Here is a 72,089-nt window from a genome sequence, read left to right as displayed (position 1 = left end):
ATTCTTACTTGAGTCGATGAAAGCTTACCATCACTCTTTCCGGGAGGCGAATTTGCGGACATTCTCCAAGAAAAACAGCTATTGCGACTCCAAACCTTTATCCAATCTCTCCACGAACTTTTTGACAGATAAATGATTCGCATTCTTGGAAATGCCTTAAGGGGTAATGGAATATTTTAAATGCGCAATCTAAGCTGTTATAGAAATTTACTAAGTATAAAAGTTTCTGTAACTTACAAAAATATTCTAAGTATATATATATACATAAAATGTGTAAATAATATAAATATAAATAAAAATATAATAAATATGAGAGACATACATTGTTAAAATTAAGTACATACTGCAAAATATTATTATAATAGCAAGCTTTGTAAATGCTTTCAACAGATTATATAGGTAAAATACATTTGCATCTTGAGTTTAAAAATTGTATCATATTTTCAAACTCAAAATATACTATTATTTATATCAACCTTTTGTTATTCATTATTTAAAAATATAATTAAAAAAGCTTAAAATGATAATATTATTTTTATGCCTCCTTTTTCCTTCACGTTTGGTAAGTTACGCAACAAATTTTGAACTTTTATTTAATTGATCAACTTAATAATTTATAAGATGATATTCACAGGCCCCGACTTTATTCGTTTTTTGATTGACAAAATATATACAATAGAGTATTGTTGTGTAGAGCGAACATATTCATACCCACTATCTTGTGTTGCCAACCCCAAGAAACTAAAAAACAGCAGCACACCAATAAAAAAACAGGACAAAACAGTAGGTGTAGTATTTTTACTATGTACCTTTTTAGGCAGATTTCATACTTTCCTCGTAGAATTAAAATAATTATTTAAGTTATCAGGACTCACATACATTGTTATATTTTATTGATATAATATACTATACTAAAAACCAAAAAGCCAATATAATAAAAAACAAAAATCAAAGTATCATTATTTTCATTTACAGACTCATTAACCTTCTTAAAATCATACATATTGTTGTTAAATTTCTTTATGTGTCTTTTTATACCTTTAAGTAGCAAACAGTTATTTCGGATTTAACCAATTGCTACTCATTTGAAGATTTAATGAGTAAAGTCGATATTTTTCTATTATATTTCTATACCTTTTCTACTCTATTTCTATTCCATTTCTATTCCATTCCTATTCCATTTCTATTCCATTTCTATTCCATATCTATTCCATTCCTATTCCATTTCTATTCCATTTATATTCCATATCTATTCCATTTATATTCCATTTCTATTCCATTTCTATTCCATTTCTATTCTATTTCTATTCTATTTCTATTATATTTCTGTTCTATTATGGCATACAGGATATCTCAATCGATGAGGAAGCGGCAACGAAGGCTCTCGCCTCCACGGTTTGTCTTCAGACAAAGAGAGCCATTAGCCGCTGTCGACGATGCCGCGTAAGCGCTGCCATAGAAGAGAGGAAGTCTCATGTGAAAAGAAGAGAATTTAGTGAAGTTAAGAAGTAAAGAATTTAGTGTTCATAATATTTATGGCACAAAATAATCTTTCTACGGCGGCGCTTTAAGTAAGCACAAAAGTTTCTTCAGCAATTCACACAATTCACAGAAAGGTTTAACATTTGTGAATGCTTGAAATGTTTTAAAATATCTGAAAAATATATTTTGGAGAATTTTTACATGGTTAATTTTGTACATCATTTCCCCGTGTATAAAATATGAATGTCAATCATAAAAGACTGTTCGGGGAATTCCCTCGAATCCCGACAAGAGTCCTCCGAGAGATCTTACTTATATTTTAATGGCTAATTCTTACGATTATATTGTAAAAATTTTTGATGTGGAGAGAGAGAGGTTCTATCACCAGCAGGCCTAGCATGCGCGCCACGACAAAATTTTGTCTACCCCTTTTCTCGTATTATCTCTCTATGTCTACAGTAGCTAACATGCGTGCACGCGATACTCTTCTCGTTACGTCAAGAAGAGATAATCATTAAATTTTAGTGATCTGTGATATCTATCTCTACGGAAGCTAACATGACATCGTAATTTTGTCGAATTTTGTCGTTTTAGGAAGAGAAACTTCTCGTCTTCAATATTATCGACGAGAAAGACGATAAATAAAAAATAAATAAAACCGGGTGCCTATTTTTTGTATACCATGGCGTTTCCCTATTATAATTATATAATTTCGGTATACGAAGAGCGGGAAATGCGAAAAGTCGAGTGAAGTGTGCCATATAATGACACAAAAAACGTATTTGCGCCCTGTTGCTTCTTATTCTAAATAATAATAATAATAATACTTTATTTCAGACCAAAGTATAAGTCCATATTGGGTTAGTACAACAAGACAAGACAACATTCAGAATAAAAAACAAAACAAAATTATATTAAAAAAATCAATAATTAAAAATAAAATTAAATAGAATAAAAGTAAAATCAATAATCAAAAAAAAAAAATTCAAAAATTCAAAAAATTTTAAAAATTAAAAAAAAAAAAACAATGCGTGATAGAATTACAATTATCTAATGTGCGACAAGATATAAAGCACAACACGAGCATATTGTTTTACATATATAATTAAATTCATTTACTTACGCCGTTTTATTTTTTAAATTAGATATACACTTTTTATCTTAGCCAAAAGGCCGAGAACATTGTTAAATAAAACATGTGTCACTCGTTTGAAATTGGTCAATAACCTTGTAAATTCAACTTTACGACATAAGAAATAAGAATGATATTCAGTTGTGATTATGGTTGATAATGTTTCTCTACTCGACAAGGCGAAGTCTTCGGAAGAGAATTTTGTCTCTCGTAGTGCGCATGTTAGGGTAATCGAGAAAATACTCGATATAGACATTATCTCTCTCTCTCGTCAAGAGATATCTCGTTGTATGCATGCTAGGCCGGCAGTAAATACTGGCAGAAACCGATTTGGCTATAATTTAAACTCCTTACAAAATATTTTAGCAATTCTGTATTAGAGTGATATTTATACTTTTATTATGACAGACACTACTATTAATGTACTTATTTTCTCTTTAAAATATACTGTGACGTCAAAGTATACGTGAAGCAAAAATTTTGAGTAGTACTTTGTGTAGAGAAAGAGTGCAGGATGCTAATCTATACATATAATAAAATGGTAAGAAAGTAAAAACTGTACATTGAATATTTTTTTAAAAGAATACTTGGGGTGTTTAGAATTTTTTTTAGTATGTATGTCCGGGATAAACTCAAAAAGTACTGCATGGATTTACTTCAAATTTAGCTCAAATATTATTAAGAAGTCGGGTCAATATATAAGATACATATTATCATGCTATCACCTACGGGAAACGGACAGTCAACCTTTATTTCTTCACCGCATTCTGTAGCAACGTGTAATCTAACGACGCAGATTTGAATGTTGTTGTTATTATGTTAATAACCATGCTATAAGCTAGCTTCACACTATAAAAATCACGCAATATAAGTAACTTAGACCGATAAACATAATTAAATCAATATAAGTAGTATCAAGACAATTTTAAAGCAGCGCCATGTATTATTTTTTTAGCCATATATATTCATTATTTTTTCCATCTGCTTCAGTCACAACTTAAAACTTAATTCTGCAGAATCACCATAAAGTCATTTATTCAAAGCAGGCTGAAAATAAGCACTTTTTGAATGTCAATTTTACAAAAGACAGTCTCTTTCTGTTACTGCACTTTCTGTAGATATGAAATGTAAAGAAGAAACAGGTAAATGAATGTTATTTTAAAAGGTATTTATTATATGTATAGATAATCGTAGGTATTTTTGGTGCTGTATAGCGTTCACGCAGACGACGTCGCGGGCAGCAGCTAGTAATATAATATAGATATTACTAAAAAAAATTATGCAATAAAATAAATTAAATCAATAAAAAACACCTTTCTCACACTACCATATTGTGTTTGACACACGCACACATATATACTCTTTTGTTTATTATTACAGAAGTATAGTCTTTAACAACAGAATTTTAATAATGCTTACTTATAATTTAAATTTATTATGGTCGAATTTCGACCTCTGGGTGATCATTAGTTTTATCTTAATAGCCCAAGAGCCTATTAGAGCCAGAACCTCTTCACTTTACAAAAACTCAAGACTTAAATTAATTGAGGGTAGTATTATTTAGCTGTGATATTTCATTTTTCACATCCATTTCTACTTACTCAAACATTTCCAAAGTATTTACTTTGGAAAATTTAGCATAATTATTACTTAGATATAGGTTTCAACAAACGCTTTTTTTGTTTACATCTGATACACTCAAAGAGTTTGATTTAAAATAGTTTTTTTTTTCTTTTCAGAGCAACTCAATTATATTTTTATTGTTTACCTTAATATCCTAAGGATAATTATTAAATTAAGCAATATTTAATTCGATTTTTGCTACTAGGAATACAAGCTATAATAGTTTCTATACCCTTGTAATACAGACAGACCTTACCAGAAGATCACAGCTAAATAATACTGTTTTTAAGCAGTATTGTGTTCCTGTTGGTGAGTAAGGTGACCAGAGCTCCGGGGGGGGGGATTGGGGATTGGGTCGGCAATGCGCTTGCGATGCTTCTGGTGTTGCAAGTGTCTATAAGCTACGGTAATCTCTTACCATCAGGTGAGCCGTACGCTTGTTTGTCGACCTAGTGGTATATAAAAAAAATACAGGTTAATTTTTAGAAAATAAGTGTATTTTACCAATAAAAAGAAAATTAAAATATGTTGTCTGTGTCTAATGTTGTTACAAACAATGTCTTACTGACTTTAACAAATTTTTAATCTAATTACGGTTTTTATTCATCATTCACGTACAATTAAAGATCATTTACATTTTTATGATTTGCAGTCGATGGATTGTCAATTGACGATGTTCAAAATATATATAATTTTTGCTAGATGCATGCAATTTGTTATATGTTATAAAATCAAAAAGCAAACATAACAGAGCTTTTAAGATAAAACGAGAAGTACTACTATACTAATGATAATTTTAATCGACTAAAATTTATTTTTGTAAAATTGATACAAATTACAAGAAAATCGTATGACAAGGAAATACACGAATTCAAGTACGCTGATTATAGAGAACCCTACTAGTATGCCGCAAAAACCACCGACGTTGCCTGTAAATAGAAAATATGTATTATCTATAATATAAAAATGAGTCGCTGAATGTGTTGCTAAGCGCAAAACTCGAGAACGGTTGGACCGATTTCGCTAATTCTTTTTTTAAAATATTCCTTGAAGTGCGAGGATGGTTCTTACGGAGAGAAAAATTCTAAAAAAAAAATTAAATTTCCTGAAAATGTCTAAAAACAACACTTTTCTATACTCCCATACAAAAGATTTGTGATAATACTTAAAAGTCAATTTGAACTTTAATACCATACGATAAAGTTTGTGTTAGGCGATACGAAGTTCGCCGGGTCAGCTAGTAAAATGATAAATAAATGAACGTTTCACGTTCAATGCCCCGAGTGGGCGGAAAATCTTGATTTGTTAATTTGATGGACACACAAAACACAACCAAAACGCCTACATCTATGAGCCATATGCCATCACATATATAATATATTTTTATAAAAGCTGAAAGTTTCTCAGCGCATGATCCCAGCACAGGTTTGGCCACCAAATTTAGCCATTGCTTCTATCAATGTTAGGAGCAATCCACTGAGAAATTTTTAGCTTTTATGAAATGACGAAAGTCTGGCCCTCCTGGGCTCTCGGTCTATAAGTCTTAAGGGCCCAAAAGTTGATCGGGATTACAACCTTAATTAAAATTTGAAAGTCTAAAGTGGCTATTAATGTGTTGTTATAAATATATAATACTATAATATAAAATATATATAATACTATATACGTGCTTGTTTCGTATATTTTACCAAAAGTTTAATATTTTTTTTTGGTTTATTGTATAGTTTTAATTTTCTATATTAGGTGTTTGCCAACGAAAAGGGTAAGTCAGTGTACAGTCTTATCTTATTTATGCTTATAAGTTACTTACGTAGGTTTTTTAAAATTACACATTTATATTTTCTAAACAGCTTATTTTGTTTTTTACACACATTTTTATTAAATTCTTATTCTTATTTATAAGAAGCATTAAGTTAATAGTCATTGCTATAAAAAAATACCATAAATATTAAATTACTCACTAACGATTTCGAACCAATATAAAATTATGTCTAAGCGATTCAAAACACCGTCAGTGGTCGCTTGATAAATGCAAAGTAAAGTCTTACTCGTCATATTTAAACCCTCGCTGAAAAAAAAAAAGTTTACAGAAGAGAAATGGATTAATTAATTTCATTAAAATAATTTAAAGGATTTTTAGTATAGATAATTATGGAATTTATTTTTATATCTTTTTAATATACGAAATATGGAAATACGTTTTACATACTTACAAGAAAAAAGTACCAAACTCCTTATGTTGATTAGCTACTATTGAGAGCGGTATCTTGGAGTGCCTCGTGAAGTGCTGCGTCAGTTCACAGTCGGGCAGACACTCGTCGCAGTAGAGGGCGTCCTGGATTTCTGCTTCAAGACCTTCAGTGGTGACTGCGTCTTTTGGATACAAGTATAGCAGCTTTTCTAAAAAATTAACATGGTTTTATGTACTTCTACACTTAAAAAAGCATTTGGATTGAACTACGTTCTAACTTTACTTGAAAATTATCTATATAAAACAGCTGTGCCTTTTTTAAGAGATTGAAAGAAAGCTTGTAGTCTCAACAATATCCGTTGTGTATTCTGAATCCCAACTGATTTGAATTACGAAAGCATTATACCAAAGAAATTAATGAAACATGATGAAATAACAAGCATTCACCCACTAAAAATAATGCGTTTCAACTGTACTTCGTAACATAAAAGGGGTGCAGTAATAGTACAAGTTTTAATTATTTTAATAAAAATATTACCTCTATATTTATTTAAGCATCTGAGATCATCCAATGTACAAATGGGATAATGATAACTGGATGTTGGATAGAAATAAGGAGTACATTTACAAAGAGATTGTATAGCTCTAATACGACATTTTACAATACAAGAGCTGTATGAGTATAAATCTTTAAAATCGTCCTTCCTTTCATCGTGAAACAGACACTTTGTCTAAAAAATAAATAAAATGAAAAGAAGTATTAAAAGTTTAAAACCAAAAGGAAAAATGTTTTTTTTTTATGCCTAAGTTCTTCCTCGATGTTTTTTAAATGAGAATTATAGGCCTAGGATAAGGTCGTAGCAGTGTAGTAGTAAGACAAAGGTTCCCTTGAACGTATCCATACTGCGTGACCTGTTTTTACAATTTTTACCTCTCCCCCCCCCGCTAAATATCCGTAATATTTGCTAAGATCATCCCCTACCTCAAGTTTTTACGTAGTAATTCAGAAGTATGGTCATGGTCAGTTTTTATTCAACACGTTTGATTACATTCGTCGTTTGATTACATATGGCAATGTTACTTTCACTTGTATAGGATATTGGGGTGATTAGATTCAGTGGATACTAATTACGACTTTTTTAAATATTCTTTGATAATTAAAGATAGTAACAATAATAATACAAACAGGCACTAATTAACTAAAAGATTGAACTATTTAATTAGATCAAGGAATAAAAAACAAATATAAAGAAGATATTATAAATATCTTAAGCCTTCTTAAGAAAAGCCTTCACTAACTGTTGGGTTATTATTTAGCTATTTTAATATTTTAATGAATAATTAATAGTACAAATTAAAAGTACTTAGATATGTCATTCTAACAATGAACTGGGTACCTCAATCTTACGGAAGATCGCAGCTAAAAACACACGTTGTGTTCCTACGGTGAGTAGTTAAGGTAGCCAGAGCTATCGGAGAGGGAGCTTGCAATGCTTCTGGTATTGCAGGCGACTATGCTATCCGCTTACCATCAGGTGGATCAGTTGTTTGCCATTGGTGTTTTGTACATCTATATATAAAGGGTTTTTGTAAATCGTAATGTTTATGACCGTTGTCACAGGATAATTTCTGACTTCCTTAGTGGCAATCTGCTTGATAGAGTGCAGTTCGAAAAGCACTGCTTGATCTGGTTGAGCTATACGTTGTATGACACGACCCCCCGTGGGATCTGCGAAATGAGTGGCGTCTAATATCATCACCTGAAAAATTAATAAAAAATGTCAACACTTTCAAGATGATATTTAAGCTTTGTTTATTGATATTTGTATTAATGTTAATTACTATATATATTGCCTCTATTGGTCATACTTGAAAATTATTAAAATATGTATTAAAATAATAAGAAAAATCATAACACTCAACAAAAGTAAATTATTTTTGTTATATATATTAGCTTAGTAATTATAATTATATACTAATAAATAGAGTACATACTTAAAAATATCTACTTACTTCAAACCCAAACATGTTGTATAGCGTGTAAGCATAGTCGTCAACCATTGTATCTAGTACGACGCTGAGACCATGGAAATAGCCTGGGTCATGTTGTCTCTTTACAGTATAGACTGAACTGTCATGTAAAAGTTACAAGGATGTTTTAAAACAAATATATAATAAATTAGATACATTAACTTTCATAAAATAACAGGATTACTTATGAGAGCCATTAGAATTAATTTTTATGTATGTAGGTATAACTAATTAATTTTTGTGCTTTATGGATTAGTGACTAAATATTACTCGTAAAAAGACAAAAAATCATAAGTTTGCATTTTTTAAATCTAAATTTTGGATACGGGATGCTCATGCAGCTATCTGACTTATAACGATATCCAACAGATAAAATATTCAGAGTTACATAGGTATTTTATTTCCAACACCAAACTCCATTTTGTCTGTTAGATATTTCTATTCGTAGTCTGCGAGTCCACAATTTAAAGTTTATAAGGTAAGACTCCCTAAAGATCGGTCTTACATCCTACTGATTAACACTATCAGTAAAATATATGAGAGAATAAATTTTATAAACCGGTAAAACAGGCCCTAAGTCTCAAAACCTTATATATTTTATGTTGGATATACAAAATACTAATCATTTATTTCTATAATGGATTTATAATTGTAAAAACTGCAATATTTGTCGTAATGCATCAGCATAACCTTTATAATAATTTTTAACCGACTTCCAAAAAAGGAGGAGGTTCTCAATTCGACTGTATTTTTTTTAATGTATGTTACTTCAGAAGTTTTGACTGGGTGGAACGATTTCGACAAATTTTCTTTTAATCGAAAGGTGGTGTCATTTTGTCCCATTTAAATTTATTGGAGATCTAAAAATAGCTTTTCGAGTTATATCTAATAATACGTTTTTACTTGACGCTTTTTTCGTCGATCTACGTTGTATTATACCGCAAAACTTTCTACTGGATGTACCGATTTTTATAATTCTTTTTTTGTTGGAAAGGAAACCAGGATCTGATGATGGGATCCTAGAGAAATCGAGGGAAACTCTCGAAAATCCGCAATAACTTTTTACTGGGTGTACCGATTTTGATAATTTTTAATTTAATCGAAAGCCGATGTTTATCATGTGGTCACATATAAATTTTATTGAGATCTGATAACTACTTTCTGAGTAATCTTTGATAACGCGTAGTTACTTGACTATTTTTTCGTCGATCTACGCTGTATTACTCGTCGATGTAATTGAAGTCGGTTTTTTTTTTCGTTTGCGAGCAAACACAATTATGTTTATATTAGATCATGCAGGAAATAGCTAATTGCACTGTTCAAAAGCGCGCTTAAAGGTTAAAGGTACCTGTTGGCTGGATCAGTACTAAGTACGAGGTTGAAAGTGCAGCAATGACCACGTACTGTGCGATGTACGAAGAATATTTTCTTGCAATCAACAATGTCGCCGGACCACGCACATTTTATTAACAATTCCTCACAAGGAGGGGAAAGCTGGAACAATATGAAATTTGAGTTCCTTAATACCAAGTAGTGCCTGAGCATCATTAACATTTTGATGAGCGTCCGTCTATTGATGATTTTAGTCATTATACCTAATAGATAGACACTTTACTCAATTATTGATATTATATACGGACAAGCACCTACAACTAGTGGATAATCGTAACAATTCACTAACTGACTATATTTCTAATTACATAGTTGTAAGGTGTTTTACGCTAGATTTTAAAGGTAACTTAAATTTTTTGTACAGAATATGTATTGACTTACTTGTATGGAAATCTGATTTGCATTTATCAGTTATTTAATTTTCGTTATACACTTCTTTTGCAAGACAAGCAAGGCGAGACAGACAAGTCGATTCCAAATAAGGTCAAGTGCCTGGATGACCGGGCTTAGCTCGGTATTTTTAGTAAATCGTGTTTTTCGGAAATCATATTTAAATACGATTTGTCGATTTTACCGACATAATAATAAAAAATATGGTTATTTAAATAAAAAATCATTAGTGCAATTAGAAAAAAAAAAGGAAAAAAACAATCGATCTGGAGACATTGGGATTTGAACCGTGGTATTTTCGGTAGATCCCGAAAACAGGATAAAACGACATTTTCTAAAAATGAATCTTAGCTATATTGATTTATAGCCCCCAAAATACCTGCATACTAAATTTCATGAAAATCGTTGGAGCCGTTTCCGAGATTCAGATTCTATATATACAGAATTGCTCGTTTTATAGTATTAGGTCAATATCAATTCAGCCTATCGCAGTCCACTGCTGGACATAGGCCTCCACAAGTTTGCGCCAAAAATAGCGTGAACTCGTGTGTGTTGCACATAGTCACCACACTGGGCAGGCGGGTTGATGACCGCGTAAGTGTATTTCAAAGCCAGCAGTTGGATGGTTATCCCGCCATCGGTCGGCTTTTTAAGTTCCAAGGTGGTAGTGGAAATAAGTTATCCCTTAGTCGCCTCTTACGATACCCACGGGAAGATAGGGAGTAGCTATATTCTTTACTGCCACACGACAGAATAAGGTCAATATGGACAAGAAATTATTGAACAGTTTTCTATCATTGAGTGAAAATTTTAGTCATCAGACTCAGAATCAGAAGAACAAATTTTATTTAGTGAAAATAAAAACATAGGCAGAATTTATTCAAGTAATAATATACTTACTTCTATAATATAAAAATGGAAGTATTACAATGTACATTAATATACTTAAATTATTATCATTTACTACTACTTATGTACATTCACATACAAGAGAACAATTAATCTTTAATAATCAATATTTTACATTGTATACACGATTTTGCCAGTAAGGTATTGTTTATATTAAATTTCAGTCTAGACCAATTAATCGCTGTCGAAATATTACTGTTGGTTACTCCGCTGTATTATTTTGTGATGTGAGAGTAATTTAAATTTTATGGATTATTTGGAGAAGTTTGGTCAACTACTAAATATGATATAAAAAGCGGCTGATTTTTAACTGACTTCAAAAGAAATGAGGAAAGGAGGAGATGAGGGTTTCTAAGTTTTCTTTTGTTTTTATGTGTAAGCTTATAACTTTCTACTGAGTATACAGATTTTTGTGATCCTTTTTTACATATCAGCTAGTTATTCTGTCGAATTATGACCGTCTTGTCATAAGGATAGAATAAGTTAAAAATACTACGTAACCTACCTAAATATTTACCTTTTTTTTACATTTAAAGTGTATGAAGATAATCTTTACCATTTGTTTTAAAGTGCTGACTATTGATCTTAGTAATTAAAATATGCAAACCTCTCTCATTAGCTTAACGATGTTACGACTGTCACCGAGATGTTTGTCGAAAGAGAACAAAAGCGGGTGCATGGTCACAGACTTATTGTATGAGAAGTCCAACAGTCGACCTAGTTGTTTGCAGAACCACTCCACTTCATCGAAGGATTCGTTGTGACGTGCTAGCTCTCTGTAACTTTTTCATACATTTATATTATTTTGAATTTTTCTACCTATACACACGATCATATCATGTTCCTAAGCAACTTAATACTTTTATAATAGGCAACAGACGACTGATATAGCTATATATATGTTTAAATAAATATATATATACGAGTATATATCATCAAGACTACCCTCGGAGCAGAAAGCAGATCTACAACTAACTGCGCTAATGGGCTAGTTAAACCGACTTAGTAAAATCTTAACATTGCTTAAAGGTTTAATTCATCTAATTGTTGCTCCAGACATTAGTGTTCGTAATTCGTATTATAAAAAATACTAAAAATAGATCATTTAGACTACAAAGTATTCATAAAATTTAAATTATCAGTTTGTCCTTATAAAGCTTAATATCAAATTTTGTCTAAACCCACTCCAAAAAAATACTTAATTTTTTAAAAGTAAAGTTATTTTAATTGGGATGGTGATGTTTGTATTTTTTTCGTAATCATAAAAAATAAAACACCAACTTTTTGTGCACATAGTTTTTAAGTGCCTTCTTGCTGATCCTGTTAATATTGCAAATGGTAACCGCAGGAAACTCTATATTAGATATAGGGTAGGTCGATGAATCCATAGTAACGATTAAGGGCTTAGCAAGATTGGCAAACCAGAGGTACTGGAGGAAATAGAAAATGCTTCCAAACATGACACTGAACACAGCTATACGGACCAGCCTGTAACAAAATTACAAAATAGCATGTTTAAAAAAAATAGCCTTACGCTATCAGACAAATAATACTTGTATTAGGAGTTATAATCTATAATATAAAAATGAGTCGCTGAATGTGTTGCTAAGCGCAAAACTCGAGAACGGTTGGACCGATTTCGCTAATTCTTTTTTTAAAATATTCCTTGAAGTACGAGGATGGTTCTTACCGAGAGAAAAATTCTAAAAAAAAATTAATAAAATTAAGGAATCGACTGTTAGGCGATACGAAGTTCGCCGGGTCAGCTAGTAATTGAATAAAATAAGGGTCACGTGCTAATCTTTTTTCAGAATATTTTTGTCATTGTATCTGTTGCAGTCAAAACTCTTAACCAGTCAAAAGCACTATTGACTAGCAAAATCAGTCAGAAGTACTTTTGACCGTTTGCTTTAGTCAATAATACTTTTGACTAAAATAACAATTAAAAGTACTTTTGCCCAATGTAGCTGGTTAAAAGTACTTTTGACTAAATGATTCCGTCAAAAGTAGTTTTGACTGGTTATATCAGTCAAAACTCTTAAAAAGTTAAGGTGGTCGATAAAAATAACGACAAACGCACATAAAAACTTTTATATTACTCATTATTAGTGGAGAACGTGCTGATATTAGAACAAAAATGAGTGACTACGAAAAGAAAAAAGGCTTTTTGCAAAGAATTTTAGCGATGGAAGATATGAAAGATAGTCATTTCAATGTGATGACAAAAGAAAAATTTAAAAAGTTTGCAATAGATGTGGAAGACGCGAAATTTAATGAAAAGGAAACACCATTACAGTACAGTAGACTACAACGCTTTAACACATTGAAGTTTGTGGTATAAAAAAAATTAGTTACAAACACAGAACCTGTCAAATATTTTTGCCGGCTGAGGAAATCTACGACATTATTGATGCTGCTCATATTTCTATAGGCCATGGTGGTCGCGATAGACTTAAGAATGAAACGGTAAAAAAGTACGCTAATATTACAAAAGAAATGATTAATATATATTTATCAATGTGCGAAGTATGCCAAAGGAAAAAAAGCAAGAAAAGGATGGGTCAGGCTTAGAAACCGATCCTGCACACTGAAATGAACAGCCGCTGCCAAGTCGATCTGATTGACATGCAGTCGCAAGAAGATCGTGGGCATAAATTTATTATGGTTTATCAGGTTCATTTGACTAAATTTATTCACATCTAACGAGTTAATAATAGTGCTTTTGACTGACGCTTTTTTGCAGTTAAAAATACTTTTGACGGAGAGCGTCAGTCAGAAGTATTTTTAACTGCGAATTTGCAGTCAAAAGTACTAATAACCAATAATTTTCAGTCAAAACCACTTTTGACCAACTTGTCCAGTCAAAAGTACTTTTGACTGATTTCGCTAGTCAATAGTACTTTTGACTGGTTAAGAGTTCTGACTGTAACATATCTACCGATCTAAGTATATTATTTGTAAGGTAAAAAATTGTTCTTTATAATCACAGTATGCTATGTGCTCTTGATTAACGAAGAAAAAAAGGTTTATTAAAAATAAAAAATAAAAATTATAGAAATATAGTAGAACTTAAAAAAATTAATACTTGTACGATAAAACATTTTGCATTCTTATTATTTACCTTTCCTTAAAACTTATTTTGGGATCAAATAAGCTCGAAACACCGTTTATAGAACAATGTGTAGTGTACTCCTTCAGAGTTTCCTTAGTTATTCTCCTCAAAACCATTTCGAAGCTCATGTTTCTTGCATTTGGTTTATAAATCCGCTTTCTGTATTTACGCCACCAGAGCCCATCATAAGACATCATTTTAGAGAAGTATATGAGGTTAAATTTTCATGTACTTTTGTGAAATACTTTTTAACTTTTTACCCACCACTTCCTACGATTGAAATAGAACAATTGATAGAAACAAAGTGATGTCGTGTGTCGCGGCAATTTAAAATGTCAAGTCCAATCGAAAATTATGGAGTAATTAGTAGATCAGTGTTGGATACTTTCAAAAAAAAAATCATTTAAAATATTTATTCCGTACACTTATTGTTCGTTATTAAACTGGGGTCACTAGCGACAAAAAAAAAAAAAACTTACCGATCTCCGATGCAACACGTGTAAGCTGGCTCGGTCTGAGCAGATCAGCGACTCGGCAGGTAGCACTAATAGTTCCAATTCATGTATCGAACACCACTATAGGGACACACCAATTCGGGTAGCGTCCAGCGTAAGATGTATAATGTTAATCCTCGATCGAGTTAAACGGGAACTTAATACGGGTAGTACGTTTCGTATACACTTGCGGCTACGGTTCTCTCGGAACTGGCTATGCACCCTCACCAGATGGCGCGCAACACGGATGAGTTCGAATACAGTTATATATCGCTAAGCAACTCATCAATAATCAAAGAAAAAAGACAATAATATGTAACTGAACCCGCCTGCCCAGCGTGATGACTATGGGCAACACACATGAGTTCACGCTATTTTTGCTGCGAACTTGTGGAGGCCTTTGTCCAGCAGTGGACTGCGATATGCTGAAGTGATGAGGATGATGATGATGTAATTGAAATTGTCCAATTTATGTTATCTTGTAAATATACGAAATAAAATATGTTTTCTTATTCGAACAAAAAGATCTTGTTCCGGTACGGAACACTTATACAAAAAATCGCACAAAAAAAAAGCTTACGGATTGGTAGATTTTATACATTCTTGTAAATTTGAGATTAAGAATACAAAAAAAGAGATAATTTTTTTTAATTTTTGAAAATTATTATTTCAGCTTGAATTGGAGTTTTGTGTTATTGCTTTTACAAAGTTTGTAGATTTATTATTACAAAATATACCTTTTTATCATGAAAAACACTTTAAAATTACGGAATTCTAAATATCTTGTTGCCTGTTTCTGCACAATTAGAACAAACTGTAATTAAAAAAAAATATATATACGGATAGATAATTAATATGCACGCTATCCACTGCAATATCTAATTTTTTTAATTTGCTACACTAGTGAGTAAGTGTGGGAATTGCTTCACACGAAATCACAGTAACATAAATAATAGTAGCTATTTAACATAAATAAGTGTAACTTTTAAACGTATATCTCTTCCTATACGCGAAAGTATTAACTAGTATAGCCTAGTCAAAACTAATTTGTCCTAAGCCCGATAGAATAAACCAGTTGGCATTGTAACAAATTGTCATGTGATGTGACGTGTGATGATCGTTGCAAATTGTGCCTGTAAACAATTGTTTACAGGCTGCTCTTAATCAAATTTCTTTTGGTACGTTTGTTTACACATTTAAACTTTTCTATATTATGTAATTTCGTTATTTTTAAATTGATTACGTGTTTTTTTTTTTAATAAAACTTCTTTACGCACGCCTAACTTGGGGAGTAAGCTGGTGAATGCGTGACGAGGACGTTACGAAAAGAGTGATCGATCGAGGCGAACGGAAGTTGAGAGGGAGGTATAAATTAGATGGAGGTAAAAAAGTTTTACTTTAATCGTGTGGTCTTAAGCACATTCGTTTTTTATATTACTATTGGACAAAGTCTACTTGTTACAAAAAAGGAAATATAAAACAAAACCACTTTAAAGTAGTGAGCAAAGTCTGAGAACAGATGTATGTACAAACATAATACTATTTAAGACTGTAAATACAAAAGATTCTGCACCCGACTTCAACGTCCCAGGCTTATTATTAAGGCGGTAAAAATAAATGATAGACAGTACTCAACAAGGAGTTCTGATACCGCATCGTATCATTACACGATTGGCACAAAACTGTAATAAGCGACGGTACACGTATTCTTCAAATGCAAGACAATAACAAATAATTATTCCCGAAGGTAAAGCGGCCATGTTTAATGGCAAGCCAATCGATATAATCGAATAAAATGATGGATAGGTAGATTGGAGGTATTATTTTCTGTTTATGTACGTATTGCCTGTACATAGGTATATTGCGCGGGAGGAAACGTTACATATTAAGCTGTACCGTATAAGCCCTAGTACCTTAGCTCGTCGATTCTCTTATTCGTCGATACTTATTTATTGGTGTACCGAATATCGGCTTGAGTACATACACGATAGAGTGATACACGATATTTATGAAATCTTTTGAATATTTTATAGTGCAGTACCTGGGTGACCGAGATCAGCTCCGTATTTTTAGTAAATCGTGAAGGATTAGTAGAAGAGAGAGTTAAAATGATTCGTTGCCGGTTTGGATGAAGTCTTTTCGACCGTACGTGTGTACGGTGTGTGTACACATATATATATATATATATATATATATATATATATATATATATATATATATATATATATATATATATAAATAAATAAATAAATAAATATTTAATGTATCTTCGGGGATAACTTCGTCGTTTATGAAAAGTTTTTGATAATTCTTTTTTGTTGGAAAGGAGATATCCCTGTTGTGGTACCATGACAAGAAAACCAGGATCTGATGATGGGATCCCAGAGAAATCGAGGGAAACTCTCAAAAATCCACATAACTTATTACTGGGTGTATCGATTGTGATGATTTTTAAATTAATCGAAAGCCGATGTTTATCATGTGGTCACATTTCATCGAGATCTGATAACAACATTTGGAGTAATCTTTGACTTGTATTTCTTGACTATTTTTTCGTATACCTACGTTGTATTACTTGTCGATATAATTGAAGTCAGTTTTTTTCGTTTGCCTGCAAACACAATTATTAATAATGAATTAACGCACGATGTGTAACAAAGGCAATGTATAAAATAAAAATAAAAAATGACGATAAATTAAAAATCGATATAAATTACACAATTACAAGATTGAGAGTAATTGCTTCTCAAAAACTGATAGGCGCTCCAACAAATCGTGTTTTTTGGAAATCATATTTAAATACGAATTACATAGTTATAAAACATGAATAATTTTTTAACGACAATAATAAATAATATAAATGAATATAAAAAATCAAAAATAAAAAATAATTAAAAAATAATAATGATAAAATATGAATAATATTTTTCGATTTTACCAACATAATAATAAAAAATAAGAGCTGCCTGTATAAAAAAAAAACGAGTGCACTTAGAAAAAAAGGAAAAAAAAAACATTGATCAGGGACATGGGGATCTAAACCATGATCTTCTCAGTTGGTCAAGACCGGCCGATTTCCCATCAAGCTGTTACAACTTTATTGACAGTTGCGAAATTTACCTTCGTATTCTAACGATATTGTAGCTATTTTTTCACTCCTTAAAAACAAGGATAAAACGACATTTTCTAAAAATGAATCCTAGCTAGATGGATTTATCTCCCCCGAAACCTCCTATATACTAAATTTTATGAAAATCGTTGGAGCTTTTTCCGAGATTCAGATTCTATATACATATACCTATACAAGAATTGCTCGGTTAATTAATAGTAATCTATTCATATAATAAAATGGTAGGAAAGTCAAAACTGTACATGAAATATTTTTTTTAAAGAATACTTGGGGTGTGATCTACAATCGATACCGAAGCCAAAAATATAGTTTTTAGAATTTTTGTCTGTTTGTCTGTTTGTATGTCCGGGATAAACATACATTTTATGTAACTTTACATTTTATGTAACTCAGGCATTTCACTTGACCTTAAGGCCTATAACCCTACTAATCCTAACTTTTATGTCCAAGGCCCAGGCTTTAGGTATCCACGATATTAGATATGTATCTACATAAAATTTATAGTTTAATATTTATTTTTCGAATGTAATCGCTAAGGAGTACCCAATGTTTTGTATGTTTTTGACGCTATTTAATAATAAAGTTATATATAAATAATAAGATTAAGCTGTGATGGCCTAATAAATCCAATGCTAGTTTAATTCTCTATACTAATGGATTTAAATACGGACTTATCACAGAATTTTTACACGCTGACACAGGCGTTTTAGCCGTGTTATAATACATTTTAATTCTATTATTCCATACATATAGGGGGGGTACTTATTTCGACTATTCAACCATTATTTCTCATGTGTTGTTTTTAAATGTTTGCGTTTTCTTAATAAACATAAAAATCGTGTAAGTTCCTTAAAATTAGTGTTTCTTTCTCAATTAATGCAATTGACATAGGTCCACCACTTATATTTTTTTCGCTCAGATTGTCTTTATCTAAATGCATTTTTGCAATTAATAATAAAAATTTATTAGCAATAAGTATTGTCAAATACAGTGGCGTAGCGTAGTGGGCAGCAGGGGCGGCCAGCCCCGGGCGGCACTTTTTAGGGGGCAGCAAAATTTAACAATACTTAAATGATAAAAATATTTTGTAAATATTGAAACCATGTTATATTATTTTTATCGCAACTACAAATTCGGAGCGATTGAAAGGAGCACGGAATTTTTAATACTTATTTTTTGGCGAAGTCGGGGAATACTTTTTCTTTGAATGATATTTTGTAGCGACTTTCAACGTCTTTACTTGTGGGTATTCACCGTTTATGACTAATAATCAGCGAGAATGACTTCTATTACATACAGCATGTAAGGGACAGCTATACTTTATTTGAAACCATTTATTCGGACCATTATTCTGAGTATCAGACAACAAGAATTTTTATCGTAAAACCATAGAGACCAAACGAAACCGGTGAGCGAAAAATCGCTCTTATTCATCCAAAATTATATTCTGTGGTTGATGACCAGCCCCACAAATATCGTTGTTGACTTTGGAACCACGATAAAAAGCGACAAGACAATTTTTTTAAATAAACCCTCAGAAGAGAAAAATGGAACATTATATTGGTGTTTCGAAACAAATTGGATTTTATATTAAAGAGATACGAAAACTGAACAATTTTTTTTAAAAAAGTAAGATGTAAAAAAGTAATTTTGAATTGCGTTCAATACAAAGTCCCAATATTTATGATTTGGCTATTAAAATGTGATATGGTGACATACCTCTGCTGTCCTTGCACCCAGGAACGCAGCAGTGCTTATCCGATGACATGATTCTTAAACTAAGGGAGTCTTTTATCTCAAACTTAACTACACACACTTCACACTGTGTAAACTTCCAATTTCCAACTTTCAACTTCCAACACCTCCAACACCTCCAACACCCTCAACAACCCCAACACCCCCAACACCCCCGACACCCCCAGCACCCCCAACACCACCAACACCCCCAACACCCCAACACCCCCAACAACCCCAACACCTCCAACACCTCCAAACCCTCCAACACCCCTAACCTCCAACACCCCCAACATCTCCAACACAACCAACACCCCAACACTCCAACACCTCCAACACCCCCACACCCCAACACCCACCACCCCCAAAACCACCAACACACCCAACACCTCCAAAACCCCCAACACCCCCAACACCTCCGACACCCCCAACACCTCCAACACCACCAACACCTCCAACACCTCCAACACCTGCTACACCTGCAACACCTGCTACACCTGCTACACCTGCAATACCTGCAACACCTGCTACACCTGCTACACCTGGAACCTCTGCAACACCTGCAACACCCGCTACACCTGGAACCCCTGCAACACCTGCAACACCTGCTACACCCACAAAACCTGCTACACCTGCAACACCTGCGACACCTGCAACACCTGCTACACCTGAAACACCTGCTACACCTGCTACACCTGTAACACCAGCAAATAATTCAAAGATAAATAATCTACAGTTTATGTTAAAAATATTGTATAATAACCACATTAATATTTAATAATTGCACACCGTAAGGTAGAACATGTTTGGACTATACAAATGTTAATCCTGTACAACTTCAACACCATGTTCTTGCAAATAAACAATTATTATTATTATTTTTCGTTTGCAACAACTGATCGGGACGCAGACGTCGTACCCGTCGACGAAGATCCGGGCGTAGGGAAATCACGCGTACGCGTGTAGTCGTCTTCCATCTTGCCGTGCGACTGACCAACTAAGTTGGAGATAGTCAGGGAGCTTGTATAAGGTAACCGTGCTAATGAACAGTTGGACAACTTTTTAATTGTACGTCGATCGGAAGTGAATTTCGATTCTGATACGATCGTTATCCAACTAATTAGTTGGACAACTTAGTTGGAGAAAATGTGCGGGCTTCCATATGTCACTATACCTATTAGTATACTCTGCGATTTAGTCGTAACGGCGTTCAGCCAACTTAATTGTAAGTGTCAATTTACAATTGTCAATGTTACAAAATAAAGTGCCACGCGGCCCACTCGCGCGGTCGGCTCTCTATGCAGCGGCTGTGTGCAATATCAAATATTTTTCCTTGAAAATATTTTGAATTTTTTATAATTTTTTAATCACCACTTCATATACAGGCTAATTTCTGTTCAACATGTAAGCAAATAACTTAGTATTAGTTGATGTAATATTTAGTTTTTTCTTATCATTTTAAAATGCTCAAAAGATCAAGATCTCACCTTTCTAGAAATAGTTTCCAAACTAGGGCAATAAAAATACGTTGCGATAGAGAATCTCTATCAGAAACTGAAAATTGTCTTGCAAATCAGAGAGAATACGCGTCGCAATCGCGTGCAAGAGACTCAAGTATAGAGCGTTCCCAACGGCTTGCTAATCAAAATTTGCGATCGTCTCAAGACCGCGCGCGATAGTCGAGTATCGAGCGTTTGTAGCGTTTGTACAAGCTCACGCTAGGGAATCGAGCTCTGAGCGTTCTGAACGCCTTCGGAATAAGAGAGTAAGACAACAGACCTCAACGGCTAGAGTTTGCAATCGAGTTTTAGCTCACAGTAACAGATCGGCTTTCAAATACGATCCACAGGTTGATTATGCTCAACAATTTTCCGTCCAAATCGGAGCCATGAATAAGATATGCTCTCAATGTTCTGCCAGAAAATTGGTCGATGAACCTAATGGTTTGTGCCGTGCTTCTGTAAAAGTCAGTTTCCCCAATTTAATATTGAGCCGTGACAACCAATAAAAAGTCTTTTGACAAATAATCATTCACTACCTAGCAGTTTGTCACCGTCTTTTTATTTCAAATGACTTCGTTTGGCGCAAAAGAAATTAGAGAACAAAATTTTATCCCTACTTTTTAAAATAGAGGGCCAAGTTTATCATCTTATAAGTAGTCTTTTACCACCATCAGGCCAAAATCCGCAATTCTTGCAGATTTATTTCATTTCATCATCATATATTATAAAGAGGTAAGATTTGATTGTTTGTTTGCATTGAATAGGCTCCGAAACTACTGAACCGATTTGAAAAAATTCTTTCACTGTTGGGAAGCTACACTATCCGCGGGTGACAAATGCTATATTATATATATATTACAAAAAAATTTGGGATTTTTTAAATATTCGTTAAATACCCGTGCGAAGCCGGGGCGGGATGCTAGTGTTTAATATTTTAAAGATCTCAGTGTAAACTGTGTTGCTTTAAATAGAGCCGCATTTAGTCATAAAACATGTGTATATTTATGGATAATTATTTGATTGTACGCACTGTTAGCTTCTTTTCTCTAAATAAATGATTACCATAAAGTTTGTTACTAAAATTTATATAAAATTGAGCGGATAATTGCATTTTTGTAGTAGATCTTGAGGAAGTTCGTTAATAATAAGGCGGACAGACAGACACACAAGCGATAACTTTTCCTTACCACTGACTTCTTACTATTCAAATACTTTTGACCATTTTTTGGGAGTTTGAGTTATACTTTAAGAATTACAATGAATTTAGGACAAACAAAAGCACATTTATCAAACAGAGTGCGCCCATTATTTACTTTTTAAACTCAGCTTAATTGTTTTAAACTTTTTGTTATAAAGTTTATCTATTTAATCCGTTACCTGTTTTTAAATGGAATCGAAATTCAGTACATTTGATGTTTTAAACATTAATTTATTTTTTATAACATTTTAAATTGTAGTGACATTTAGTTAATTATAACACACGAATCTATTCTGATTGTGAAATTTGACTATAACCATCATCTAAGACGTAATTACCTACTTGGTCAGACTAATGGAAGTACATGTCCACATCATGTTTATTTTTTATATGTGTAGCTAGGAAATTTTATAATTATTGCAGTAAAATCGAGGATGTAATAATATCCTACATATCTCACCGAAGCAACGTCCAACTCTAACATGTACACTACGAAGTAACCTTTTACTAGTTGTTGAAAATTAGTTGGTGGTATTTGAAGGTTGCGCTTTCACAGTCACTGTTCATACTTTTAATATGAAGGTAGTGAGGGTAAATTTTGAGAATATTTCGGCGGCGTTACACATGCCAAGATCCCGAGTAACATCGGAAATCTCAAACTATGAATCGGCAGTTCTCGCATAAAGCATCAGTTACTTTCATGTAGCCAGCAGATTTTTTCGGATCAGTTACTTATTTTTAGAGTTAGTGGTTTCAGTTTAATTGAGGCAAAAAAGGAAATATCCTGCTCAAAATCCGGAGCAGCCCAATTGGAGAAGTATCTTGACCTTATAGAAGATAATAATACTGCTATCAAGCAGTGTTGTCTTTCTATGGTGGGTAAAGTGACCAGAGCTCAGTTACAGGTTGCAGGCGTCTATAGACTACAGTAATCGCTTACCTGCTGGCTTTGAAATACACAGGCCGAAGACGGGCAGCAGCGTCTTCGGTGCGACAAAGCCAGTAAGTACTGCGGTCACCAACCCGCCTGCCCAGCGTGGTGACTAAGGGCAAAACACACGAGTTCACGACATTTTTGGCGCGAACTTGTGGAGGCCTATGTCCAGCAGTGGACTGTATAGGCTGTAATGATGTAATGATGAATCGCTTACCATCAGGTGAGCCGTACGCTTGTTTGGCGACCTAGTTTTATAAAAAATAGTTGAAAAGGAAAAAAACCACAAAGAACGATCAGTAAAATCGTATATTTGACAAGAAATATTTTATAAATATCAGTTTTTTCATAATTAAATAAAATCCTCAAACCTATTTCATCTATAAATACAACAAAAATGTTACGACAATAGTGTAAAGTTGTACAATATATGAACGTTTTAACTTTTTATGTTAATTTATTGTAAAATATATTGTACACGTGACAAATGTTATTAAAACAGAACATAGGTAGGTATATAACTGATAAAGATTTGCAGTGTGAACATAAAACTTATTAATAAATAAACAATATTGCTTAAATTAGAAAGAAGTTTGTATTTAAAACAGTTATAAACAAGGTAAAGTTATATATTTATAAAGAATACCTATGTTCTAGTTAACTATAGCGTCATTATACTCGATTTTAGATTGAATAAGTAAACAGAGAATATTTAAACAAACAAAGATCCGATCCGAACGAAATCCGATCTTTAAAATTTAAATAAATATAAGAATAATGAATAAATAATATTTTTTATATACATGTCAAGTTTAAAGAAATTTATATTTGTAACCAAAAAATGATATTATTCTTAACTTTTAATTATTAAAGTATAAATTATGAAAAAAATATAAATAACAGATTAAAAAATATCAAGCATAATGACTTCTCGTAAACAATGTTTTGTATTCAATTATTCCCTATGATCTGATGGTATGAAGTAGGTACTGCCAACGAACCAAAATTTTATTAAAACCTTATACTTACTTACATCTATACGTACCTAATAAGATTTGTTAGTTAAAATGACTGATGAAAATACAATAATGTGTCGCTAAGATATCTTATATGTAAATGGAAGGATTTTCAAGTTAAAAAACGTTTAAGTGGGATCGAATTTTTGTGACTTGAGCACCCAAAAATGTGGACGAAATGTTAATTTTAAGCCAAATTTGGATATCAGGAGGTTATTTTCGGTTTTGGTTCATTTATTTGGACTAGCATGGCTGATTTCAGCAATGTTACTCAAAACGGAGAAGTAATCGGTGACGTCGAGATTACAACCAAAATAGAATCCCTTAGAGAAAGTAGTTTTATTAATTTTTTCTATGCTACGTAGTAGATTGGAACCAAATTTATTCTTTTCAAAAAAATAATTAATTCAACGTAAATTTCTAAGAAATTAATTTTGAGTTCGTCCACATTTGTTTTCGTAGAATTGTGATGAGTGGATATGGCTAGTTATGAAATACCTTTTGATATATTCTAACAAAATAAATCGGATCAAATTGACATACAAAAATTTAGCTGTTTACTATTTTAATATGACAAGGATAACATGATTTTCGTTACTTTACTACCCACTAAGGTAATGGACATTAATATCAATATAAGGAATAGTTTACACAATAAAATGTGATGTATTTGATGGGCGGATGTCATTAGACTTAAATTTACAATGATTATAAATAAAGACAGCTTTAAGCCTATATATCTACTTAATACCTTAAAGTTTATTAGGATTCATTCACAATTTACAAGTAAAACTAGGGTCATGAAAATTTACACAATTTCTATACAACTTGAGTAAACTGTTTTATACAAAAGTGATTGCACGTTACTTATAGTTATATTGTTACTGTATTATCAACTATACTTATGTTATCCAAAGAAATACATTGCTTTAATATTTAAAAATTCATTTATACTATAAAAGGTTTATGATATTTCATGATAGAATATTTTAAAAGTTTTTTTAATTTATTAAAAGTGATACTATAATACCTACTACAATTTCATTTTTCCGCGTAAGCAGTGACATGCTATGTATTAACAACATGCATTATTAGGACTTATGAAGTAATACTGAATATGTTTACGTTTATTATTTTCATCACTTTAAATTTATAATGTACCTTTTTTAAATAGAAAAATCAGTTGTATTAAATTATTATACAAATCTAAACTGTACGGTTTTATATTAAATTTGTTCATACATTATTATTTTTCATACATTATTTTGAATATTCAATTCACAGATTCCAAATTTATAGTAATATTATAAAGATGAAGAGTTTGTTTGTTTGTTTGAACGCGCTAATTTTTCTGAGATTCCTGGTTCGAATAAAACATTTTGTTTCGTGTTAGATAGATCATTTACCGAGAAACGCTATATGCAACATTTTTATTTACATTTTTTTCCTCAAATTAATGCGGATAAAACCGCAGGTTACAGTTAGTACAATATATATTCTGTGAAAATGAGTCACAGAATATATTTGTTTGAACTATTATAAATACTGATGAATTAGTTAAAATCTGAGCGCAAAGTATTTTGTACGTGTTGACATCTATAAAAGTCGAACTAAAGGTAATTAGGCCATATACAGCGTAGTTACAGTAATTATGACATAGCTTAACCGCATTTAATTACATTGCTACTTATTATATATCCGAAAACGTTTAAGCATATTTTTAAGACTTTTATTTGAATATTTGTACACACAAACGATACCTTCGATGGCAGCATAAGGTGTGCTTTACAACTGCTTAATTTGTCACTAGGCCGTATTTTTTACAACCTAGTTGATATTTTTTTAATATGTACACACCTAATTAATTTATTAATGACGTAGTATCCTAATAAATTTAAAATTTAAAAAATACATCCTCATTTCATATTTCAAAGATGGCGTTTTATATCGGACGAAAATTTTGAATCACTTAAATCGATTAACGGGATGACTGGATAAGGGCATAAAGGGACAAAGAAGGTAGTTATAAATATATTTAACCTTGCAGATAAAATAATACGAAAAAATATCACTGGACATTTAGATTAAGTTGCTATTTTATTGAATATCCAAAGAGTTTAAATTATTACAATTATTTTGGAATTCGTATCAGTTCAGCTCTGTACAGCCGAAATTTATAGTATATAAAAAAAAAATCTTATCTGTCTTAAAACACAGATGATTAATATAATTCATTTTGAAATATCGAAGAAATAAAAATGGCAACAAGCCATTACACGTCTTAATTCTTTTGAACAAATATAGAATCGTTAAAATGAGGGCATGCAATTATAGCATCATGCTCACATTAACAAAAATAAACTGGTACTTCTTTTTAATAAAAATAATTTCGTTAACAGTGTTTTTAAAAACAGTAATACAAAATTCGGTTTTCAATACAAATTAATAATATAAGTCTTTTATTAACTTGATTTTTTGTGGTATATTTATTTTTTCTGTTTTTTCAATTTGCCTTATCTGTGCTAAAAGATGTTATTATAAGTTACGTACAAGGTCTTATACACAGATCGTGCAACTAGAGTAGTGGAGTACGTCGGGGTTTACGGCCGCCAGAGGCATGATGATCGATGGGTGTTATGTGCAACGAAGATAGAATAACATTCTGTTTCTTTTTCTATCACACGTAACGCATTTATGTTTTAAAATATTACCAATTACAATGAAACGTCACTCAATATAACCAATTACAATGAAGCGTCACGCAACCGGCGGCGTGCGCAGAGCGCATCGCACCACGTGACTGCACACATCGATAGCAGTGAAGTACAGCGGCGTTGATGCAAACGAAAAGTTATGATATCGTACTATAAACTCTTACCATTGAAATAAGCTTAGTTTCATGACCCGTATATAAGACCGTGGTTATGTAAAATTAATTTAAATACAAATTCACAAAAGACTTATTTTTTGACAGCTAAATCTGATACGACTAAATTTGTATACTGGCAGGGTAAAATGTGAAATTAAAAAGGTAATAAAAAATCAGAAGTATAAAAACTTTTTTAACGATGGCATAAAAATTGCGATCATTTTGACCGAATGACAATATTATTTACTTCTTACTATAAAAATTTGGAAAATGGATCTTTTTTGGACGTAACTTTAGAGGAAAACTGGATGGAATTAATTTCTAAAATCGTTGCTATGAGGCATCAGCTAATTTTTTTTTGTTTGTTTAAATCTTAAGGATGTTTCTAATCAAATAAAAATAAAAAACGAGTGTGTTTTAGATCACACGACCGAAGTAAAGCTTACGAAACGTAACTCTCGCTCTTTCTATCTTCACTAACTTATATCTTCCTCTATCAACTTCCGTTTGCCTTCCCTTCACCTCACCCAATCATACTTTTCGTAACACACTCGTCACGCATTCACCAGCTTACTCTCCAAGTCAAGCGTGCGCAAAGAAGTGCCTTCAAAAGATGTGCCTGAGCTACGACGAGGCGATTGTAGTTTGTAAAATAGTAATTTTATTGATTTTAAATTGAAATTATATGATTTCTGTGATAAACCTAAAAAATGAAGGTCCGTTGATTAAATTTTGTTTAAAAATAAAATAAATAACAGATCTTCAAAGGAACAAAGGACGATACGATAGAACGAAAGACGTTTCTATTTCATTTCGTTGCGAGAAAAAAAGAGAGATAGGTATATAGTTATAGTTTTGATTAAACAAATATTAGTGCCACTTCTCACGATATAATACAAAGTCGGTAGTTTCTCACGTAAGCTATGGACGATGAGTATTATGTCGAAGGCATAGAATATCAAACGTAATTAAGGCGTGTTCGTTGCTCGCTGTAATGCTTGGGTCTTTGGACGAATTATCTGTAATCAGTATGTATGATGGCCTAGGGTTGGCAGTCACGTTACAATTTTTGCTAGTATTACACCTCATATAAAAATGAATAATGCGGAGTTTTATTAAAATTTATTCGAGAAATTTTATATTTTTTCGTGTGTGTGTGTCACAAAATGCGAAAATATATCATAACACCCATTATAATTATCATATCATTGTGGGTATATATTTCATTTTATATTAATCATATTATGTTACTTATATAAAAATATTTGCTAACGAAAATGAAACAATACAATTTTACTTATTTCAAATATTTAATTGAGAGCTCGGAAGAAGTGTTACTGAGCTGACAGAAAATATGTCGAATAGTCGCTTTATCTTTAGCAATCTCATGATCATGTACATACCAGACCGAAATAGTGTAGTAATTGATTATATTCTTTGTTCTTCTTTGATATGTTAAAAGTCATAAATTGTATAAATTAATTTGAAACCAAATATTTTATAGTTGCTACATTTTTAATATACGATATCGATATACGATTCAGCCTGTAACATCCCACTGCTGGGTCTCTGTCTCCACGTAGGATAAGAATTTAGCTTAATCCACCACTGCGGGTTGGGGATATGTGTATGAGTAACGATCGCTATCGGGTATTTATGATAGCAAGTGGGACCGACGGCTTAACGTGTCCTTCGAGGCATGGTGGGGAGACCCACAATTTTACAGTCATCCCAACCGGAAAGAAATACAAATATCCATCTCAAGCGGGAACACACGAAAATCATCAGTGAATTATACGCGCCACTACACCAGAGTGGTTGTTATTTTTAGTATAATTGAATTTCAATTAAAATTCTTAATTTCATCTTGCGACTGAAAGTCAATGATTGATTTTAATGGCTAAGAATAATATACATTTTATTGTACCGTGTATATATATCGTAGTATTTTTGATCGATTATTATTAACTGCCAACCCTATAAAAGTCTACTGCCTACAACAACGACTGTAATTCGATACAGGGCGGCGCCGGGATTGCTCCGCCCCACACCAGCCATCGGAATAACACTATCATATTATGTAAAATTACTTTACATATCATACATACAGTGAAAATGATTTACTACATCACTCCCTGTTACCAAAACACAAGCATTAACTTGCTCATCTTAGGAACAGACGGCCGTGTGTGTATGTTGAAAATATTATTAACTATGCTTGGATAACGAAAGCTATATAAGAAAATGAATCACTGAAATGTATGTACATTGGAATTTCTTTGCTTGTTGTTGTTTCTTGATTGTGAGAACTAAGTTTGTATAAAAGAAAATTGAAAAAGTCGATATATTCAGACAAAAAAAAAAGTGTTAGGTACGGAGTTCGCTGTCTCGGTTAGATAATATATGATAGATATCTACTCGTAATACGTACAAAGATCACATTGTTAATATCAAAGCTTAAATATAAAAAAAAATAATGAATTATCACTAAATTTTAAAATTTCTATGAATTTTTAGAACGTCTGAAACTTACACCAAGTTATAATAATTGTAAAGAATTTTTCATTTGGAAAAGTATCACATTTACAATATAAAATTTTACCAAAAACGATCTATCACTAGACAAAAATGAGAATGTCTTAAAGGATAAATCTTTCCGTTTAAAATGATATTTCATGTCCAATAAATTTTTGAAAATGTATGCAAAATAAAATTATATATTAAAGCAACCAGCTATCATTTGGATAACTATTATATTTTAAATTACAAATAAAATATACACTTTTATCACTTAATATAATAGAACCAAGCTGGAAACGATTTCAATATTACAAAGAAACGACACTGGGAAATTAAAAAAATATGGTTCTAAATAAACGTTAACATATTTTTAGAGATCTATTTTTACACGATATAAGACACGGTAAAAAAATACGCTCAGCGTTTTACATTGGCTTTTAAAATATAAAATAAGGCCTAAAATTGTAACAATAAGGTACTCTCTTCGGTGTCACCAGTACACGTATGACGTCTATACAGATCTAAACACTAATGGTAGTCGAAGTTCACATAAGTGTCCCACTCGGAAATCGATCCCGCACTTAATCGATGCCACTCCTTGATGTCGATGGAGACCTCGTCGAGGTCGACGGGGGATCGGCAGAAGTGTGCGCCATCTGAAAATATACATAGATAAAATTTAAAGAAATATTTTTGTAGTTCATTTTACACACTAAAATGCTCTAGACTGTTCAATGAGATGTCACATTTTTTAAAAATTTATTTATCAATTGGGAGACTTGTTTTTAGTTTTTCAAAATTTTTAATTCAATGTTTTGTATTTTATTAATTTTTTTTATACAGATTAGAGGTCGTCCATTAATCACGTGATATTTTTTAGCAACTTTTTAAAACCCGTAACCCTTGGTGACATGTGGTGAGGTTTTTGACAACTCCTGCATACCCAAAAATTACGTGTATTTTTTTGGCAAAGTAAATTGAAATTTTCAGAATATTATCTTTAAATGCAGGTATAATGAATGATTCAATTTTGGAAAATTAAGCATCGTGATATAAATTTCTAGGCAAGCATCAAGGTTGCAGGTGTTTATTGGTTCTTTTTTTTTGATTTAGTAATCGCACGTTCAATTATAAATAAACACACGTGATATCTCCTTATAATCCTCCCCTCCACCTCATTTTGATATTTCGTTATTCGAGTCTCACGTGATAAATGGGTGACACCTTCAGTTAAAGAAATATCATTATATATTCATATCCAGTGGTATCATATATATATCATATCCAGTAGTTCTGTATGAATAAACATAATAATAAGCATCATATAAAGTAGTAACTATAGATGTTTTTCTTTTTGAAAATAATACTCAATCTTTTAATAATCGTTTAATATCTTTATCTTTTTGTTTTAAATTATAGGCATATTTTGCAATAAGGTTTCAATGTTATTGTATTTCTGTCTTCAAAGTACTTTTGTACATATACTTTCAACTACTTATTTAAATACCTAAATAATATATAAATAATTAAATTATATAATTATTCTCCATTTAACAGAGGATTTATGACTAAAATTGAGCATTAAATAGAAAGGAAATTCAATTTAAACAATAAATGTCTGTGTTAAAAAAACTGGCATTTAAAAAAACGAGTGTGCTTTAGATCACACGACTGAAGTAAAACTTCTTTAGCTCATTCAACTTCCGTTCGCCTCGCCCGATCACACTTTTCGTACCGTTCTAGTCATGCATTCACCAGCTTACTGCCCAAGTCAAGCGTACGTAAAGAAGTTTTACAAAAAATTAATAAATGGAATGGCAACATTGCTATTTATATTGAACTGAGTGAAATAATTGTGTTTGCAGGCAAACGAAGAAAAACCGACTTCAATTATATCGACAAGTTATTACAACGTAGGAAGACGAAAAAATAGTCAAGTAAATACGCATTATCAAAGATTACTCCAAAAGTTGTAATCAGATCTCGATGAAATTTAAATGTGACCACATAATAAACATCGGCTTTCTATTAAATTAAAAATCATTAAAATCGGTACACCCAGTAAAAAGCTATGCAGATTTTCGAGAGTTTCCCTCGATTTCTCTGGGATCCCATCATCAGATCCTGGTTTCCTTATCATGGTACCAAACTAGGGATATCTCCTTTCCAACAAAAAAGAATTATCAAAATCGGTTCATAAACGACGGAGTTATCCCCAAACATACATTATATATATTTATAATGTATTTATGACCGTATATATACGGTCGAATTGTGTAACCTCCTCCTTTTTAAAGTCGGTTAAAAAGGCTAGTTCTGTATGTCAATTTTAACCCTACAAACATGTTAAATTAATATGCTTGAATTGTTAGCAGTATAGCATTTCCGTATCCTAACACCTTTCTTGGTAAGTTGGTCTATTGGCTCGAATTCCAAAAGCTTGATACCAACATAAAGTAATGGTTGCTACTTGGAAAAGTTTTGTCTTTTGACGTGTGATGACAACACCTTAACCAATCCAAACTCAACTTGGCTTACTGACTTTTAGCATCTTAGTTTATTTACCTTAAGTATTCGTTACACCTTAGTTAAATAAGTAAATCCAGTATGCCGAGGCCATTTACAATAAAATATTTACTTGGTAACACGAAGATGTTTCCGAACGTTCTCAAAACATGCTAATTGTTTTCAACTTTTAATTTTATTTTTTATTTTTCTTTGTCTGACCTATATAATTGTATATGTTGTATTGCGATATAAACTATAACTTTATATATAGTTTCAGTGAATGTAATTTCTTATGTAAGTGAATTGTATTATTTTGAGAAATAAATGATCTTTAACATTATCTGTGACTAGCGATAGTATTTTATTATTATTTTCATGATAAATACGGTGAAATTTTATTTAAATTAATGTAAGCATTTAAATTAACCCACTTGTAAATATTTTTTCACTGGATAAAAAGTATTGAATTATATTACACATACAAAATTAGTATCTATAATTATACGACAGCCACGCATTATTAATTTTTGTTAAAGATCAACAAAAATTAATATTTCCCCAAGTAGGATTGTATTTCTACGGTGTGTGAGGTGTCCAGAGCTCCTGGATAAAAATAATAAAATAAAATGAGATTTTATATAAAAACATTTAAAAAGTTTATACATATATTACGACGTTTACGATACCTTTGGTGTCACAGGCGTCTATAAGTTACGGTAATTGCTCATCATCACGTGGGAAGGACGGTAGCCTGCCCCTATTTTCGTAAAAAAAACAGGAAACAGAAAAGATCCAGAAAACTAGGGGTATATGAAGTAAGTTATAGATAGAATATTTCTTGCTTTATAAGTAGTATGTTCCAAAAGAGATGAGATAGCTCAAAATCTCATCAGATCTCAATCTAAATGGGACCACATGAAAAGAATCGGTTTTCGATTAAAAAAGAAGCAACAAAATCTACTACTTAGTGAAAAGTTGTAAGGTAATACGCACATTTTTTTATATAACTAGGTCAGCAAACAACCGTGCGGATTATCTGATGGTAAGCGATTGCCATAACTTATAGACGTTTGCAACACCAGAAGTATCGCAAGCGCGTTGCCGACCCTATTCCTAATTCCCCCAGGAGCTCTGACCACCTTACTCACCACCAGGAACACAACACTGCTTGAAAACAGTATTATTTAGCGATGATCTTCTGTAAGGTCCAGGTACTGCCCCAGTCGGGCTCCAGATATTGAGCAGGAAATTTCCTGCTGTGCCCTACCTCAGTTAACATAAAAAAAGACAGTCGACTTGAGAAACCTCTTTTTTAAGACGGTTAAAAAGTTAAGAGTAGTAGTCATCGATTTAATTATCAGATCTCATTTACATTTTCGTATTTTCGTGTATATTTTTTTTTAATTTATAGAACGTAATAATGAATAAATGATTCGTAATGATGGGACGTGTTTGGCCTTTTAATTGTTGGAAAAACACTAGGCCATTCGTTCATCAGCCATCGCTTGGCAACAATCGTAAAAGTATTGCATAATACATGTACTTTTTATAGTAAGAAAAAATATCGTGGTATTTGGAAAGAACACGTTAATGCGAATGAACCTTTGATATTTTGTGTGTGTGTGTGTGAGAATAAAAAAAAAATGGACGTGAAACTCCTTGCTTATACATTATACTAGAGCTACCGCGAACTGGTTCCAAAGATTTTTTATTTATTTATTAAATTCAACAATTTATTTGATATCGAATATTTTGACAAACAACTAAAAATAAATATTAACAAGAGTCATCAATTAGCTATATGGAGATTTCATTTTTTATTTCGTCACTGATCTTTATCAGTCGAAGATCGATTCGTTTTATTTTTGACATTGACTTAAAAAAAGCATGTAATACGTTTTAACGATATCGGTCATTTCGTTACAATATCGGTCAAGGGGCCAATGTACCGCGGTAGCAGCACATCGGACCGGCTCACCGGTAAAAAAGCAATAAGACAATTACTATAGTTGCAACATTGTTGCCGCTTGCAGCAACTGGGCCGCATTCGACCGGGAAATAACGCGTAACGTTATACTTGTAACTTGATATTTGAAAATCGAAAACCGTTTTAGTTTTTTTTTTTTTTATTAAAAATAAGAAGCAAATATTGTTATATCCAAACAACTTTGAATTAAAAAAAAAACTTTTGAACCTACCAGTTGAAGACCATTCCACTACGTCGCGTCGTGCGATTTTAAAAAGAAAAAAAATGCAGATGAATATGTAAATACTAAAACCTTCACCGATATCCGTTATTGATTATTTTATCAAGAAGTTCGAATTTTTGAAGTAAAACTTCTTTACACACGCTTGTCTTGGGTAGTAAGATGGTGAATGCGTGACGAGAGCGTTACAAAAAATGTGATCGGGCAAGGTGAACGGAATTTGAGAGTGAGATATAATGTAGTGAAGATAGAAAGTTTTACTTTAGTCGACTGGTCTAAAGCAGAATGGTTTTTTATTTTTATTTTAAATCATACTTTAGATATTCGAAATTTAATTTAACTTTGTTAATTTTATTTTGATGATGATGATTAATTTTTTTTTTAAGGCAACAGATTATATGTAATCTATTCAATAAATCGAGTTTATTATTAAGATTTCATAACGCAATATTTCATATACGCAAGTCCGATCTACGTCACAAATCAAACTCAGCAATCGCAGTTTTCATAATGCCATTAACTGTGCCCGCGACTTCATTCACGTGGAATAGTGACTTTGGACAGCATTTTTTGGATATATCTTTTGGTTTATTTTGGACATCATTATAGTTCTAATATTTTGTCTCTTGTCGCAAACTTATAAAACACTCACATAAACCTTACATATTTCCATACAAACTTTCATACTCTATTCCTTATTGTTATTTTACACCCTTAAGGGTAAAACTTTTACAAACTTTGAATGTCATATTTATTTATCTTGAATCAACAGCCTAATAATTGTGTTTGCTCGCAAACGAAAAACAAACCGACTTCAATTACATCGAAGAGTAATACAACGTAGATCGACGAAAAAATAATCAAGTAACTACGCGTTATCAAAGATTACTCAAAAAGTAGTTATCAGATCTCGATAAAATTTATATGTAACCACATGATAAACATCAGCTTTTGATTAAATTAAAAATTATCAAAATCGGTACACCCAGTAAAAAGTTATTACGGATTTTCGAGAGTTTCCCTCGATTTTTCTGGGATCCCATCATCAGATCCTGGTTTTCTTATCATGGTACTAAACTAGGCATATCCCCTTTCCAACAAAAGAAGAATTATCAAAATCGGTACATCCAGTAGAAAGTTATGCGGTATAATACAACGTAGGTCGACGAAAAAAGCGTCAAGTAAAAACGCATTATTAGATATAACTCAAAAAGTAGTTGTTAGATCTCAAATAAATTTAAATGGGACCAATTGGCACACACCACCTTTCGATTAAAACAAAATTTGTCGAAATCGGTCTAGCCGGTCAAAAGTTCTGATGTAACATACATTAAAAAAAAAAAAAAAAAAATACAGTCGAATTGAGAACCTCCTCCTTTTTTGGAAGTCGGTTAAAAAATAAGTTTCAAGCTTCTAGCTCTAAAAATAATGATGCTTCCATACAATTTTTCTACCCACCATTCAACCCCTTATACCCCCTTTTCGCATTAAAAAGTAGCATATGTCCTTTCTCAAGCTCTAGACTATCTGTGTACGATTGTTCAGTAGTTTTGGCGTGAAAGCGCGACAGACAGACAAACAGACACTTGAGTTACTTTCGCATTTTTAATATTAGTAAGGATTATGAACAGATTTTTTCCTCTCCCAGTATTATATGTGAAATTTGCTATCGTAGATACTGATTCGTTGTTAGTTATAACTAGGTAAAATAAGAACTAAAGTGATTATTATTTTACGGTTCACATACACACACACACTAAGTATCTATGATATGTATATTTATTTATATATTTATTTATTTTTTTACTTAAGATTTTATTTCCAGTGGGACTGGTAGCACCTGGATTCGCGTAAACGCATTCAAAATATGCGCCGAGGGCTCGGGCAATGACACTCAGCGCTTCAAAAACTTACCTTCTCAATACGATCCTTATTTTAATTTCGATATTATGTTGTGCGTTGCCGCCATTTGTCGCAGTGACATTTTATACGGTTAACTAATTATTACAACTTAACTTTAATATTTTAATATAACTATAATATTTGGCACTATTGAAAGCCATTTTAAGACGAAGAAGAAGAAGAAGAACTTTGTAACATGTATGTCTATGTAAATAAAAATGAATCACGGAAGTTTTTGTAGGCGCGTTACTTCCAAACAATTGCACCAAATTGTATTATTTTTTTTGTTCTTTATTTTTAGGACAGGGTATTTACTAACGAAAAAAAAAAATGATATAATCATTAAAAAAATTAAGGCAGCGCGACGTTTGCCTGGTAAACTACTTTTATTATAATCAAAGCTGTGCGTGCCTGTGGCGTCGTTTCTCAAAAACTTAATGTGCAAGCGCTTAAAGCATAATAAATATTACCTACTTCAATATTAATTGGCTTCATTTGTGAGATTGATGTAATATTCCTTTTTTAAGCAATTTTGTATATTTTTTAAGAAGAAAAGACATACAGTCATAAAAATATAAGAAGGTTAGGTATCATTTTACAATATTCTTAACTTGGTATGGTACTGACCGTATAATTTATATTATATAATTATAGTATATGGTGGTATAATATATGTGGTGTTGACCTTAATTAATTGTCAACTTTTAGCTTTATTGTAGAGAGGAGGTTCTCAATTCGATTGTATTTTTTATGTACCTACGTCACCCCAAAACTTTTGACAAGGTGGACCGATTTTGATGGTTTCTTTTTAATTGAAAGGTGGTTCGTGTAATGTGGTCCCATTTACATTGATTTGAAATCTAATAAGAACTTTTCGAGTTATATCTAATGCGTATTTACTTGACTATTTTTTCGTCGATCTACGTACGTTGTATTATACCGCATAACTTTTCACTGGGTTTACCGATTTTGGTCATTCTTGTTTTAATTTAAAGACAAAAAATCGACGGGTGCAAAGTAAAAAGAGTTATATACAAAACAGCTACTTTTCAGGAGAGCGCATAATAGGAAAAAGTGCTCCCATTTTGTCAATTTCAAACAAAACTTGTTGAAATTTTCATCACTGCTACATTTTTTAGAAAGACAAACACTTGTATATTTTTTTTCTTCTAATTATGTTTAATTTACGAGATATTGCAGTTGTCTGCCTCTACATTGTGCTTAAAAATATGACAACTGAATTAACTACCACTTGGTCGTTTCTACATAGGAATTAATAAATCTGGATTTAATAAAGATGTTTCATATATTTCAGTAAGTATAAAAAGTATGACTTTTCCAATTCCAAGAATTTTCAAAAACGTCTTTTCTTGTCTATTTTGATGTATTCAAATTGTTTACTATTATGATAACACTTTCACACAAACCTAAATACGTAAAAAGCCAAAACAAACAAACATTGTTGCCGGCCGGCAAAGCACATGACATCTGACTGATGACACAATAGGAATGAACGTGTACCCCCCGCGCGGACTGCGTAAAAGCGGCCAGGCGGTAGTTGAACGCATGTATGCCGTGTAATTTTTCCAAAACTGCAGTAGTTGTCTTCTTTTACTTGACAAAAGTACAAGAAATGAGGCTATATTTGTATTTTTTGTTTTGCCATGTTATAAAATATAAAGTTTTTAGTTACTGCAATAAAAAAAATCTCAAAATTGTAATTAACTTTTTTTACTTTGCACCCGTCGAAATATAACCCATTGCTTAAAGTTATGCTTTTAAGTACATTTTTGATAAGCACAACGTTTTTTAATTGATTGTATAAGTTTTAGTAACTAGTGTTTTATTATGTCTTATATTATAATATCTCTGTAGTACCTATCATTAAGTTATAAGTCACAATAGCTTAATCCTTACAAATTAAATAACATAGAATGTAATAAAACAAATATAATAACGAAGCAATCATTGGAGATGTCATAAAAAAGAAACGTAATGACGATTTATGGATTCTTTTTGAATTTGAAAGACTAAGTGTGAAACTTTTTAACGTTTCTCTTTTTACGAGGCTCGTACAATGGTCATTCAATAAGTCGCGGGTGATGTGCTAACAGCTAGCTACATCATAGAAATTAGGGATGTCATCATAGGTTATATTTATTATTCAATTTTATCGATATTTGAAATAAATACAGAAAAAGATAATTAAATAAAATCGATAACTTAGATCTTTTTTTATATAACTAGGTCGACATACAAGCGTACGCCTCGCCTGATGGTAACCGCAGCTTATAGACAACTGCAACACCGGAAGTATCGCAAGTGTATTGGTGACCCTACCCCAAATCCCCACAGGAGCTCTGGTCATCTTACTGCTTGAAAGTAGTACTATTCAGCAGTGATCTTCTGTAAGGTTGAGATACTTCCCCAGTCAGACTGCTCCAGTTTTTGGATAGGATACTTCCTGTTGTGTAAGGTTGTGTAAGGCTGACGTAAAATACCTCGATCTTTCTTTTTCGATACCATTTAAAAGTTCTAATACAATCTCAAAATTAAGGCTAAAATGTGTATTATAATCTGCGGTAATGTTTTCTGTGGATTGAATGTTTGTGTTGTTTTTCTTGCCCTGCCCCGCATCCTACATCTAATGCGAAACGCTACGAAGTTTACGTAACCTCGAATCGATTACAATAAAGATCACCTTTATTTTTTTATCACGGTTAAAACATTTTGAGCGAATAAGCGGCTAAAACTTATGTATCTTGAGAGTGTTAATTATTTTGATTCGCAATACGTGTCATTACTAAACATGTCTGTCTGTATTACTGCGGGGACTGACACAAGATATTAAAAAATACGTTATTAAAAGTTGCACTCCTTATAATTATATGTGTCGTTAACAGTTATTAATACGGTTGAAAAACGAAATGCGACGTGGCATCCGGAAGATGGCAGCACAGTTGGGTGATTCGGTCAAGATGATTAAGAAGAAGTTTGTAAAAATTATTTAAAATAAGATAATTACAAATACACTATTGTCTCTTGGCTCAATTACCACATTCAACCGTATGATATCTAAAAAAAGTGGTAACCGCTCCGTGTATCCGATATTATGTTCATACGCATTGACATTGACGCCAATGAAGATTGTGCATAATCTTTTTTTATGATTATAAGTGACATAAGGGTTGTTTATTTAGAATAATTTTGATATATTATTAATTTTTATTAAATACGGTTTTCTATTGACTTTTTTACGGCAGTATCAAGGAGATTGTAATAGAGGTACTAAATTCGCGCAATGAAGGTAATCTTCTGAAACACTCTAGGTATCTACTTATTTTGAAAATACTTTTCAAAACCATCCATTACATATAAATAATAGTTTAATTCATAAACGAGAAGAAAATATCACATTCCTTCAAAATCAAGAAACTCTACATAGAATATTTAGCTTAGAATGTTTAATTAAACAAATAATATGACAACCCTAGTAATAAGATGGTGTTAATATAACAATCATTGTTTCACAATGTTTCCCATAAGTATCCAATAACACATCATATTAGACTTGTTTCCAGTTTCCATCGCTAGCAATACTAAACGATGTTTCTTAAATAATTCCAAATGTTTAATAACATTTACTTCATTTACATTAAAGTAGCCAATGTTTGAAACACACTTTTAACTATATAAATATTAGACTAATTATTGTCCGCAACTGTTCGTTCGCGACTGCAGTATCACATAGATACCGTACGTTTTGTGTGATACATAGATTTTTGCTTATCTCAGACTGTATTAAATCTCTTTACTATGTTTCATTCTGATCATCATCATCATCATTACAGCCTATCACAGTCCACTGTTGGACATAGGCCTCCACAAGTTTTCCCCAAAAATGACGTGAACTCATGTGTTTTGCCCATAGTCACCACGCTGGGCAGGCGGGTTGGTGACCGCAGGGCTAACTTTGTCGCACCAAAGACGCTCTCTTCAACCTGTGTATTTCAAAGCCAGCAGTTGGATGGTTATCCCGCCACCGGTCGGCTTTTTAAGTTCCAAGGTAGTAGTGGAACTGTCTTATCCCTTAGTCGCCTCTTACGACACCCACGGGAAGAGAGGGGGTGGCTATATTCTTTAGTACCGTAGTTCATTCTGATCAGTTCTTATTCTGATGTGACTAAATAACAAACATTTATATATCCAAACTTTCGTTTATAATAGTAGCAATGATTGCATTATATCAATGGGGCATCATGCCCCGGACGCTACTGACAAAGGGGCGCCAAATGGTCCGCGAAACAGAAAATTGCTAGACATATTATATGGTTTTCGAATTTTCTAAAAAGTTGTTGTGCCCCGGGCGCGAGTTAAGATCGCTACGTTAACGAATTCAATGCACAAGAAAAAATTTAAATCCGATGTTAAACTATGAAAATTTTAAGATTTCTGGTAGTTCTTAGATCAGACTAGTTGAATTAAATCCAAATAGTATTCCCCCAATAACATAGACACTATATATATTAAACATAGCCAAGGAATATTTTCAAGATTTAAAGGTAATTAAATAGGCACTATTATGTTGTTTTAAAAGAACAGTAAGTAAGTGAGATTATATAAATAAATAAAATAAGTATAAATATTTTTAGGCAGAAAAAATGAAAAATGAGAATCAAGCCTCAATTTCAACCCTCGATTAGATTATCAACAGGTCAAAAAATCATTTTTTTTTTGTTTCTGTACTAAAGATATATTTTTAAATATAGCTTCACTGCTTATTTAATATTAATCAAACATAAATTGTTGACTTAACTTTTATAACCTGCTTAGTTAGAGGCTTAGTCGATCATAAAAGGAAGTTATACGAGAAAGTGCCAATCAAAATACGATGGCTCGTAAAAATCATGAAATAAACCACTTTAAATTAACGTCGGTTAGTGTAAAATACGGCTTCTCATAAGGCGGATCTATGAATTCTGCTGAAATTTAATTTAGTAAGGCTATATCGGCAGTATTGCATAGTTTAATAATGAAAATGTCGGTTGTATGCAAGTTATACGAAGTCGCATAAAACTTGGTCATAAACGCTGCATCCACTTACTTTTATAGCTACTACCTAAAGCGAATGTTTCGTCGGAAATCAGCTATATTATATCTTAATAACCGGAACCTTTAGTTTACCAGAAAATATAAATTAATAGAGAGTTTCGAAATGAAAAACAATTGTCTTGTTTAAAAAAAAAAACACTGTGTTTTTCGAAATAGTTTATAAATTAATTTCAAATAAAAATACAGTATTAAACAACAATTAAAAATAATAACAACACTGAAAAAATAGTGTATTATAACAACGATGCGAAACTTGAAAAACTAAATTGTTTACAGATAAGTATAAATTACTGTGTATTAATTAATGTACTGTGTGGCTACGGTACTAAAGAATTTAGCCACCCCCTCTCTTCCCGTGGGTGTCGTAAGAGGCGACTAAGGGATAGCACAGTTTCACTACCACCTTGGAACTTAAAAAGCCGACCGGTGGCGGGATAGCCATCAAACTGCTGGCTTTGAAATACACAGGCCGAAAACGGGCAGCAGCGTCTTCGGTGCGACAAAGCCAGTACTGCGGTCACCAACTCGCCTGCCCAGCGTGGTGACTATGGGCAAAACACATAAGTTCACGTTATTTTTGGCGTAAACTTGTGGAGGCCTATGTCCAGCAGTGGACTGTATAGGCTGTAATGATGAAGTATAAATTATGACCCCATGAAACATTGGTGACAATAATTTACACTTTAAAGAGGTCACGCTCATCTTAAGAATGTAAACAAAAACACCGCATCAGTTGCAGACTAAAAGCTTTAAATAATGTTTTCCAGTAAATTTGTTTCGAAAACTCAAGTGGCGCAAAGTACGAAGAATTATTTTTATAATTTTGCGTTAGTTACGTCCGATCCGTGTGACGTCTGAACATGCACTGCGTGCACTGCGTCAAGACTCAAACGTGTCCTTTTGTGGTCGCTGAAAAACCGACATTGAGTTGACAGACAACTTAGGCCGTGTTAGGTAAGCTACATATTTTAATACATGGAGATCGTTGCACTGCATGTTGAACCTTGCAGAAACAAAAAAAAATCCATAAACAAGTTTATACTTTTTTTGCGCATCTGTATCATATTTCTAGAACGTACGTATTACACATTTTATTAAAAAAATATTTTTATAGTGCGAAAGACGGTTGTGTGGTTTTTTCATTTTTGAAAATTAGACATTTTTCCAGTTAAATAAAAAAAAAAATAGAAAAAACCCAGTCCACTGGGATTGGCTGGAATAAGTGTAATATTAATTGAAGTATTTTTTGTGAAATAAAAATTAAAAATTAAAAATGGTGAACTTCGAAAAAATAAGAATTTTATTAAGAAAAGCAATTATTTCATAGAGTTGGTCATGTCAATTTTTTTTTGTCTACTTTTTCAAAAACTTCATTTTAAAGAAGATACCATAATTGTGTTTGCTGGCAAACGAAAAAAAAACCGACTTCAATTACATCGAAGTAATACAACGTAGGTAGACGAAAAAATAGTCAAGTAAATACGCATTATTAAAGATTACTCCAAAAGTTGTAATCAGATCTCAAAGAAATTTAAATGTGACCACGTGATAAGCATCGGCTTTTGATTAAATTATAAATCATCAAAATCGGTACAACCAGTAAAAAGTTATGCGGATTTTCGAGGGTTTCCCTCGATTTCTTCATCTCATTTTTTCTTTTTCTCATTAAGATTGACCAGGCCAGATAAATACCAGAAACCACAAAATAATAATCACGAGAAGCCCCTAATGCTGTGTGGTTACGGCAGTAAACAATATAGCCATCCGCTCTCATCCCTTGAGTGTCGTAACAGGCGATTAAGGGATAACACAGTTCCACTACCACCTTGGAACTTAAAAAGCCGACCGATGGCGGGATAGCCATCCAACTGCTGGCTTTGAAATACACAGGCCGAAAACGGGCAGCTATGGGCAACACATACGAGTTCACACCATTTTTAGCGTGAACTTGTGGAGGCCTATGTCCAGCAGTGGACTGCGATAGGCTGAAGTGATGGGAAGGAGGACTCGTTTAAATAAATGTTAATATAACTGCGAAAATTAAACTACTAAAAAACTGCTAAAACTATTATTTTATTATTACCTTATTAACTATACGTGTATTTGCCTGCAGCTAGACTTTAATGAAGCTGACCTCAGCATTTTACGATCTACCCTCTTTACATAAATTACTCCATTACAGATAATGATACTCAAACAACGAGTAGGTGATATGTAGGTACATGTGTAGAATGTGAGAGATTTACATGACGCGTCTTGATAAACAAGCAGATAAGATTTAAAAGGCGATCATCTTTTGGCAAAAATTTCGCTTCCAAATGATTGTGACGGTTCAATATTACTGATATGTAAACAATTATAAAAATAAATATCTTACTTCTATGCGTGCATTTTGTCTATACTATCTAATTTTATAAAGATGAAAGATTTTTAATTTTAATTTTATTTGTTTGTGATGGATTAAAAGAGACAAACATTAGTAGAATATTACACAATTTTTTTGAAAATATAATATAGCCTATGTTACCCGTAGATATTGTAGCTTCTCAACAGTGATTTTTTTTTTCAAATCGTTTCAGTAGTTTCGAAACCTATTCAATGCAAACAAACAAACCATGAAATCTTTTCTCTTAATAATATTAGTATAGATGAACGCTGAGTGACTCGGGCTATATTTGATTAGGAATAATTGTGTTTGCTCGCAAACGAAAAAACCGTCTTCAATTACATCGACAAGTAATACAACGCAAGTAGACGAACAAAATTAACAAACGGACTAGTCGTCCCTACGATTTTCGAGGGTTTCCCTCGATTTCTCTCGTATTCCATCATCAGATCCTGGTTTCTTTACCATGGTATCACACCTGGGATATCTCCTTTCCAACAAAAAAGAATTATCAAAATCGGCTCATAAACGATGAAGTTATTCCCGCACATACATAATATATATATACACACTAGCTGACCCGGCAAACGTTGTCTTGCCGCTAAACGCTATTTAAAAATAGGGGTTGATGGTAGAGGGTTGAAAATTTAGGGTTGTATGTATTTTTTAATGTTGTATCATAAAAAAATAGAAATTAAAAATTGTGTCTAAAAAATAAAAAAAAAATTTAGGGGTCGACTACCCCTAACATTTAGGGGGATGAAAAATAGATGTTGGCCGATTCTCATAGATACCGGATAAGCACAAAAAATTTCATCAAAATCGGTCAAGCCGTTTCGGAGGAGTATGGCAACGAAAACTGTGACACGAGAATTTTATATATTAAGATATATTCTGGCATGAATAAGGCCCCCAGTCAACCACGCAAAATAGGCGCAATGAGACGTCGAGTTGCGGAGAATAGCCCGTGAAGAAACAACAACAACAACAACAACATATATACACGGACGAATTGAGTAACCTCTTTTAACCTCCTTTTTTGAAGTCGGTTAAAAAACAGAACCGCCAAAATCATGCGTCAAAGCTGAATGAAGACATGAACGTAAAACTTTGACAGGTTTAACTGAGGTAGGGCACAGCAGGAATTTCCTGCTCAAAATATTGGAGCAGCCTGACTGGGGACCTTACAGAAGATCACAGCTAAATAATACTGTTTTCAAGCAGTATTGTGTTCCTGTTGGTGAGTAAGGTGACCAGAGCTTCTGGGGGGATTGGGGATAGAGTCGGCAACGCGCTTGCGATGCTTCTGGTGTTGCAGGCGTCTATAAGCTACGGTAATCGCTTACCATCAGGTGAGCCGTACGCTTGTTTGCCGACCTAGTGACATAAAAAAATAAATAAAAAAAAGGTCAAACTCAGTACATTGAAAGTATTTGAAAAAAATTTTTTTTGAGTAGCTCTGTAATCGATACTAAATCTAGAATTCTCTTTTATTATTTTCTGTCTATCAACTACTGAATGAATTTAAAATACGCTGGACATAATTTTATACAATACTAGCTGTCCGAAAACTTTGTTTTGCCATATATGTTATTAGCCCCCTTAATCCCAGTCGGTCCAGCCGTTACGGAGGAGTATGGTTACTAACATTTGTGACACGAGAATTGTATATATAAGAATATAGCCATAATAAATTAATAATTTTTGTTCATACTACGTATAAAAAGTATAAAGTGGATAGGTTCTCTGTTTATTATGCTTTTTTTCCGGAATTCGGTACTTCACTTGAGATATCAAATCAGAAACAAAATGTATAATTGCGAACAAAGTTGCCGAAACTTCTTGCCACGCAAGGTATTAATGAATAGTCTTTTTCTTCACAAAATAATGCAATAAATCTGACCTTACACAATACAATTCTCTCTTACCCACTCGGATAAACGGTAAGAAAGCGAGCGTCGTTACTGCACACTAAAAAAAAAAACTTGCTTCGAAGGGAACCGTTTTATACTTTTAAATGATCCTTACAGTTTTGACGGGCTTTGGGTTGACGGGTTCAGGGTAGGTACAAAGCGAATGAAGTGAGCTAAGAAAATTTACACTGCAATATTTTTTAATCATTATTAATTGCTGTTACTACTGTCGATAGGCGATGCTCAATACCTATCAGTGTGGTTAAGATGATAACATGACGTCGTATAACACCAAAGTGACGTATATATGCGCATAGCTTCCGTATGTGTATTCACGAAAAAAAATGTAGCCGTTTTTTCGGATGAAATTCATCGGGTTAGCTAGTAAGTTATTAAAAATATATATTTTGTAAGCAATGATTTTGATATATTATTGTGTATAGAAATTTTTTGAAAAGAACATGGCGTCTCACGACATGGCGTGTCAGTTTGACAGAAACGGTAATATGGCGTCAAGGTTTTGGTAATTTTTTTATGTAGGCAATATAGGCTTAGATTACAGTATCGTATTGTATATGATTTTTGGTATAATTTTTGGATGCAAGTAACAAAATAGTTTTAGCGATGAGAATATACGCTACCTACTGCTAAGCAACTTTGTTTTTTTTTATGTTTAAAAATTATCACATAAATATATATTTTACATTACAATCAATTTTATTAAGTATCGTATTCATATTTAATTTAGAGCACCTCAATAGATTTCATTCAGCGTCAGTAAAGACCAATTCTCTACAAATATATCCTTGACCCACGAGGAAGTCGATTAATAATAATCGAAAGATTAAAACAATGTAGGCACTTCTCTTTGAAAGCGGAGATACATACATATGTATGGATACTTACATCTTACGTTCATTTATAAATAGCCTTCTGACCTAATTACTCACTGACAGATCGAGAATCAATGAACTGAACAGTATTTGTATTAGTACAATGATATTATGATGGTACAATGATATTAATGAACCAACTAGCTGTACCCGCTACTTCGTAAATAACTCTGCATTTTGACCATATCTAAATAACTCTGCATTTTGACCGTATCTTTTTTTTATTACTAAGGTAGCAAACAAGGTTACGGTTCACCTGATGGTTAGAGGTTACCGTAACCTATGGACGTCTGTTACACCTTTTTTTTTAACGCGGGAAAAGTCCATCATGGACACCCTCGGTGCGGGGGCACCGGAGCGGTTATGCCAGACTACTACTGGCTAAAAAATCACCACGTGTGAGCAGTCGTCCGCCTGGGAGAGGCGAGATGGGGTCACGCTAGTATTTGCCACTTCGCCCCGGCGGCGGCGGTTGGCCCGGACGTCTAAACCCCCTAGGCCTAGGCCCCACATCTGCTACAGCTGAAGCAACGCAAGCGCGCTGCCGACTCTTACCAGGAGCTCAAGCCACCTTGCTCACCACATGATATGTTGAGAATAATAACTAATAATAAACTAACTAAAATATATTAAATTTACACTACGTTTTTTCTATTTATAAACAATCGGTGTCAGATGTACACATCCCGGTCAAGACGCGTACCTACATTGTACAATGCGTAACGATTTCTAAATAAACCCGTCACCTGTGACTTAAAATCGATTTATATAACACGCGTTAGAGCTTTATTTTTAACTGAACTCAAAAAAAGGAAGCGGCCCTCAATTCGGCTAAATTTTTAAAAAATTTATGTTACCTTATAACGTGTTACTGTGTAGACAGATTTCGATAATACTTTTTTTGAACTGAAAGGTGGTGCGTGTCATGTAATTCCATTTAAATTTGATCGAGATCTGACTAGTGCTTTTTGAGTTATATCTAATAATAATGCGCATTTATTGACTAATTTTTTTCAATGCAACTAGAGTCGTTTTTTTTTTTGCAGAAGCAGACACAATTATTCTAATTATAAAAATACTTATTAAAAAAAAATTTAAAAATTGTTATTATGAAACGCATCCAAATAAACCATCAGAATTTATACGCCAATGCGTCTTAATCGAACTTGTTTTAAGTGGAAACTTTGTTTGCTTGATTATTTTTTTTATGTTACATGAACGAATTTATTCTTTGTGCTGTTTGTTTCCCAATAAAGAAAAAAAAACTCTTATAGTATTAAAACAATATTTAATATTATTTTTCTGATAAATGTTATTGCAATGCTCACATATAGATTAGTTTATTTACAACTCTATTCAATAAAGTTATTTTTCCTTTTCATTAATAAAGCTAGTTCTAGTTCTTTTAATTATTAGATTTTAACAAAGATACGAAAAAAAAAAGATACATTTTTATTATGAATAATAATATAATACCATCCTTAGATTAAATCCTTTCGGTAAATCCTACTGCGCTGAATCATAATAAAACAAAGAAGTCTATTTCTGATTCAATAAATATACCAGTTTATGTCATGTGTTAGTTCCTCGATCGAATTCAAATCGACACTATATGAGAATTGACGTTAGTAACAACAATATTCATATTTGATGCGGACAATATTTTAGATAAATTAAGTAATTAAAGTCCACGTTGCTTTATTTTATCGATTCTGTAGGAGTTGTTTATTATTATGGGACTTAATAATTATCTTTGATCACAAACGAAAAGCAACCGACTTCAATTTATATCGTCAAGTAATACAACGTAGGTTGTCGAATTCATTCGGATCATTCGAATCATTCGAATCATGTCGAATCATTCATAGGGATACCTAAAAAATTAATTAATTAATTTTGATCAAATTTAAATGGGACATGGTCATTCATAGTAAAAAATCATCAAAATCGGTACACCCAGTAAGTTACAAATTATGAAAGACAAGAACCTATCGTAATTCTTTTTTGAAGTCGGTTCAAAAACCCGCTGGTAGCGAGCCAAAGGAATGTAAAGAAGCACCTCATTATTGCAAAATATTAAATATGTCATGTATTTTTTAACACTTAGTATGAAGAAATATTATCTGTTTTTTATTTACATATCTTTAGTCCTACTTTATTTATAGAATGTCTTGTTTATTCGAGTTCAATTCAAAAGTTGTCGAGTAACCCTTAACGAGTCTAGACACACATTTTATTTACTGCAATTTGTACCTTCAAATTAAATTCAAACATAATAGTTGAATATGTAGAAAACAAGTGTAAATATTTTAATTATTAATTGTACTAATCAGTTACTTAGACAAAAAATTGTAATTTATTTTTATTATATGAAACGCTCGTTTTATAAAAATGTAATTAAATAAAAAAAAATACTTCTCACGACTAAATTAATTAGTGCAGGCAAGCAGACAGGCAGCAAAATGCCAACCAACTTTCGTAATTTCATAAAGAGTATTTTTTTAATATTTTGTTCGAAGCAATATTAGAAATCACGACAACAATTGGCCCAATCTTTTGTAACTAAGCTTACGTCATAGTATAAATGGCAGTTACATATATGTTACTTCGGTAGATATTAGAGGATATTTCCTTAGTTGCCGGACAATTTTGACAGTTCCAATCCCTGGTAAACTTCTACCTGTGCTGTGCCCTCTCGGAATCTTAATCTATGACGTTTTGTTGGCATCGTCTTTAACATGACAGTTTATTTTGACCTTTTCCTGTTCCTACACGTAGTTTTAACTAACGTCAATAACGTTTAGATAGTTAGCTCATATATTTGATACAATAATGTACGAGGTAATGAAAAAAAAAACAATTTTAACCTTTCGTCACTCCTTTAGTAGGTATTTGAGTCAGTAAGTCACAGACAAATCGTTTCTTTGTTAAGCGTCGCACACACTGTTTACTTTAAAATCACGCACGCGTTGCTGCGGTTCCCGTTTGTTTCCAAAACATTTTATGGAGGATACGGCTTAGTGCTATTGTGCTCTGGACACATTCACTGACTTTGGAGATCTGGACTGATCAGGTTGGAAAGGTTTATTTTAATATTTGAACTAATATTTTGCTTCAAGGGGTAATTTATTTCGTTTCTCTTTATACCTCTAGGATTTCTTCGGTTGCGTATGTATAAAAAAATAAATAAAACAACTTCCAATTTTCGAGTAGGACAATGATGATTTATTTAACAATTTATTCGAAACAAAAATTGAAATTTAATAACATAAATTAGTTTAAAAAATCAAAATTTTCTTGTGTACATATTTTTCATTTTTAGATTGTACCTAACTATTTTATTATGCTAAACGTTAATTAAAAATGTGTGTATGTATGTATTATTTAGACTTGACTTATAAAAAGAGTGACAAATACTATGCATAAATTTGCCATGAAACTATATATTATAAGATTACTCTATTTATATATTAATGTGTATGTAAATGTTTATATTTATTTATTTTTTATTGCGTACGTATGTGTATAGTGTCTATGTATACGAGTATATAACTGTTATATATTCTATTTTTCTTTTCTTTTACTTATTTATATTTATATACCACCTGAAATCCCATCTGAAAAGTAATATCCCTAACATTATCAGGTTGTCTGGAAAAGATTGCTTTTTAGCAATAAGATCGCCTGGTTGTACAATTTGTTACTATAATTGCTTGTAATGTAAATTTTGTTCGTTATTTAAATGTGCAATTAAATATTTTATTATTATTATTAACATTAAATCTAAATTAAAGTGTCATTCAATTTACAGATTCAATTTTCAGTTTTAAAGAAATGGTAGTTGCAATTTCAATGTCACTACACTGATTATTTAAAATCCTATCGAGGCACATAAGACTACCTCAATTATTGGACAAATTAATATTTTCTAGTGTAGTCGAATAAAAAACGCAAGTCGTGTAATGTATCATTGCCCTTATAGTTTGTAAGTCATTTTACGTTGATTTAAATTCATGTTTGTTAGTTAGCATCCGGGGACTGAATTCGTAGCAACAGTTAGACACGTTTAATGTTGTAATCTCGTTTTTATTTATTAGTAAACAATGATTAGAGACAAAAAATAATAATACTAATCAGTGTGTATTGTTTTGTTTTAATTATAACGACGGTAGATAAATAAGAACTACACTTAATATTTACTATCAGCTAACGCGATAAACGTTTTCCTGTCTTGCGAACTGTCAAAATGTGTTCAGTTCAAACAATTGTCACATTTTCTGAAGTTTCCCAATTTTCTGCGTAATTTACTTATATTTTAAAACCGTGAAAACTCCTTAAAACGTATTAGAAAAACTTTTAAAAAGACGGCTTGGTCCAATCTTTTTCAAGTTTTGCGCTTCGGAAAAGGTACATTGTGATTCATTTTTATTATACTACAGTGATCAACACCATGCATATAAAGTAACAAATCGTCATACTATAAAATTTTAATATTATATTAGTCTAGGATAAGCTCGTTATTAACAACTAGCAATTATTATAAATTAATGTCAGTTTGGCTTGTAGACAATGATTTTAAGCAATAAGATCGCCGTTTGTGCAATATATATAATGAGAATGTTCGTGCAATAAAGAATTAATAAATATGAATAAATACACACATTTACATTACATTTCTACGGTATGACGATGTGACATGTCGTTACAGAACGCTCATTGGTTTTAATGATCGCGCTCGAAACGACTCGTCTTTGTACCGGGAGCCCTAAATAAAACCTCTTTGAAGAGACGAAGTCATCATATTTTATAAGTATTAGGAGTAAATTTGAAAATAACAAAATGTATTTTCTAAGAATATTGACAGTACAATAAGATAAATTTAGTGTCAGCTTACTTTATTGTAGGTGTATGTTTGTACTCATCGACTAAAGAAATAGTCTAAAAATATAAATCTTAAATCAATATATTTTACTGTTGATATACAAGTAAAATGGGGGCAAAGGTTACCAAGTGCCACTTAAGCGTAACATGCTGACGTTTTGTCTCATAAGGAATAAAAAAGTAAACCGGCTCATACCGGAACAATGCTAAGGAGATAAACGTATCTATGAAATATTGCTGATGTTAAAATATCTGCACAATGCCTTGTACTATAAATCTTACAATCAATGACAGTAAAGATTTATTACTTGCATAAACGACCAAACAGTTTATTTGTAAGATTTAATAAATAAGTCAACCATTTCTATCCAAATTTTCATCTCTTGCTGAACGTCAAACAAACAAAACGTACAAAATAAAAAGATTACTTGTATTAAATAGAAAAGATTAGTTTAAACTCAAACGGATATACGGATATCTCCATTCCGTACACTTAAAATTATAATATTCTTCAAATCAAAAAGTTACAGCCGGCAAAACCATAAAACAGTACAACAAAAAGTATACGAATGTTATTACAGTTTCACAAAGAAAACGATTATCGCTCAAGAAGGGGACAAACGGGTATGAAACTTGAAGCTATTTTTTACGATAAATTAACTCCAACCACCCAAATGGAACACAATATTTCGACTTTATTACAAGTGGGGCATTTATTACCGGACATATGAATAATAGTTTTAAAGGTCTCAAATATTGTCCCGGGTTGTAAATCATTCGAAATAGTTCACGAGTTGTTACTTAATTACGAATGGAGCGGATGAATGAGTTGAGTGATCGATCGAGGTATGGTTTTGTTACCATTCACGTGTTAACGATTTGTTAGGTTCTAATGGAGGGTGATTTTTGTATACCTATACAGTTTCTAATAAAAATGTACTTATACCAAAACAAGTTTAGACATATAATAGCATGATGAAATCCAACGTCGATGGACCTGTGTTGTTTAATTTATATTTTTATTATTATTATAAAGATTTTTTTATTGCAAAGTAATTAATACTTAATTTTTGTTTTAAGCTTTAACTTGTGTTTTATTTATAGAAATTAAAATTATTATGTAACATTAAAACATTTGTAAATTTTTGGAATGGTTTTGAAAATCTTTTAAGTGGCTTAAAAATAGGATTGACTTCTTTCAATTCTTTTCGATCGGAGACATTATGTACGAGATCTTTAGAGCTTATCTCCAAACATTAACTCATAAGCGTGAAGACATACGATTCCCTTGAACGAACGAACTGACATAAAATATCTAGGTAACTTGACATAGCATTCAAACGATACATTGTACAGTTTATTGCCATTTTTAATAGATTCTTAACACCCGTGTCCCGGCGAAGCGGCGTTCGAGTGAACGCGTATTAAAAATAAATAAAAGTTATGAAATCTCGACATAAAACTAACACGGTTCTTTTGATTGACAGCTGCGATTCTTTGTTTGAAATATCGTAAACTTGAATCTTGAATCATTTCTAAATATCATATTAGGTTTTGTTCGTTTTATGTGTTTCATATTTATATAGGTATCGCTCGATTTATAATATACTTACAAGTGAAAAATATATGAATTAATATCAGTAAGAAAAATACAGTTAAATTGAGACCCTTCTGGTTTTTTGAAGTCGGTTGGTAATCATTATAACATTTAGAATTAGATTAAAACATAGTTAAATATGTTTAGAGAAGTGTGTTAAATCCATTGATGACATCACATTATCTTATTACTAATTCGAGGCAGAAATAGATCACACTCATTTTGAGTGCAATTAGAACAGAATGTATCTTTCGTAATTCAAGGCAGTGATTTGACTTTATTAAATATTATAGTCATTTCTACTACGACTTCACGGTTATCGTTGAAAATAAAAACAAAATACATATGTAGGGTCTTACATTTGTTTTAATCTATATATAGGTATAAAAATGAATCCCTATTTCCCTTTTTTAAATTATTTTGTCTCAGAGAGCCGTATTTCCTTTGGTCACGTCATAACTTGAGAACGACTTTATTGATTACCTTTATATTTTTTTAAATTAAATACAACAAGTTTTAATACTTTGTAGGTTTTTAAAAATTGAAAATTTAAGAAAATTGCAAATAAAATTGGGAAATTGCAGAAAAAGTTAACAATTAGGTATTTTAATTTTTCGTTATAATAACAGTTTTTGCGTTTGGCAGGATAAAGTCTGTGGGCTCAGCTATGTTAATTAGATAATTTTGAATTACTAGTGTACTATAACTACCCAGCATAGAGTTCAACATGCTTTATTTATTTATTATTTTTCTTTTACTTAAACTGACACATGCTAGGAAAACCACAGACTAAGCTTAACTTTAATTAGCCAAATGATAAAACTAAAAGTATTTATAATTAATTAATTTTCTGTCATTAAATTTTATGATTAAATAATTAAACATAAAACTCGAATGTTTACTGTACTTTTCTTTTTATGCACATATATTTATATTGAAGTAACTGGTTTAAACAGGTTTCATAACAAGCTGTGCCTATTTGGATCATAAATAGACTCCAGTAAAATTATTTTCTTGTATATAAAATTTTCGTTATCCTTAATGGAAAAAACAGCACTGTTTCTTAGGAGTTCTCACTTTAAAGAAGAAGGCATGGGTAGAACGTTAATTCAAAGAAGGGTCTGATTTAGACAAGAGTAGATTATCACCCCCCCCCCCCCCCCCCCTCTCTTCCCGTGGGTGTCGTAAGAGGCGACTAAGGGATAACACAGTTCCACTACCACTTTGGAACTTAAAAGCCGACCGATGGCGGGATAACCATCCAACTACTGGCAATGCTGACTGAGGTAGGGCACAGCAGGAATTTCCTGCTCAAAATATGGAGCAGCCCGACTGGGGTAGTACCTCGACCTTACAGAAGATCACAGCAAAATAATACTCTTTTCAAGCAGTATTGTGTTCCTGTTGGTGAGTAAGGTGACCAAAGCTCCTGGGGGGATTGGGGATTGGGTCGGCAACGCGCTTGCGATGCATCTGGTGTTGCAGGTGTCTATAAGCTACGGTAATCGCTTACCATCAGGTGAGCCGTACGCTTGTTTGCCGACCTAGTGACATAAAAAAAAAATACACAGGCCGTAGACGGGCAGCAGCGTCTTCGGTGCGACAAAGCCAGCCCTGCGGTCACCAACCCGCCTGCTCAGCGTGGTGACTATGGGCAAAACACATGAGTTTATCTCCATTTTTGGCATGAACTTGTGGAGGCCTATGTCCAGCAGTGAACTCTGATAGGCTGAAATGATGATGATGATGATGATGATATTATCATCATCATCATAATATATATTAATACGCTAAGGTTGTTTGCCTCCCTTTTTAGAAAAGAACCTCACAATTATTCCACATATATTATATATCATTTTATAGATAATTGCTTGCTCTACCGGCATCTATAACTTAAAAAAAAATTAAACTACTTAAAAAGGAAGGTTAGTTATACTTCAAGTAGAAGGAAGGCTATTTTTTTCCTCAAACCAACGCAGGTGAAATCGTAGGGCCCAGCTAGTTAAAACTCTAATGCCGCTAAGATGCAAGCACGATGCAATCTCATTAAATAGAGATTATTATTTTAGAATCACATCGAGAGCTTGGGCATAGTTGTTTTGTCAAATTTCAATTTTCAGATAGGTCTTCTATTCTTAACTAAAGTTTCTGATAAAAGTAATAGCATCCCGCAAAAACTAAAGAAAAATTCATGGGGCTATAACGTCTTAAAATATATTAATTTCAATTTCAATAGCTATCTCGGGCACTGGTTTTTTTAATATATAAATTCGCACTGCCGCTATTTATATTGCGACGATTTTTAAGTCTTCATCAAAATTTGATTGTGTAATCTCTTTAATTCTTTTTAAATATATACTTTTTTCTTATTATTGTATATTTAGTAGAGTACTATAACTAAGCCCACTATAAACAGTAATATTATTGAAGAATATTGCATATGGTACTGCTGTGGCATGGTGAAATTATTCAGCGTTAACGACTGGCATTTTAGTTTCTGGTTAATCAGTTCTTGAAGAGTGTCCATGACCTACGAGTATTTACAGAAAACGTGAGGTACGTTCTACATCCACATTTCTGATTCATAGTCAAACACTATTTTGGCGTCATTGCGTCCTGATACTTATGACCACGAACATTTCAAAAGAAAAATGAATAGATATTTTCATGACAAGCATTCTTCATCCTAAATTCTATCTTTGCTTTATTTTGTTTCCCAAAATTTTATAACATCCAAATAATTGCTCTTTTTACTATCATTTTTAATCAAAGATCGCAGAGTATGAAAATTATACAAATGAGGGTAAAATAAAATGTTTAATGAGAAACTCATATAGTTAATTAAAAATTGAAATAAATATTTATCTCTATTTCCAGTTTTCACGTTTCCTTAACAAGAAGAAACAATTTTATCATGACTGGAATAGGTCTTTAACATAACTGGCTTGCATCGCTCGTAACTATTTATTTGCATTTATGTAATCAATTAATTATTAATATCCGTATTGTTCAGTTTGTAATCTTTTTATTATGTAGATGTATGATGTATGATGTGTAAAGTGGAAAAATTTTGAATTATGTAACACAAGACGTGACTAGCGATTGTAATGCTGTCTCTGTTACATTAACATACTCTGTTATATCTAACATATATTCTTAATCTTCATCACTAAAAAAGACTGGTAGATTCGAGAAAGAACAAAGAAATACCCACAATATTAAATACACAAAAAAATATGTCTTGCAATAAATAAAGCTGGGTGAAGTAGTACCTATTTAAAGTTAATAATAGTGAAAAATGACGTGAACTCATGTGTGTTGCCCTGAGTCACCAGGCTGGGCAGGCGGGTTGGTGACCGCAGGGCTGGCTTTATCGCACTGAAGACGCTGCTGCCCGCCTTCGGCCTGTGTATTTCAAAGCCAGCATTTGGATGATTATCCCGCCATCGGTCGGTTTTTTAAGTTCCAAGGTGGTTGTGGAACTGTGTTATCCCTTAGTCGCCTCTTACGACACCCACGGAAAGAAAGTATACTATATACTTTATTGCCGTAACCGGTGAGGTCTTTTTACGTATTAAAATGTTACAATATAAGACTTTAGACTATGATTCCAAATACACTAATTAGTGTTAGCAAAACTAAGTGTAATGTAAAATTGAACTTGAGATTCCTGTTACACGAATCATTGAACTTAGGATAGTTTATACAAAATTAAAATAAAAGGTAACTTATCTGTATTCTATATAAATAAAGTTGGAGTGTCTGTTTGTAATATTAAAATAACCGCTTTTTACTAAATTAATAAATGTATGCACGGTATATATACCAAAATAATATTTTTTATAATTTTTGTCTGTCTGGATGTCTGTCTGTCTGTTTGTTTGTTCCGACTAATCTTTGAAACGGCTGGACCGATTTTGACAGGACTTTCACTGGCAGATAGCTGATGTAATAAGGAAGAATTTAGACTACTTTTATTTTAGATTTTTTTTTATTTTATAACTCTGTGAACTAAACAATAACATTTTTTGTTAAATTTCACGCGGACGAAGTCGCGAGCACAGCTAGTGAATATAATATTATTATTAGTAATATAAAGTTTGATGTTTTGTGAACGTTCTTTTATTGTATGTATTTGTAAAATTATGGTGCAGACGGACGTGACATTCAGTTTATCATGTATTAATAGATCAGTTACTCGATGCTACATGTAGATTGTACATCATTATAAATAAATACAAATATATAAATACAGTACAGTTGTTTTGTAACATTCTAAAAGCCGCTAACAAGCAAATAATGTTAGATGGAGCTTCATTCTTCTTGTTTATCCGATGACGTTATGAGATGATTGATTTTCTTTTTAGTATTTCAAAAATTGTTTCCTCCCTGAAAATCTAAACTTGTGGGTCCTCCCTACCGTAGTTTTGAGAATATTTATCAAATTCGTATGCGGTAGACCTAGTGGTGCTAGCCACTAATCATTAAGATATTAACGTATGTCCGACCATAATATGTATTTAAAGCATTTTTTTTCCATAATATGTATTTAAAGCATACAAATATTAACAGGAAAAAGTCAGGCCGACTAGTACGTAAAGCTTAAACAATAAATGACAACGGGAGGAACAACATAAAGTATCCACACCTGGACGGTGTCGCCCTATAAATATAAACTGAGTTAAAAGGTCACACACATCAATATGAAAATAAATGTTTCTTTAATAGTTCTTTATTTAAAATTCTTATGAATTTACATATGAAATGACGATAATTATTTATGTGGTTATAAAGCTATCAAAGATATTAAAAATTTGTCTTTAACTATACTAATATTATAAAGAGGTAAAGTTTCTAACTTTGTTTTTTTGTAGAAATCTTTGCAAGTACTGATCCGATCACAAAAATTATTTCACTAACAGAAAGCTACACTATTCAGGAGTGACATAGGCTATATTTTATTGTGATTGAACAAAAAATTCAGTGAAAAATCTTATATATAAAATTCTCGTGTCACAATCCTAGTTACAATAAGCCTCCGAAACGGCTGGACTGTTTTTATGAAATTTTGTGTGCATATCGGGTAGAGACCAGTCGGTCTAAGAATCGGCCAACATCTGTTTTTCATACAGCTAAGTTATAAGGGGGGGGTGGGGGGGATTAAGGGGGCTAATAACATATATGGTAAAACGACGTTTAAGGGGTCAGCTAGTTTTAAATAAAAATAGTCTTAGAATATTGTTAAGATGGTAAAATGGTTAAATGGTATACATAATAATATGATACCATTTTGTTTAGGAGAATTTTGGTTGTTTGTTTGCTAAACTATGCTGATTTGTAAATCGGATATAAAACATAAAAGAAGGAATAACCTTTGTATATTCATTCATTTAGATTAAAGAATTACAATATTGCTTACTAACAGCATGGAGAATTTTGTCGCTGTCATGTACAATAGAAAAGACATGACAGAAATTTTTTGGTACGTCAAGATAACAAACATAGTAAAATTTGAACTTTGAATATTGAACATTGTAAAGCCCCGAATTAAAAAAAAAGCACAAATATACGTAATTGAATTAATACTATAAACACCAACTATACTGATTAGAAGAAACCAAAAAGGGGTTAAAACTGTTAAAAACATCTAGCTAAAATAATAAAAATTAGAATGCATGCGAATAATTCGCACTAAATAAGTATTTATAGGTGCGTTCATTTAAAATTGAACAAAAAATTTACCGACCTTCAATCAATTTGTAAATCAATTAATTAATAAAATATATTTTTTATAATTAATTGATTTACAAAAACAAAAGCAATAATACATTTTTTAATTGTGGATGCCGTTAGAGCAGGCAATTATCTATAAATAATATATAAATTAAGTGGACTTATTGTGAGGTTTTTTTTAAAAAGGGAGGGAAACATCTTAAGCTTAGCGTATTAATATATATGATGTTGTTGTTTCTTACACAAAGAACAACACTATAAATTACTAACTTTACGTACGTTTCGTTTCTTTGAACATTTGCACTTAACAAAAACCTGTTCACGGTACTATTACGTACAGGAGATTATAAAACCAATTTAGATAAATCAAGGCATTAAGTACCTTAGCAACTGCGACATAAAACACGTTTTACCACAACTCTAAACGTAAATCTTTTGATTTTTTGTAATATTTGAACTAATTTTAATTATCTAGACACGTCCTAAGTTTAAAGCCAGCGTAGACATACGTGAAATTTTGTCACATTTTTACGACGTCAGTATGTATGGATGTTTCTTAGTCTTTTGACGTAAATACTAACTACTTAACCGATTGTGACGAAAGTTGAAATATAAATTTATAGCTGGAGATACAGATTAATGCTAGTCTTTTTCATCTCAACTTAAATCAAATAGAAAATTTCAATATAAAATTTAAAAAATGCTATTGAAAAGCGCATTATGGATGTTTTTCCTCACAAGTCAAAAGTCGCGACGAAGACTTATTGAGATCCTTGGTAAATGTTTACTTAACTATGCAGGTATGTTAAAGGAATAAGTGTTTAATTGTGATGTCAAACGTGAGCCAGTAGGCCACTGGTCCGACGACTGTCCGTTTGGAGTCCAGCGACCACTTCACTTAAACGTTCAAGTTCAACTCACCACCTGTTGCTAGGTGTGGCTCCGTGTGGTGCAAGCGAGAGGCGCTGCTTTCTTCCACTTACGACATTTTTTGCTTATACATTGTTCCTTGAGTACCTACTCGGCTAGCCCTTGACACAGCGTCTCATGATAATGATCAGGTGTTGTACTGTTACGTCATAAGGTTAATGACCTGCAAGGATTATGATTGTAAGTGAATTGTGAAAGATGTTTGTTTCTTTTTAGCAAAAATTTATATATTCTTTTTGATTAATAAAACATAATAATAGATTGAGTTTCTTATTGTAGTGAATTAAAATTGCTGTTTCCGTTTTTGAAACAAATTAAAAATGTTTCCATTCAGCTTAATCCTGGACCTAACGGTATAGTTATAACCATAGCGGCTAACAGGTTATTTCTCGAGGGTTGCTACGGATGCCATAACTTTTTTGGATTTAAACCGAAATCACTGTATTTGCCACTATTTTAGACTCATAAAAGTAAGATCTACTTCATAACATTAGATATCTTCTACTTCCTTACATTAGAAGACCGATCTCCTTTACTCTTTAAATTAAAAATTAATTTATCGTTGGTCTGGCTGTGCCAAGTATTTGTAAGCGGCGGTGATCACATATAATTAATGTGGGGTGAGAAAAAATTAATGTTAGCACTACAAAAAGATTTAGTAGAATCTTTTCAGTTTCCATTTACGGTTGTGTGACTAATTGACGCAAAAAAATAAACCCAATAAAATGTTATTAGGTTTTAAAAATAAATGTAAATGAACCTAATTAACGACATAACACAAGGCCATAGTTAATCTTTTTCTAATATATGAAAATCGCTAACTGCTAATTCCTTAGCCCTATTTAGTTGCAACTTTGTTGCCAATAACGTTTGCACAACCAAACAAGGCAGTTGGAATGCTATCCGCTATCCTTTTTATAACTCAACTTCAACTTTGAAAACTGCATTTGATACGGGAATGGAAGATTACGAGAATTTAGTACAATTTATATCGAAAATCTAAATGCAACAATGGTACCCAATTTTGTTTTTCTGAATTTATAAAGTATTTCTTATTTACGACAAATAGTTTGATCGAGCTTAAAAGCTTTAGCGAGCTTTAAGTGCAGAAAACCTGTTAATTTTAGATACTTAAAAGTTAAAACTCACTAGCCTGTAGCTCAAGAGAACAGAACAGTAAGTTAGCATAAATCTAACGTAATACAGATTATGATTTATTTATTTATTTATAATTGTTATTGAAAGTTAATAAGAAAATAATTGTATGGTTTTATGTCACCTCACAATAAAATATTTGATTTGTTGAATTTTGTATAAAAATGGATTAGGTATTACAATAATACGAATTATGAAATCGTATATGCCAATAACTACGTCGATATGATGTAGTATGTGGATATATGTATGTATGTATGTATGTTCATATGTATGTATTTATGTATGTATGTTCGTATGTATGTATTTATGTATGTATGAATGTATGTATGTATATGTGTACATATGTATGTATATGTGTTTAAGTAAATATATTCACAAGTTTATGTCACAATTTGTACACCTATACCGACACAATACCATCTCCTCTGCCCCTAGGTTGCCTGGAAGAGATCGCTTTTCAGCGATAAGGTCGCCCTTTGTACCTTATGATACTTTGCTAAAATCAATCTGAAGTGTATTATTTCTGTTTTGGTGTACAATAAAGTGTATTGTTATGTTATGTTATGTGGATTATCGTCGATTTAAAACATAATTAGCACTAGACGTGAGATTGTTGTGGTATTTTAGAACGCTTCCTTCGAATGAAAATAATTTAAAAGTGCGTTCACTCTTTAAATTAAAAAAAAAAGTTTAGGTAAGCAAAATAAAATTACGTATAAAATAGAATTTTACCACATACAGAATTCGAGTTTTGGATCGAATCTTTGACATTAAGCGTTATCTTTTAGGACTCGAAATCAAAGTGGGCGTTTATCCTTCGTCCTCTGCAATATTGATATTGTATCCTTGCAAGGATTCCACGCAGGTCGTAAAGAATTAGGTTTTATGTTGACTTGGTATAATTTAAAACAGTTTTACGGTTAACGCGATATGCAGCTTAGTATTGCGAAAATATTAAACGAGAAACTAAGTAAAACTGATATATGGGGCACGGTAGATTACTATTAAATATGTTGCGTAGGCGATAGATTTGGATTGGGCTTAAACGATCTTATGTCATTTATGCATGTTTAATATTAATTAAATTTAGTTTTTTAAACGGATAACGATCCGTTGGCGCAACGGTCACAGCACTGGTTTGTGGCTGTTGCGCTGGCGGGTGCGCGTTTGATTCCCGCACATGACAAACATTTGCATTGGCCATACAGATATTTGCCATGGTCTTGGTGTTTGTGCAGTTCTTGTGGGTCTCCCTACGGTGCCTCGGAGAGCACGTTAAGACTATGTCCGTGAACAACACTCTGGTAGGCTGATTACGATGAAATAATAAAACACTTTTTTTCTTATAACACAATTTTATCGTTTACTTGAAAGATTACATATTAAAATGTTAATGTAGTGCTTGCGTGATTCAGAAATTTAAATATATCTACCAACGCCATCTAGGCGTCATCGAGGAACTAAACTTATTGAAATAAATTGTAAACAAAAAATAAAGTTATAGTTACAAATACCTACTGGTGTGTATGTTTAATCCGGACATACCGCCCACCAAGGACATTATGCGAAATGTCCTTCAAACCGCCCACCATGCAACAGTCCAAATTGTGAAGAATCCTTTGACTAATAACTTATTTAGTTACAGGTAAAATTGCTACCTTAGACGTAGGTCTTTTAATTAAAGAATTTTTGGTACGTATTGTGACTACCCGCGTGATATTATCGGGTCCCGGATGTTTTTGTTCGATTTTACCTAGCAACCATCGCGCTGGGGGTAGATCGTCCTCCTTGACTAAAACTACATCACCCAGTGATGGTTCTGGGTTCTGATATTCCCATTTATGCCTTTGAAGGAACTGATGAAGGTAATCCTGGGACCATCGACGCCAAAAGTCCTGCATCATTCGCTGGTGGAATTGCCATCTTCGCAAAGTATACATATTCGACGACTCATAATTTGCATCAGGAACAACTATGAGTGGTTCCCCCACTAGGAAATGACCAGGGGTCAATACTACGACCTCGGTTTGATCCTCTACACGAGACAATGGCCTCGAATTCAGACATGCCTCTATTTGAGATAACACTGTGGCCATCTCCTCATACGTCAACGTAGAGTTTCCAACTACTCGTTTGAGGTGGAACTTTGTGGACTTTATTCCTGCCTCCCATAGTCCACCGAAATTTGGAGCGCGAGGAGGAATAAAATTCCACTGGGTTCCATTGGTCGCGAGGTACTCTGCCAGTTCAGGTTTAAAATTAGTTTTCTCTTCGTTGAACAGACACAGTAACTGTCGAGCAGCGCCTACAAAATTTGTGCCGTTATCGCTATATAGCTCTGCACACCTACCTCGTCTTGCGACAAACCTTTTAAAAGCGGCTATAAACCCTTGAGTGGACAGCTCGCTAACAGCTTCAAGATGGACGGCTCTGGTCGACATGCAAATAAACAGAGCAATATATCCTTTGTACGACTTGTTACCCCTACCTTTTGAAATTCTTATATTAATAGGCCCCGCGTAATCGACTCCGCTTATAAGAAAGGGCTTATTCGGATTAACACGCGCGGAAGGTAACTGCCCCATGAGCTGAGATGTGGACCGGTTTGAGTAACGCGTACAAGTTACACAGCTACGATAGTATTTTTTAATTAGAGACTTTGCACCCACAATCCAATACTTCGATCTCAAATAGGTAATCATGAGTTGTGGCCCTCCGTGCAGAGTTTTTTGATGAGCATCAGCAATTAAGAGTCCACTCAAAAAAGATTCTTTAGGTATGAGAATCGGATATTTCTCGTTAAATGACAGCGAAGACATTTCTAGCCGGCCGCCGACTCTAATTATACCTTCTGAATCTAAAAATATATTTAATGTCTTTAACTTTTTCTTTTTTTTATTTATTATTCCGTGTTTTCGAAATCCTTCCAATTCTTCCCAGAACCCTTCTTCTTGACATTTTTTAATACAGACCTTTATCGCATCCTCAATTTCCTGTCGCTCCAATGCTCCTAAACTTGGCATGCTACTTGAACCTTTTCTTAACCTTAACCAACGACGACAATAGGCGACCACACGAACAAGCTTCGAGAATGAAGAAAACCTTTGCCACAAAGTTGTGTCAACGACCGCTGTGTGAACTTTAACTTGTTCAAGATTTGTAACCAGGTGTTTTGGTTTTGTACACCTAATTACCTTATTTTTTAGAAACTCTGGCCCTTCAAACCATATAGCCATTTCTGATAGTTCCGCCGGGGAAATACCCCGTGATGCACAATCGGCCGGATTCTTCTTAGTGGTCACATGGGACCAATGATGTGTATCCAAAATCTGTAGGATTTCAGAAACTCGGTTAGCCACGAAGGTCTTCCATCGACTTGGGTGATTGTTAAGCCAGGCTAAAACCACTTCACTGTCAGTGAATGCATGTAACTGATTCTTTTCAACTTTCATGACTCCAGCTACCTCAATCATCAATTTAGCCAAGAGTACGGCCCCACAAAGCTCAAGTCTAGGGATAGACACCTGCTTTATGGGAGCTACTTTTGTTTTCGATGTAACCAACGAGACATACACATTTCCCACTTCATCTACAACTCGCAGATACACGACAGCCGCATAAGCCACTTTCGAAGCGTCAGCAAACCCGTACAACTCGCGCTTATATTTATTACATGTGTGTATCCATCGTGGAATTTTAATATTCTGTAAGGCAGTTAAATTTTTACGGTAAGTATTCCATTCAATTATTAAATTAGTAGGAACTTGCTCATCCCACCCAATACCAGCTAACCAAAGCTTTTGTATGAGTATTTTTGCTGCTATAATACAAGGAGCTAACCATCCGAGTGGATCAAATAATCGGGATATATCAGATATGATTTTCCTTTTTGTTACAGGTTCCTCTTGTGGTGCAAGATCTACAGAGTATCGGAAGAAGTCACCACGCTGATCCCAGGTAAGTCCTAAAATTTTAGTTGTATCATCTACCCTAATCCTTAATTCCTCATCCTTATTACCCTTTGCTTTCCATATTTTAGCTAATATTTCCTTAGAATTGCTTTTCCATTTTTGCAACGGAAACCCTCCTTTCGCTAACACTTCGGTTAATTCTTTATATATTTTATAAGCATCTTCTAGGGTTTCACTTCCGGTCATCACATCATCCATGTAAAAATCATTCAAAATAATTTTAGCGATTTCTGGCTTATTCTGACACTCCTTATAGGCTAACTCTTGCAGTGACCGCACAGCTAAATATGGAGCACATGCGGTGCCAAAGGTCACGGTAAGTAATTCAAACTCTTGAAGCTCCTTTTCAGGACTATCTCTCCAAAGAATCCTCTGAAATGGAGTATCTTCCCGATTTACCAGCACTTGTCGGTACATTTTTACCACATCCGCCACCAAACATATCTTATATTGTCTCCAGCGCATGATTATATGACGTAGTTCGGCTTGCAGTGGCGGGCCGATCAATAAATCATCATTTAATGACTTCCCATTGCTTCCCTTACAGGAGGCATCAAACACTACTCGGACTTTAGTAGTATCCTTATCTTCTCGGACTACTGCGTGGTGTGGTAAGTAAATAGCTGTTTCCTTAAATTTATCTTTATCTGTAACTTTTACCATATGATTTAAGTTTAAATACTCCCTTATAACTTGTATGTAATCCTCTTTTAACCTAATGTTCTTTAGCAATTTAAATTCTAAATTTCTCAATCTTTTTTCAGCTATTTTCCTGAACTCACCACGCATGCAGTCCGGGTTAGCCGTACGAAACGGCAGTTTTACGATGAACCGACCATCTCCATCCCGTTTCGTAGTATCCTTAAATAATTTCTCACATTTAATTTCCTCATCTGTGAGCATTCTTTTTGTTACAGGTGGTTCGGCTTCAAGTTCCCAAAACCTCTTCAGCATATTGTCCAGTTCCAGATACGAATGCATCACAGTTATGTGAGAATGGATATTTGACGTGCTGTCTACCTCACAGACGCCAGATATTATCCAACCAAAAGCAGTATCCTGCGCCAAGAGAGATCCGTTGAAGTTTCTTTTAATGCCTTCTTGAATAATCTGACTGAATATCTCCGCACCTAATAAGATATCAATCTTATTAGGCGTGTGATACTCGGGATCAGCCAGATCATCCAGAGTCAGGTTTTCCCATTCTACCCTAGTTGCCTTCGCAACTGGGAGAAGAGACGTAACCGACTTCAAGACATACGCATTAACCTTCACTTGAAACCTAGGATCAACTCTCGACCTTAAATTGATTTTGACTGTGGACTTGGAAGTCACACTTTTGTCTCCCCCTACACCAACTATGGTGTTTTTGACCGCAAGCCTTTTTAAACCTAAGCGCTGCACCATAGCCTCGGTAATAAAAGAACTTTGCGACCCCTGATCCAATAAAGCCCTAACTGGGAAATGAGTCCCGTCCTTCGACTCAGCTTGCACCACAGCTGTAGTCAATAAAACCGTTTTAGAACAGCTTCCTGTCGAAAAACAAGACACAAGTGTTTTATCTAAACATTCTGCTGGAACAGATAACTTATCACTGCTTGCGGCAGTATCCTCATCCGTTGACCTTCGACTGGTCGACGAGGTTGATTGATGAATCGCCCCAACTTCAGCACTACCAGAACCAGAATCACCACTGGGATGTAATAGAGAATGATGTCGACGTTTACACACCTGGCATCGGACAATATTTTTACATAGTTTAGCGGAATGGTTGCTATTTAAACAAATAAAACATAAGTTTTTATCTAACACGAACTCACGGCGTTTCTCATTACTTTCTTTCCCAAATCTTTTGCACGTAGTTATCTTATGATCCGCATTGCAATACGCACACGATACAATCGGTTTATTTTTAACCACGTGAAAAGATTTAGTAAATTTTTTCTCACTGTGATGTACCTTAAAATCGATATTTTCTAGACCTCTAAAACGCCCTATTAAAAAATTGGAAAAATCTTGAAACGTGGGTAATTCGTCACTCGGATCTGAAGATACCTTTAACTCCCATGCTTTTCGCGTGTCCTTATCTAATTTAGCGCTTATAATGTGGATAATCAGGATATCCCAAGATGAAACATCCACACCAATATTTTTTATTGAGTCTAAACAATCTGAAGTTGTACAAATTAAGTTTTTAATTTCCGATGCTGATTCAGACATCAAACTTTTTTGACTTAGTAGACGCTTCAAGATGCCGTTCGCCAAAAACCTTTTATTATTATACATGCTATCTAATTTCTCCCAGGCAACTTGATAACTATCCGACGTCACCTTAATATTGCGTAACAGTTGTTCGGCTTCCCCGGTTAAATGTCCCCTTAAATAATAAAATCTTTGGGCATCATCCAGTGACTTGTTTTCATGCACAAGCCCTAAAAACAAATCCCTGAATGTCTGCCACTCTGTGTATTTACCGGAAAAGGTAGGTATTTTAATTTCCGGCAACTTGAAACGTCTTGCTGAACTCTCACCTTGACTATTTGAACTTAACTTTACCTCTAACTCAGGCGCTTTTAATTTATACAACATTTCTTTTAACTCAGTTTTGAATTGAACATATAATTCTTCTACATCATCATACACACTATTTTTGTGATAATCTGAACTATACAAATCAGTTCGCTTAACCTGGCTTATAATTTTAGCATGAGTGTCTGTAAACAAAGTCCACTGTTGTTCTAAGTTATCTAGCCTTGTTTCAATATAAGCAACCGTCAAACGATCCTTAGGAGACTTTTTAAAATTAGTCTTAACTTTTAGCATTTTAGTCCTTATGTCTTCCTGCAGATCATTAAACGACTCCATTTTAAATTTTTTAGTTTAACAATTTTATCACTTATAGGTAAATATAAAACAGTAGTATCAAATATAAAACAGAACACCAACTCTTTACAACTAAATTATTTTTGTCCAAATTTTTATGTACCAATTTTTTCTAAGTCCAAGAAACAGATAAGCAAAATTTTACAAGTCTTTTTAATTTTAAATTCTAACTAAAATCGGGCATAGGTTCCCCGTCTCGACCAATATTTACTTAAAACTATTACAAGTCTTAAATTATTGATATTCTTCTAAGTTACTGTATAATTCACTATCTTCAATTTTTTAAGTTCAACTAATCTTTGAAATAAGGTTCAATTTTCAAGTTAATTTCTTCTATTTATAATATTTAAAAATGTACTCACAATATATCACCGCACACACTCACTTATCTTCGCTATAATGCACCTGTGGCGCCCTCTAGCACTCCGCAACCTCACCGCTGCTTGCCGCTTCCCGTCCGTCTCTCCTCCGGGTTGTAGACACCCGGCTCCTCCACTGCCTCGGCGCCGCACGTGGCACCTCGCTGTAGGGATGTTCTGGACAGCAATCCACTGCCAGTAGTGACGAAGCTGGTGGTACTACTGTACCACTGACGCAGCAATAGCACAAAAACACGCCTTGCCTATCCGACTCGAAGAACCATGAACAACACTCTGGTAGGCTGATTACGATGAAATAATAAAACACTTTTTTTCTTATAACACAATTTTATCGTTTACTTGAAAGATTACATATTAAAATGTTAATGTAGTGCTTGCGTGATTCAGAAATTTAAATATATCTACCAACGCCATCTAGGCGTCATCGAGGAACTAAACTTATTGAAATAAATTGTAAACAAAAAATAAAGTTATAGTTACAAATACCTACTGGTGTGTATGTTTAATCCGGACAGTCCGCGACTTCGTCCGCGTGGAATTTAACAAAAAGTTATTGTTCAGTTCGCAGAGTTATAAAATAAATAAATTTTTAAAATGGAAGTTGCCTAAGTTACTTTTTACTACATCAGCTATATGCCAGTAATAGTCTTGGTAAAATCAGTTCAGCCGTTTCAGAGATTATCCAGAACAAATAGACAACAGACAGAAAAAAAAAACTTAAAAAAAACTTAAACTTAAATTTAGAACTTGAGAATATACTTAAGGAAGAGAGAGAACCATCCTCGTAAATAAAAGTGATTTTATGTAATCTTTAGTAGGTTTGCGATGCCCTTAAATCCCTATACGGCAAGCTTTATTGAGATGACAGTTACCTCTGATATGGTAACACTAGAATGAACCTAGTGAGTCCTAGGTAGCGCATAAGTATAAAAAGCGGTTACGTGTGATTGAGAGTAGACTTGTGTCCGGTAGCTTATACTATAAACTTTTATATGACTAAGCCACTGTTTTAACTTTAAGGGTGTGTCAATACAAAATATATTTGTTTTCAATAGATTATTAATTGCTTTCTACTTTCAATAGAAGAGTTGAAACAATAATGCAAAATTATTAAGTATTAAAATATTGAATTAAAAAAGAACCATTTGTCAATATCATTACATATATTAAATAATGAAAAAATGTTTTTTTTTTTAACTTTAAGATTCGATTTATACATATTTATATAATATAAACTTCATTTCGTTTCTAATTTATATATTTAAAATTGTTGTGCAATAATTATCACAAACATCCTACTTTTAATTTAAAAACAACAAACCACAGCAATACTGGCTAAAATTCTGATTGTTTTTTTTTTTTATCTTCGGCTGATTCGACGACAGTATTCGATTTTAAAAAAATGAAATAATTATATAAAAAAGAAACTGATGTCCGCAAAGATGTTATATTCGCAATTATAAAAATATCGTATTGATCTGAAAAGTGACATTCGCAATAATCTTAAGTATTGGATGAAAACTTAATGTCGGTATCGTTGCTGTTATTTGAAATAATTGAAGGAATCAAAAGCAATCACGGATCGACGAGATTTATGTGAGAAGCAATAAATTAGACCCTTATGTCCGCGAGCCAAATTATGGAGGCGCCACATATCGAGAGGACTTACTTCGAATAAATTTACAAATATATAGCAGATTTTATTATACTGCTATTTTACATTTAAAAAAAGAGATTTATTTTTATTTTATTATACTAATTAATTGTGATTTTTTAATATGTAGAGCAGTCTCCATTTTTGTTATTTGTAAAGGTACCTATTTCAGATATAGAATATAAATATACGCTAAAAGACATCCTGCTAAGAATAATAAGGGCTATAACCATATACATAAACTAATAGCAAGAGCATCTACGTAAAAATTTAGTAAATTTATTATGACAATTGATATCGAAAACATCTCTGACAAATACGTATTTCAATATTATAAATAAATACCCATCAATTGAGGATCTCTAAAAGTACCACCTTGATATTATACTAGTAGTATCGACTTAATACCACGTTAAGGTTTTCGTACGTCGTTATAAAATCGAATCGATTTTACAAATTACTTAATAACTACTTAAGCAGCTATGAATGTAGCCGAGGAGGTCCAAACTATCAATAATGATTTTTTTATCTTTAAGCCTCGGCGCGATCTGTGCTTATACTTCTGCGAAAGTTATAATTATTGGCGCGTAAGAAGACATAAAATGCTGGCATTGACATTTATTATATATTGGCGTATATTTGTTATTTTGTATATTAAAATATAAGACGAATGCGTCTTTGGTATTATTAAGATGCCTTATAAAATGACTATGAATGAAATAAATGCTATTTTGAATATTGTGTTTGCATCTTAGGCATTTAATATTTCTAAGGATTCTAGAATACGCCGAAAGAAGGTAATTGTGTTTGTATACATATCTGTGCCGACTATCAATAATGTGTACTAAAGTAAGTAAAAGTGAAAAGAAAATAAACCTACATTTGTACAATACAACTTTGTCTCAAATCACTTTGACACAACTGATAACTTCAGAATTAGACGTTTGAAAGATACATATATCAACACAACAATATTTCAAATTGATGTCTGCTTGTTAGTTAAACTCATTTAGTAGTTAATAAAATTAACTAGGATTGTTATATTTACATAACTATTTTGAGTGTTGCACACGCGCAACATTAAATATGTTTTATCATGGTAATCGTTCTTAAGGACTAATTAAAAATATTACACATATTAGCGGTATGGTTACTGCAACTAAAACTTAGATAATTATTTTCCCTTTAGTGGACATCACTAACAATAAGTACAATAAGCTCCAAAATATAGGTATATAAAAACTGCCGCTTCTTTGGAAATAATTTTGTTTTATGTTGAGAGACCAAAAACATAAGTGACTTATAAAATAAAAATGCAGTAAATTGCATATGCTTAGGTTTTGTATGTTTAGACTTAACAAAGAAAAATTTAAGCTTGGAACCATATCTTAATGATGGCAGTGCACAAAGCAGTCCTTTAACCATTATTATAAAAGTTTTCAATGGAATTCCTCTTCGGTTAAAAAGTAAGTAATCTAAAGAAATAACTACATACCTATTTCAAATTTTATTTTACTGACAGTTGTAATAAAATAATAAATACGCATTTAAGGAGATAGGTTAGCGACCTTTATTTTCACACAGTCTTAAATATTACATTTAATAAATATTCCTTTATTAATAAAAATAACTATCACTTGTTTTTTTTTTTTTTTTTTTTTATCTTCGCGTAAAATAAAAACAGTACTCGAAAAATATATTTTTACACTTATACTGTTTTTGTATTTTTTTCGAAAACATGACAGTTCCTTAAACGTCAAACTTCTTTTGTTTAATTTTTAGAGTGCCAATTCTATGGACATGGTTATGTATAATCTGTTAAATCTAAAGGTTCAATTAAGTCTGGTGGTGGCATCGTAGATAAATTCAAACAGCCTGACAATATTTTATGGTTTATTTTAAGTTTTACGACAGCAGACGGGCTGGTGCGTCTGTCTAGATTTTAGTGCTCAAATAGTTCTAAGAGATAAAGTAATAAACGTTTTCGTTTCAAAGATAGGCTTAAGTACTTCATAAATAATATAACGACTTACTTTTTTAAGAGTTCTTATTGTAGTCGAGTTTCGGATTTCACTATTCGTTGGTGTTTGATTCGAAGAAAATAATATTTAATTAACTATACAGAAAATAAAATAGACAAATTACGGTGCGAGTAAGTCGTGGATATTGTGTCGCGGGTCCCGAACCACACACCGCACTCTACTTGTCCTGTGCAAGGATCAAAATCAAGACCTCCAGCGCATCCGCATTTTCTATGACTTCTGCGTTAACGCGTCATATTACTAATAATCATTTATTTTAACACGTAATTAAAATGGTTAT

The 72,089-nt window shown here is 32.7% G+C and overlaps 3 protein-coding genes across 4 annotated transcripts in view; all 3 read right to left on the bottom strand.

Annotated features, from left to right (window-relative positions):
- The window catches only part of LOC123662063 (NAD-dependent protein deacetylase sirtuin-2-like), a 7,260-nt gene extending 7,114 nt beyond the window's left edge, over positions 1 to 146 (bottom strand). For both annotated transcript variants that reach the window (XM_045596951.1, XM_045596950.1), the window contains exon 1: positions 29 to 146. In XM_045596951.1, coding sequence (XP_045452907.1) covers positions 29 to 143 — 115 coding nt within the window. In that variant the 5' untranslated portion in view covers positions 144 to 146. The remainder of the gene's footprint in view (positions 1 to 28) is intronic.
- A 4,872-nt stretch (positions 147 to 5,018) lies between these two features.
- LOC123662117 (pickpocket protein 28-like) lies at positions 5,019 to 14,459 on the bottom strand. Its single transcript, XM_045597002.1, has 10 exons — positions 14,272 to 14,459; positions 12,432 to 12,638; positions 11,758 to 11,932; positions 9,805 to 9,953; positions 8,442 to 8,559; positions 7,958 to 8,188; positions 6,967 to 7,159; positions 6,451 to 6,637; positions 6,199 to 6,305; positions 5,019 to 5,166 (listed from the first exon to the last, which is right to left on the bottom strand). The coding sequence occupies exons 1-10, from the start codon at positions 14,457 to 14,459 to the stop codon at positions 5,042 to 5,044; spliced, it is 1,680 nt and encodes a 559-aa protein (XP_045452958.1). The 3' UTR covers positions 5,019 to 5,041.
- Positions 14,460 to 30,187: 15,728 nt separating this feature from the next.
- LOC123662116 lies at positions 30,188 to 67,715 on the bottom strand. The gene is made up of 3 exons (XM_045597001.1): positions 63,848 to 67,715; positions 62,633 to 63,736; positions 30,188 to 30,315 (listed from the first exon to the last, which is right to left on the bottom strand). Exons 1-3 carry the CDS (start codon positions 67,713 to 67,715, stop codon positions 30,188 to 30,190), a joined length of 5,100 nt encoding a protein of 1,699 aa, XP_045452957.1.
- Positions 67,716 to 72,089: the final 4,374 nt, after the last annotated feature.

This window comes from Melitaea cinxia, chromosome 18 (assembly GCF_905220565.1).
Source record: "Melitaea cinxia chromosome 18, ilMelCinx1.1, whole genome shotgun sequence".
Classification (NCBI taxonomy): Eukaryota; Metazoa; Arthropoda; class Insecta; order Lepidoptera; family Nymphalidae; genus Melitaea; species Melitaea cinxia.
This window is presented reverse-complemented; position numbering and strand designations above follow the sequence as displayed.

Bases quoted from the DNA above. Each gene is read 5' to 3' on its own strand.
- LOC123662116 (XM_045597001.1), bottom strand. From the start codon at position 67,715: ATGGAGTCGTTTAATGATCTGCAGGAAGACATAAGGACTAAAATGCTA. The intron at 63,737-63,847 runs GTATTAAAAAAT...ATATATTTTTAG, and splicing joins TGAGGATGCGATAAAGGTCT to ATTCAGAAGGTATAATTAGA. The intron at 30,316-62,632 runs GTAAAATCGAAC...GTATATTTTCAG, and splicing joins CCCAGCGCGATGGTTGCTAG to ATGGCGCACACTTCTGCCGA.
- LOC123662117 (XM_045597002.1), bottom strand. From the start codon at position 14,459: ATGATGTCTTATGATGGGCTCTGGTGGCGTAAATACAGAAAGCGGATT. The intron at 11,933-12,431 runs GTTGGTGTTTTA...TGTATGAAAAAG, and splicing joins AAAAACTATGTGCACAAAAA to TTACAGAGAGCTAGCACGTC. The intron at 6,638-6,966 runs GTAATATTTTTA...TTAATTTTTTAG, and splicing joins ATGCTTAAATAAATATAGAG to AAAAGCTGCTATACTTGTAT.